The 72089-nt window shown below is 38.7% G+C and overlaps 3 protein-coding genes and 2 non-coding genes across 6 annotated transcripts; 3 read left to right on the forward strand and 2 right to left on the reverse strand.

Annotated features, from left to right (window-relative positions):
* Window positions 1–22121: 22121 nt before the first annotated feature.
* Window positions 22122–23679, forward strand: LOC107799925 (uncharacterized). Its single transcript, XM_016623065.2, has one exon. It carries the CDS (start codon window positions 22190–22192, stop codon window positions 23228–23230), a length of 1041 nt encoding a protein of 346 aa, XP_016478551.1. The 5' UTR covers window positions 22122–22189; the 3' UTR covers window positions 23231–23679.
* A 3729-nt stretch (window positions 23680–27408) lies between these two features.
* Window positions 27409–29600, forward strand: LOC107799926 (protein yippee-like At4g27745). Of its 2 annotated transcripts, none has more exons than XM_016623067.2 (4): window positions 27409–27567; window positions 28074–28150; window positions 28252–28390; window positions 29179–29600. In XM_016623067.2, exons 3-4 carry the CDS (start codon window positions 28298–28300, stop codon window positions 29404–29406), a joined length of 321 nt encoding a protein of 106 aa, XP_016478553.1. In that variant the 5' UTR covers window positions 27409–27567; window positions 28074–28150; window positions 28252–28297; the 3' UTR covers window positions 29407–29600. The 2 variants fall into 2 exon arrangements, with proteins under 2 accessions (XP_016478553.1, XP_016478554.1); XM_016623068.2 differs by having other exon boundaries at window positions 28255–28390.
* A 1685-nt stretch (window positions 29601–31285) lies between these two features.
* TRNAV-AAC (transfer RNA valine (anticodon AAC)) lies at window positions 31286–31359 on the reverse strand. The gene has a single exon. It is a non-coding gene; the product is annotated as a tRNA-Val (tRNA).
* A 308-nt stretch (window positions 31360–31667) lies between these two features.
* TRNAV-AAC (transfer RNA valine (anticodon AAC)) lies at window positions 31668–31741 on the forward strand. Its single transcript has one exon. It is a non-coding gene; the product is annotated as a tRNA-Val (tRNA).
* A 563-nt stretch (window positions 31742–32304) lies between these two features.
* Window positions 32305–36856, reverse strand: LOC107799924 (plant UBX domain-containing protein 10-like). Its single transcript, XM_016623064.2, has 4 exons — window positions 35817–36856; window positions 33642–33812; window positions 33338–33541; window positions 32305–32839 (listed from the first exon to the last, which is right to left on the reverse strand). The coding sequence occupies exons 1-4, from the start codon at window positions 36588–36590 to the stop codon at window positions 32609–32611; spliced, it is 1380 nt and encodes a 459-aa protein (XP_016478550.1). The 5' UTR covers window positions 36591–36856; the 3' UTR covers window positions 32305–32608.
* Between the last annotated feature and the right edge of the window lie 35233 nt (window positions 36857–72089).

Raw genomic sequence — 72089 nt, forward strand, 5'->3', positions numbered from 1 at the left:
GTTTATAATTAATATGGATCACTTCAATGCAATATCCAACAATCACTCCTCGGAAGAGGGGTCGCACGTGATATTAGCGCACCGGTCATCATATCCATATTCTACCCTTCCCACCCGTCAAGGTATTAAAGCGTGGAATGGTATTGTTACTTATTGCATGCTACTACCCGCCCACAATCCTATCAGTTCCGGAGGAATTTAGGACTACTAATCCTAAAAGGGAAGGGATTTGGGGCCTTTGGAGAGTTTCAAAGGACAAAATACTAAGGCGTCAATCAAAACACACAATACAATAGAGGGGAGAGCAAATAAGCAAATACGGCTCAAGTAAACCTCCTTAAATCATATAAGCCGTGGAATTTAGCATGTCTTGCACGTACTGATTTGGTCTTTAAAATTAAAGCGATAAACGAACTGGTTTAACTCATATTTTTAGATAGGAAGTCCGCATTAGGCTTACTCGAATGCAGTCGTCAAAGACTGAACCACTTTAGCTATGTGTTGGATAGAACTAACAATTTCGAAAAGCAGACTGATTATAAAGAGTTATCAGTTTTTCAAAATGAAACGAGTTTCAGGAAAAGTGTTGTAAGCACGTGATTTTTGACCCTCCCCGAGGATTTTCACATTTTTTTTAGCATAAATATGAAATTGGGTCTAATATAGCCATTTTAACAATTTTACTTTATTTCGTTGCAAAAAGAAAAAAATCACAAAAATATATATATAAATTTTAGTTTATGTATTTCTCATAAACTTGAAACATACAAAAATTATACTTTATTTTGGTACTTTATATGAATTCGAAAATTACAAAAAAATATAATGCTATTAATGTTTTGTAGTCGTTTTAATTTTGGAAAAATACAAAAAATATTACTTTATATTTTTTATCTTAATATTTAAAAAACGAAAATTACAAAAAATAGTTTTATTAATATTTTGTAGCTATTTTAAATCTTGGAAAATATTTAAAAAGATATAGTTTTGTTTAAATACTAGTCTTATTTTTTGTAGTTATTTTGCTTACATAGGACTAGTTAAGCAACGTGTTCCTATTTCTCGGGTCCGGGCAAAAGAATAATATTCGGGTTCAAACTACCCGGTTTTAGGCCTAATTTTCGGACCTAGCCCATAATAAACCGAGTCCAGGACACATGGGGAACCCCACCACGCGTGGGGGACATAAGTCTCGAACCCCACCACGCGTGGGGCTCATTTTTCTGGGCAAGCCCATTACAAAACACGGACAAAGGACTTGGAAAAGGGGGACTTTTGGAAGAAAAGGGAAAACTTTGAAAAACAAAATTCAAAAGAGGCCACTGTTCACGCTTCTTCTTCCTCAAGAAGAAGAAGAAGAAACCCTAGCTAACCCCCTCCGTCAACAACCAAACAGACCTCCGTTCAGCTGCCCTCCGAACGCCAAAACCAGTCGCGCCCCCCATCGCCACCCGCTTCCGACCAGCCCCGCGACAAGCTCGGTCTCCGCCTCAAACCACCACCCTCAACCCTATTGCCCAAAACCACCATCAACAACCCCAAAACCACCGTCAACCTCCAGCTCCCCCCCCCCTCGTCGTCACTGTCCAACCAACGACCAAACGACCACTCCGTCACCTTCCCGACTGTCCAAAACCAATGCCAGTTTCGTCGACCACGACCACTCCTCCATAGCTGCTTCTTCTTCACCAAGAAAAACATAGCAAGGAACCCTAATCCCTCACGTCAAAACCCACCATCCTTCCACCACCAAACACCACCACCAAACGACCCTTCCGGCGAACATCTCCATAACCCACGACCCCTCGTCCTTTTGAGCAGCAACCACCACTACTGCATCACCGTCACTGCCCCAGTCGGAACTCCCACCTCCGTCACCACCTGCTGAACCAACCAGCCTCACAACCAGCAGAAAACCTTCACCAACCGACGTCCAAACGTCCCTCCATAGCTCCCCTTTCCTCACCTCCAACGACCCCTTATGTTGCAGCTTCACGCAACAGTTGCTGCGTCGAAAAATACAGCAGCTATTGCTACGTCGCTGCGTTGCTGAGCAGCTCAGCCGTTGCTTCAGTCCGGTGAGGTTGTTTTGCTCGTCGAGGTCCGGTACGTCGAGGTCGTTGTCCGAGGCGTCAAGGTCCGCCTACGGTTCGTCGCGTGTCAAGGATAACGCTGCCTCGCGGTTAGTTGTTTTTTTTCAGATTTGTTTGAGGCATTGTTGGCATTTTCCCTCGTTGCTTCAGTAGACTTTTAGTTGTTCTTGCTCATATGTATATGGTTATTCACTTGCTTCGTTTGATATGAGCCCATGGTTGAGATTCTGGCAAAAGGTGCATAATTATGCCTAGTTTTCTTTTTGTTGTTGTTTTGTTTAAGTTTTGTTTCTGTTACTTTTATTATTAGGGAACATTGAAGTTAGGTTATAGATTTATTTTTACGCGATTTTGCTCAATGGACATAGTCTAGTGCCATGCTCTTAGGAGTTGCGTAAATATGGGCTTAAACCGTTGGTAGGAGTAATCCTTTGAAATCAGAATCCTAAGTGTGTCATTTTAGCAAATTCTATGTCCATCGCAAAGTAAAAAAAAAAAAGAAAAAAAAAAGAAAAACGAGGCAAGCTTCGCCAAAAAATAAAAATGCACAGATTGCGGAGCCCTCACAAAATATATGTATTAAATACTTAGATTCCGGACGGGCCGTTTAGTAAATTTCGCGGCCCTACCAAAAAAAATAATAATGCGCTAGTTGCTTTAGGCGCGCCTTTAATAATGTTATCTCCCTAAACTCGGGTGCACATTTATGTGACCCAAATCCAAATCTCAACGGAGTCGAAATATGTCTCTAGTCACGGGCACATTGATTGTGACGTGGCCCGAGATGCATGTCCATGACGTTGCAAATTCCTTTTAAAAAATAAGAATGAGATGAGCCTCGCCGAATAAAAACACAAATTGCGGGGCCCTCAGTAAATACTTGTTTAAAATTACTTAGAATTCAGGAGGGTCGTTTAGCGAATTTCACGGCCTCCGCAAAATAATAACGCGATAGTCTCTTTAGGCGCGTGTTTAATAATTTACTTTCTTAAGCTCGGGTGTGCATTTTATGCGACCCAAATCCAAATCTCAAAACATCAAATAAAATGCGTTCCGGATTGTGGGTGCATTTCATGTGACGCAGTCCAAAGACGTGTTTTAAGCGATGTTCACATTCTTGTAAAAACAATAATAATAAAGCGGTTAAAAGTTAAAATTTGCACATAAGTTCATATTCGTATAAAATCAGATAATCAAGCCAAATATAACAGTTGAGCGACCGTGCTAGAACCACGGAACTCGGGAATGCCTAACACCTTCTCCCGGGATAACAGAATTCCTTATCCGGATTTCTGGTACGCAGACTGTAATATGGAGTCATTCATTTCCTCGATTCGGGATTAAAATTGGTGACTTGGGACACCCTAAATCTCCCAAGTGGCGACTCTGAAATAAATAAACAAATCCCGTTTCGATTATCCTTTAATTGGAAAAACTCCCTTGCACCCTCGCGGGTGCAGAAAAAGGAGGTGTGACAGCTCTGGCGACTCTGTTGGGGATCGGCCCAGAACCACTGGTTCAGGGTTAGAAATTCGAGCTTAGATAAATTGTTATATTTGGTTTTATCTGATTTTGTTACATGATCTGTGCTTAGTGTGCTAATTGGTTGTCTTTTACCGCTTTGATATTACGTGAACTGTATATAAACTGTGCCGAAACCCCTATCCTTTCTGAGTCTTCTAAATCATGAAGAAGGGTGTACTTCGTACGACTTCTTTTCTGTATAGTGTCAAATCCCAATTTAGAACGAGGTTCGGACAAGTTTCTAAGCCGGTGAAGCTTCTGTATTCCCGGTACGCTGCCCCCCCCTCGGCTCGAGCTGTCCGCTCGGGTAAGCCAGGTCTAGAACAAACACCCAGGTTCTGAACTTAGTATAACAAAGCCACATGCCGGATCCCTAGTAGGAACGTTTATTTGCATCATGTGCATTTGACTTAGGGGACTCAACACAGGGGTTGGGTCCGTCTAGGACAAGCAACCTGAAAATAATAGACCATCTTTTGGCATCCTATGTGCTACATGTTGTACTTATTCAAGGGTGAATTGTTATGTTGATCACGTTTAATAAGAAGGCCGCACGCTTTTCCAGCATGATCTTATTTTAATCAAAAGCATGGGGAACGTTTGTGGAATTCAAGAGGCCTTGGTATTCCCAATGTCCCCCATGCTTCATTTTTGGGAAAAGCACATGGGGAACATTCGCGGAATCCAAGAAGTCTTGGAATTCCCTATGTCATCCAAGAAGTCTTGGAATTCCCTATGCCCCCCATGCCACATTTTTGAAAAAAATACAATAAATATAATATATATATATATAAAAGAGCATGAAAATTCAAAAGATTTTGTATGTTGTCATCATTTTCCATAAATTAGAAAATCGTGAAAAAGAGGAGAAAATAACAGTGTAGAGATATAACTACTTATTTTTAGAAAAAAAAGCAATGTCCAAGTAGTATCGAAACTCTGCCGAAATTTTGAGAAAATAAAAAAAATGTCTTATTAGTTTGTTATATTAAAAGCAAAGGAAAAATAGAAGAAAAAATCATCATTGTTCTGTCTTGTTTTTTTTCTTCCAAAAAGAAAATAGTTTGTTGTGCCATTAAATAAAAATCAAAAAAAGTCTGTTTTTTTTTTAAAAAAAATGTTTTTTTAATCTTATTTTGGTTGTCTATGAAAATGCCAAATAAAAATAAAAAGAGTCGGGCGTTAACGTGATTTTATTATCTGTTCCAAAATAAATATATATATAATCAAAAAAAAATTCAAAAGAAAATTCAAAATTAAAAAAAAAAATCCGAAAACATTTTGATTCTTCTTTAAAATCCAAAATCCAAAAAAATATTTTTTAAGCAAGGTAAAAATTCCAAATTTTTTTTTTCTTTAGAATAAGAAAAACAAAGGAAAAAGAAGGAATGTTTTATGTTTTTTGTATGTTTTTTTTGTTCATTTGTTTGTTTGTTATGAATGAAAAATAATAGTCTATTTGATTGTTGTGGAAAAAATATAATAAAAAAACATAAAAAATGGAAAAGGGTCTTCTTCAAGTTAGTTTATAACCCGAACTACGCGGGTTTGAATCTCACCGGATGTGAGATACGTAGGCAACCCTCATCGGGTCCAACCCCACCTTTTGCTAAAAAGCCAAAAACAAATAATAATAAAAGAATAATATGTCAAATTTTAATTTTGTCATAAAGAAGTCGGGTGACATTGTTTTATCAAGACATAGCCGAATGTTCCCGAGAGGGACGCCGGAAGGCTGACTTTGCATAAACAACCACCTTTGGGTCATTTTTTTAAGATTTGGTCCAGTTGACCCACACAGGCTTGAAAATCTTCGCCCCCGAGGCGTTGAAAGGCCGTGTTTTCAATATTGACTTTTCTAATTCGAAAAACGATAAAAAGAGTCATAAATAAGTCGGGTGATGCTGTTTTGTCAGAAATAGCCGAATGTTCCCGAAAGGGACGCCGGAAGGCTGACTTTGCATAAATAGCCACTTTTGGGTCATATTTAAGATTTGGTCCAGTTGACCCACACAGCCTTAAAAATCTTCGTCCCCGAGACGTTGAAAGGCCGTGTTTGCAGTATTGAGTTTTCTAATTTGAAAATCGATAAAAAGAGTCATAAATAAGTCAGGTGATGCTGTTTTGTCATAAATAGCCGAATGTTCCCGAAAGGGACGCCGGAAGGCTGACTTTGCATAAACAGCCACCTTTTGGGTCATGTTTAGGAGTTTGGTCCAGTTGACCCGCACAACCTTAATAATCTTCGTCCCCGAGGCGCTGAAGGGCCGTGTTTGCAACTCCACGTTTTCATTGTAATTTGAAAAAAAAAACAAAGAGTCAGCAGTTAGGTGAATACCGTTCGGATTTTTTGTCATAATAAGCCGAGCCAGCCTCGGCCGCGTCTTAAACCGTTCTTGCCGAAATAGCCTTAGAGTATCTTTCAGTTGTCGAAAGGTTATTTTCGTAAAAGAACGGACAAGTTTGTAAGGTGTCATAAAATAATCCTCCCCGGCCTCAAAATTCATGTGAAATTTGGAAGGGGCCACATTTGCAAAAATAGCCGTTTGGTTGCATTTGTCAAACGGGGAAAGAAACTGGCCGTTTGTAAATCTTTTGATTAGAATATGTGGGTTGTTTGATTTTCGAGTATGTAGGTCATCTTCAAACCTTTGAAACCCAATTTGTTTTAGTATGGAAATTGTGAAAAAATGTTTATTATTGTTTATCTTTTATTGGCCCGAACTACGCAAGGTCTGATTCATGCGGGGTCATGATACGTAGGCAATCTCCATAAGATTCGACCACAACAAAAAGAAAGGCAAAAAAAAAGAGAATGAAAAAAAAAAGAGAATGGAAAAAAAACGAAATGAAAAAAATGAAAAAATGAAAAAGAAAAAAGAAAGAAAAAAAATCGAAAAAAATCGAAAAAAAAGAAAAATGAAAAAAAAATGTTGTTAATAATGGGGACGGACTGAGTCCATTTTAACCTGTTTCGTTTTGAATCACAAAGTTAAGGTGGTTGGTTTGTGATAAGCCGGACAATGACACCCAGAATCCTTTACTTGCACCTCATGATGCACACTCTGCGGGGATCAGGCCTGATGACAGAAGCATTCGAATCCTGTTGGAAATTTGTTGACAAAGATTGATGATATTGAAGCTGGTAATGGTCTTGACAGTATTGATGCGAAGCTCAGTGGCTAAGATGCCAGTTTTGATAAAGTGGGAGCACGCTCCGTTCCTTGGTTAGCAAAAGAGAAGCTGGTGGTGGCTTATTTTGTTGTCATTTCTGTTGTCCGGATTATTCTTAGAGTTGTAATCCGAGTATTTTCTGGCGTCAAACTTTCTTATCTTTCCATTTTTGTCATATCAGTTTGTTTAAGTTTTGTCGAGGTTGTGTTAGGATTTTATTTTGGTTGTTTTGTTTGTTTTATTATTCAAACCATTTCGCCGGTAGTCTAATGCAAAGCCAGTCTTTTGTTAAGTTCCAGTCGTCTTTTTGTTTAGTCCTTTTATCATTTCGTTAAATGCCGATTCTAGGGACATGACATGCACACAGTTTGGGCCTAATCTTAAAAGTTAATCATAAAACCCTGGGAAGGTGATCAGACCATTTAAAGGAAATAAGAACGGTTTGAGATTATTCAGAGCCCGAGTCATGTGGAACTGGGGCAAGTTAAGCAGAAAGGAAACCGTTCAAAGCAAGATTCGCCAAATTGGCATGAGGGTCGGTCATGATAATGAGAGTGTCGCCCGACGGTGATTTAGAAATGACAAAGGAAAAATAAAACGTTTAACATAATTGTCAAGTCCAGCACCATCAGAAGAGACTACAAGTTTAAATTGTGTTGTTTGCACTTGGCGTGTTTTGAAGACTGGAATGACGAAGGCATTTTGTTCTGCTACCCAAACACTTTATCCTTCGTTACCCCTTTTGAGCCTTATTTATTTTCTTTCATACCCCTCATTCGGAATTAGTAGCAGCGATTAGAATACGCAAGCATGGCAGGTAAGAGAAAAGAAAGAAAAGAAAACAACAAAACGGAAAAGAAGAATAAAAGAAAAAAAGAGAGAAAAAAAAACGACAAAAGAAAGGAGAAATGAGAAAAGAAAAAGGCAAAAGAAAAAGAAAACAAAGATAAGAAATGAGTGAAAAGAAAGTCACAAGAAAAAAAGAGGAATTGGGAACTACGTTTGACCTGATTCCTCAAAGAGGATACGTAGGCGCTTCACGGCTCGGTCATAGTTTTGAAAAATGAAAAAAAAATCAATTAAAATATCCCCAAGCAAGAAACTGGGGCAAAAGTTGCGTTTGTTGTAAATAAATCTAATTCCGAAGGTTGTAACTAATAACCCAAAATTAATGCATTTTTGAGCCTTTAATACCCTTTCTTTCTAGCCCTATCCAAAACCCACATTACGGTCCAAAGAAAGACCTTCTGATCAGTCTTCAAAAGATGCCAAGTCAGACAAATGAAGAGTCTTACCGGCGAACATAACATTCTGTTCCACAGCAGAAAGGACTCTAATCTCCAACAGAGAGAGTCATACCGGCAACACTCCAAATCCCCAGCTGGAAAGTGATACAAATGAGAGAGTCTTATCGGTGAAAACCTTCATAGACACCATAAGGCGATGAAAGCTGAGAGAAGAACCAAAAATGAGAGAGACTTGCTAGTGAAAACCCTGCGGGCACTACAAGTCGAATAAGATTGAGAATCAGATGGGGAATCGCCAATTGAAGATCTTGAAAGATGATTGACGGTAGGCCACATACGCATGTCATGGCCATTAGAGTCGGTATCTGCATTTGATAGGTTTTTATTTATAGTTTCTTTTGTTAAAGAGTCATTTTTTTCCTGTCTTTTTATTCTGTTCCCTTTTATCTTTTTCTTTTCATAGAAAAATCCCCAATAGAGTCTGTCTGGTCAGAACAAGTATGAAATGACTTCAAATATGCCATCAGCTTTTCAAGATGAGATCTGACTAGTACATCCAAATGGTATAGTCAGCAAGGAACAAGCGCGAGGCCAGTGTCAATAAAGATATCCCCAACAAAATTGACAAAAAGATTGACAAATGTCAAGAGGGATACCCTTGCCAAAGTCAAAGGTTATAAATCCCAAGGCCAAGGCCCATAAACAAAGCAAGGAGAGCAGTGAGCATATTTGGGAAATTCATGCTAGACTAAAAGGTTGGGGAAATACCAGTTTCCGAGCTATGTCACAAAAGAAGAGTGATATCCCCAGCAGGAAGGGATTATCCCCAGCAAATAATATCATCCCCAACAAGTTGTGGAGCGCAGAGCAAGGAAGGAGAAAGGGAAAGCCCTCCCAGTAGGAGTATCACAACCAACCACCATGTTTTAAACTAACAAATTTTGTTTGATTTGAAACAGGTAAAGGAAATGGCATTGATGCAGAAACGCATGCCACAAGGGATATTATCAAACTGGGGCAGAAAATTTTCCTTCCATTTAGAAAATTTTCTGGAAGTCGGGTACCCCCAGCTGATAACATTTTACCCCCCAACAGGTAAGTAAATAATCCCCACCAAGTTTTCCAGATAAGACATTTTCAAGTCTTAAGGATATATTGGGTCCATCCGCCCGCAAAACAGGATATGTTGGGTTCATCCGCCCTCAAATAGGATATGTCGGGTTCATCCGCCCTCAAACAGGATATGTTGGGTTAATCCGCCCTCAAATAGGATATGTCGGGTTCATCCGCCCTCAAACAGGATATGTTGGGTTAATCCGCCCTCAAATAGGATATGTTGGGTTCATCCGCCCTCAAATAGGATATGTTGGGTTCATCCGCCCTCAAATAGGATATGTCGGGTTCATCCGCCCTCAAACAGGATATGTCGGGTTCATCCGCCCTCAAACAGGATATGTTGGGTTAATCCGCCCTCAAATAGGATATGTCGGGTTCATCCGCCCTCAAACAGGATATGTTGGGTTAATCCGCCCTCAAATAGGATATGTTGGGTTCATCCGCCCTCAAATAGGATGTTACTTTCAAAATTATTAATGAAGGCAGGCGCCCACCTGAATAACGAGAGGAATACATTTCTGTCTTTTCATTTCTGTTCTAGGTCACCCACCAGTATAATGCGGGCATATCATTTTTCATATCTTTACGACCAGGCGCCCACCTGTATAACGAGAGGAATACGTTTCAGTCTTTAAATTTCATACCAGGCGCCCACCTGTATAACGAGAGGAATACATTTCAGTCTTTAAATTTCATACCAGGCGCCCACCTGTATAACGAGAGGAATACTTTTATGTCTTAGTTTAAACAGGCGCCCACCTGAATAACGAGAGGAATACTTTTGTCTGTGCATTTCATATTTTAGGCGCCCACCTGTATAACAAGGGAATACATTCCACGTCTTTACCCATAGGAGATGCATTTCCTCCTAAGTTTGTTTTAGTTTTACCCATAGGAGATGCATTTCCTCCTAAGTTTGTTTTAGTTGCACTCATAGGAGATGCATTTCCTCCTAAGTTTGTTTTAGTTTCACCCATAGGAGATGCATTTCCTCCTAAGTTGGTTTTAGTTTCACCCATAGGAGATGCATTTCCTCCTAAAGTTGTTTTACCCATAGGAGATGCATTTCCTCCTAAGTTTGTTTTAGTTTCACCCATAGGAGATGCATTTCCTCCTAAGTTTGTTTTAGTTTCACCCATAGGAGATGCATTTCCTCCTAAGTCTATTTCACCCAATAGGAGACGCACTTCCTAAAAAGTTTCACCAATAGGAGACGCACATCCTAAGTTGAGTTTCACCGATAGGAGACGCACTTCCTAAGTTAAGTTTTACCAATAGGAGACGCACTTCCTAGATCCATTGTACCAATAGGAGACGCACTTCCTAAGAAGTTTCACCAATAGGAGACGCACTTCCTAAGAATAGTTGTACCAATAGGAGACGCACTTCCTAAATTCAGTTTTACCATAGGAGACGCACTTCCTAAGTTCAGTTCTACCAATAGGAGACGCACTTCCTAAGTTTATTGTACCCAATAGGAGACGCACTTCCTAAGTTCAGGTTTATCATAGGAGACGCACTTCCTAAGTTCAGTTTTACAATAGGAGACGCACTTCCTAAGAAGTTTCACCAATAGGAGACGCACTTCCTAAGAATAGTCGCACTTCCTAAATTTAGTTTTACCATAGGAGACGCACTTCCTAAGTTCAGTTTATCATAGGAGACGCACTTCCTAAGTTCAGTTTTACAATAGGAGACGCACTTCCTAAAAAGTTTCACCGATAGGAGACGCACATCCTAAGTTAAGTTCACCGATAGGAGACGCACTTCCTAAAAAGTTTCACCGATAGGAGACGCACTTCCTAAGTTAAGTTTTACCAATAGGAGACGCACTTCCTAGATCCATTGTACCAATAGGAGACGCACTTCCTAAGAAGTTTCACCAATAGGAGACGCACTTCCTAAGAACAGTTTTTACCATAGGAGACGCACTTCCTAAATTCGTTTTACCCAATAGGAGACGCACTTCCTAAGTCCATTTTACCCAATAGGAGACGCACTTCCTAAGTTTAGTTTTACCATAGGAGACGCACTTCCTAAGTTCAGTTTTACCATAGGAGACGCACTTCCTGAGGAGACGCACTTCCTAAGCAAGTTTTACCAGTAGGAGACGCACTTCCTAAGACAAGTTTCACCAGTAGGAGACGCACTTCCTAAGTAAGTTTCACTAAGAGGAGACGCACTTCCTAAGATAAGTTTCACCCAGAGGAGACGCACTTCCTAAAAATAATTTCACCAATAGGAGACGCACTTCCTAAGCAAGTTTTACCAGTAGGAGACGCACTTCCTAAGACAAGTTTTACCATAGGAGACGCACTTCCTAAGTTCAGTTCTACCAATAGGAGACGCACTTCCTAAGTTTATTGTACCCAATAGGAGACGCACTTCCTAAAGTTCAGTTTTACCATAGGAGACGCACTTCCTAAGCTCAGTTTTACCATAGGAGACGCACTTCCTAAGTTCAGTTTTACCATAGGAGACGCACTTCCTAAAGTTCAGTTTTACCGATAGGAGACGCACTTCCTAAGGACAGTTTTTCCCAATAGGAGACGCACTTCCTAAGTTTATTGTATCCAATAGGAGACGCACTTCCTTAAGTTTAGTTTTTCCCATAGGAGACGCACTTCCAAAGTTTACTTTTACCCCATAGGAGACGCACTTCCTAAATTTAAGATTTCACGCATAGGAGACGCACTTCCTAAATTATTTTCATTCATAGGAGACACACTTCCTAGTTCAAAATCATAAGGTTTCACCCATAGGAGACGCACTTCCTAAGACTATTTCATTATTAGGAGACACACTTCCTAGTCTGGTTCACTCAGGTTATACTTTTGCTTTAGGAGACGCACTTCCTAGTTTGGCTTTTAGATTATATTTTATTTCAGGAGACGCACTTCCGGAATCGATATTTCGCCCTTAAGAGATGCACTTCTTAGTCTGATTCATTTTAAGTTCGACCATAGGAGACACAATTCCTAGTCCAGTTTTTGAAGTTTACCCGTAGGAGACGCACTTCCTAATCGAGGTCTTTCAAGTTTTTTAGGAGACGCACTTCCTAAATCGAAATTTTATTCATAGGAGACGCACTTCCTAGTTCTAGTCACTGAAGTTTGCACCCTTAGGAGATGCACTTCCTAGTTTAGCTCATTCCGATTCAACCATAGAAGACACACTTTCTAGTTTGATTCATGGAGGTTTTTATTTTAGCAGACACATTTGCTAGCAAGAGTTTTGGTTTTACTCATAGGAGATGCATCCTAGCCTAGTTTAGTTTACTCTCATCATTGCATCAGTAGTGTAAGTGAGTTACAATTTTGCTAACGACTCACAAATCTTCCCAGTACAAACTGGGTTAGGAAATTTTGTTTGTTTTGATTGTCAGGGACCCGCCTGTAGAACGGAGGTTGTTGCGTGTCGAAGATAGAAGAAGTCAGGAGTCCGCCTGTAGAACGGAGAAACATTTTTCAAGATCAAGCAGTGACCCACTGGAAAGCAGAAGGTTACAACAAAATCCCCAGCACTCAATCCAAGATAGAAGCAACAAGAAGCTCGCCCCAAGAATGCAAGTCAACAGTCTGGGATGATCAACAGAAGCTGGTCACAAAAAACAAAAACAAAAAGAAAAAAAGAGGAAAAAAAAGAAAAAGAAAAAGAACCCAAATTACGGAAGTGGAGAACAGATGTGGTCTGCTCAAGAACTAGCACCTACAACTAGCAAGTCAAGGTTCAAATCCAAAGTCTGTATGAAGCACCATTCAAGACTCAAGACCAAGTTTCAGAAGACTTAAAGATAGGAATCCTTGTAACTAGTAGTTGATAGGCTTAGTTAGTCTTTTTCAGTTTTCATTTTTTGTTGTAATGATAGGACCGCGGACCAGAACCTCAATGGAACGGCACCTCGATCGGCTCTTCGCCTCGGTACACTTTACCATCTCTCTCATTCCCGAACTACACGTGGCCTGATTCCTGTATAACCAAGGATATGTAGGCAGCTCAGATGCCAGGGCTCGGTCACATTCCCTCCCTTTCCTTAAGTGTAGTCCGTCCAAGTAATGGTCGGGTCAAAAACACGTCTAGTCGTTCTTTGTCGGAAAACTCTTCGTGTTTCCAGTCAAAGAGGGGCAGCTGTAAGCACGTGATTTTTGACCCTCCCCGAGGATTTTCACATTTTTTTTAGCATAAATATGTAATTGGGTCTAATATAGCCATTTTAACTATTTTACTTTATTTTGTTGCAAAAAGAAAAAAATCACAAAAATATATATATAAATTTTAGTTTATGTATTTCTCATAAACTTGAAAAATACAAAAATTATACTTTATTTTGGTACTTTATATGAATTCGAAAATTACAAAAAAATATAATGCTATTAATGTTTTGTAGTCGTTTTAATTTTGGAAAAATACAAAAAATATTACTTTATATTTTTTATCTTAATATTTAAAAAACGAAAATTACAAAAAAACATAGCAAGGAACCCTAATCCCTCACGTCCAAACCCACCATCCTTCCACTACCAAACACCACCACCAAATGACCCTTCCGGCGAACATCTCCATAACCCACGACCCCTCGTCCTTTTGAGCAGCAACCACCATTGCTGCATCACCGTCACTGCCCCAGTCGGAACTCCCACCTCCGTCACCACCTGCTGAACCAACCAGCCTCACAACCAGCAGAAAACCTTCACCAACCCACGTCCAAACGTCCCTCCATAGCTCCCCTTTCCTCACCTCCAACGACCCCTTATGTTGTAGCTTCACGCAACAGTTGTTGCGTCGAAAAATACAGCAGCTGTTGCTACATCGCTGCGTTGCTGAGCAGCTCAGCCGTTGCTTCAGTCCAGTGAGGTTGTTTTGCTCGTCGAGGTCCGGTACGTCGAGGTCGCTGTCCGAGGCGTCAAGGTCCGCCTACGGTTCGTCGCGTGTCAAGGATAACGCTGCCTCGCGGTTAGTTGTTTTTTTTCAGATTTGTTTGAGGCATTGTTGGCATTTTCCCTCGTTGCTTCAGTAGACTTTTAGTTGTTCTTGCTCATATGTATATGGTTATTCACTTGCTTCGTTTGATATGAGCCCATGGTTGAGATTCTGGCAAAGGTGCATAATTATGCCTAGTTTTCTTTTTGTTGTTGTTTTGTTTAAGTTTTGTTTCTGTTACTTTTATTATTAGGGAACATTGAAGTTAGGTTATAGATTTATTTTTACGCGATTTTGCTCAATGGACATAGTCTAGTGCCATGCTCTTAGGAGTTGCGTAAATATGGGCTTAAACCGTTGGTAGGAGTAATCCTTTGAAATCAGAATCCTAAGTGTGTCATTTTAGCAAATTCTATGTCCATCGCAAAGTAAAAAAAAAAAAGAAAAAAAAAAAGAAAAACGAGGCAAGCTTCGCCAAAAAATAAAAATGCACAGATTGCGGAGCCCTCACAAAATATATGTATTAAATACTTAGATTCCGGGATGGGCCGTTTAGTAAATTTCGCGGCCCTACCAAAAAAAATAATAATGCGCTAGTTGCTTTAGGCGCGCCTTTAATAATGTTATCTCCCTAAACTCGGGTGCACATTTATGTGACCCAAATCCAAATCTCAACGGAGTCGAAATATGTCTCTAGTCACGGGCACATTGATTGTGACGTGGCCCGAGATGCATGTCCATGACGTTGCAAATTCCTTTTAAAAAATAAGAATGAGATGAGCCTCGCCGAATAAAAACACAAATTGCGGGGCCCTCAGTAAATACTTGTTTAAAATTACTTAGAATTCAGGAGGGTCGTTTAGCGAATTTCACGGCCTCAACAAAATAATAACGCGATAGTCTCTTTAGGCGCGTGTTTAATAATTTACTTTCTTAAGCTCGGGTGTGCATTTCATGCGACCCAAATCCAAATCTCAAAACATCAAATAAAATGCGTTCCGGATTGTGGGTGCATTTCATGTGACGCAGTCCAAAGACGTGTTTTAAGCGATGTTCACATTCTTGTAAAAACAATAATAATAAAGCGGTTAAAAGTTAAAATTTGCACATAAGTTCATATTCGTATAAAATCAGATAATCAAGCCAAATATAACAGTTGAGCGACCGTGCTAGAACCACGGAACTCGGGAATGCCTAACACCTTCTCCCGGGTTAACAGAATTCCTTATCCGGATTTCTGGTACGCAGACTGTAATATGGAGTCATTTATTTCCTCGATTCGGGATTAAAATTGATGACTTGGGACACCCTAAATCTCCCAAGTGGCGACTCTGAAATAAATAAACAAATCCCATTTCGATTGTCCTTTAATTGGAAAAAACTCCTTTGCGCCCTAGCGGGTGCGGAAAAAGGAGGTGTGACAAGTGTGTTCTGTTTTGAAGAGGTCTAAAAGAAATGAAAGGAACTTCAAAAGGTATGCAGACTAGTAAAAGAGATTTCACGAACTTATCAGAAAAAGAGAGTTTCAGAAAATGCCAGTTTGTTTAGGAAATGTTTGTTAAATTACGAGGTTCAGAAAATCATAGAAGACTGCCAGTTTTACCAAAAGTATTTATTAATTAAACGGTTGGTGCTGTCTTGCACAAGAATGAGATAGTTCAAATTCAAAATTCCTATAGGCATGCTTTCTATATGTCAACTGATTTTAACACTTTTTTTAACATAGGAGTCTTACAAACATGATGTCTATATGCAACCTTGTTGTTAAACCTACAGTTTGCCTAATTGTATCATTATGCGCAGAAAATATAAACCCTTATGAGCATGGTATCTATATGCGTAGTTGCAGAAAGTTTAGAAGTTAATCCCTATAGACATGCTTTCTACGTGTAGAGTTGCATAGACCAAAAATTAAATCCTATAGGCATGATATCTATTCTTTGTGCATAAAGTAACCCCCTCCCTTTTCACTAAATCCTCATGAGTTTATACAAATTATTACAGGCCAATAAAAAATAAGACAGAAATTAAAAGTACATCAGAAATCACAGCTACATCCGAGCAGCCTAATTCAGACTTAATGTCTAACAATATGAAATTGAACCACTTCCGAAATCCAGATTTCAAAAGCCTTCTCTTATCTGGGGTGTTTCAGAGATCCAAGGAATTTCAGGAACTCCAGGCAGTGCTTACACCCCAAATATATTGCAGATTTAGATTATAGTGTAGTGTGGAAATGCCAGCTCTCAGATGTCCAAGTTCAGAGGGAACTCAAGGTCCCAAAGCAAGGGTCAAGAGAGAGGGGCAGAACTTAAGATTCTAGGAATAGGTGTAAGTGCACAAGGGGGGAAGGGAATCAAAGAGAGACAGGGCAAGCTAGTGGTCATGCCTAGCAATTGGGATGCTGGAACACCCCTGACCAGCCTGCTAGTCAAGCATTGAGAGTTAGGATCCATTGTGGATCAAGCCAAGGCCTGGACAGTAATTAGGATAATGTCAGGCCAAGAACTTAACTCAGCACATAGAAGAGGATATGGGTAGAGGATTCATAACAGAAATAGAAGCAAGGAAGAAAAATATTTAACACAAATTACTGAACATATGCAGTAGAGTAAACAACAGTCTGAAGCACATAAGGGTGAGGCAGAAAATTAAATAAAGGACATACCAGTTTCAGGGAAACAAGAAAAGAAAAGTAGTAGTCTTGTAAAGCCAACAAATAGTCAGAAGATCTTAGAAGAGAGCTGTGAGATTATGAGTGTAAAGTGCTGAATTGAGAGTGTGTGTGTAAGAGTATGCAATTCGAAGTGTGTTGTAAAAGTATTGAATTGTAAGTTAAGGATGATCAAAGTGCAGAAGGGTTGTGCCCCTTTTATAGTGTAGAAAACAAGTGAGAAAAGGTAAGGAAATAACATTGAAATCAATCTCCCTTTAGTTAAGGGATTCTGATTTCAATGGGTAAAAGCCAATTAAGGAAAGCAGTTTTGATTAAAACCTTTTCAAAGTATCACAAAAGGGGTAAATACAGAGAAGTTATTAAAGGAAAGAATTCAATAGTACACGGCTTGGAAAAAATAAGGAAAGGGAATCAATCAAACAGCCAGGGAAATCAAAATTACAATTCAATTCGAATGAACCAAGTCAGGAAAAGGTAAAAGAGGTTCAATTAAAGAAAAATCAGTAACAATCAATCAAACCCCATTAGAGGATTTCAGAATCAATCAAAAACCTTTGAAGGCAGAGTCCTTATATATAAAGCACACAAATATGTGAATACCAGAGGGGTTTGTCAAATTATTTAGAAGAAAGTTTAACAAAGAAAGGTTCAGAATCATAAGCAAGAAGAGGTATAAGTCTAGTTCGTAGACTCACAATGAGTCTGAGAGTCCAGGGTCCCGAAGTGGAACCTAACTCGCACACAAAAGATCAAAATGCCAAGAAATCCCCGAACCTTAGGGCTTCGAGTTGAGTCAGACAATAGAGATGAGAAGGCAAACCATTCAATAGAGGCTCAAGAGTTTTTTCCAAAGACTTATGAGAAACAAACAGATATGATACACAGTCAAAAGCATGGAGAACACGTTTTGAGAAAAACTCAGAACTTAAACAAGTTCAGAAGAAAAAGTGATACAAACTTAAGAAGCAGTAGATGAAACACATTTAGCAAGAACACGAACAAAGTCCAGTAAAGCAAACAAAAATCGAAGAACTTAACAGTAAACGCATATAGTAGAAGAGTAATGAAAATATAATAAGGATAATCATGTGAGCACAGGAGTAACATTTATAAAAGAAAAGTAGAAGGACAATACAGGCGTGGTAGAAAAGAAAACATACGAACATAGTATAGACACGTACATACAAAGAAAAGAAAAGGAAGAGTCAGAAAAACATTTTAAGCTTTTCAGAAACCCTAGATCGGAAAGAAGTAATTTTTGAAAGAAAAATTGGGGAAAGCATTTTAAAACTCCAGTAAAGCACAGATATAGCATAGATTTAAAAGAACAATCAGAGAAACCCTCGAATAGCTAGGGTTTCAGAGGAACCCTAGAATGAGAAAGGCTTGGAAAGAGGTCCGATCTAAGTTGGATGAGGTCAGAAACAGGCTCAGAAGACCAAGAGCCACCGGAGCAAAGTCGGAGATGGCCGGAATCTTCGAATCTGTGAAGGTCTGAGTGAAGACCTTTGAGGTCTGGCCTCGAACCTTCGAGCATCAGGCTTGCAATAGCCGGAGGAGGTGAATATAGGTTGTCCATGGCTTTAGAAGCCATGGATTCCGGTGAAAACACGGTGGAACAAGGCAGGAGGAGGCTAGGGTTTGAGAACCCTTGAGAGAGTTTGAGATAGTGGAGGGTTGCAGAGGCGGCGGTTGGTGAGAATGAGGTAGGGTAAAGGGGTTGTTTGAATTAAAAAAGGAAGGGGATGAGGGGAGCTGTTGATCTAAAAGATCAACGGCTGGGATTAAAAGAAAATTGGGCGGTTGGATAAATGGGTAAAGGGGTTGGGTTAAATCGGAATTAGGCCGGTCCAATTGGGTTTCAGAATTGGGTCAATTAGGGGGGATCAATTTGGCTATGATTGAAATAAAAATGGGCCAGATTTTAAATAGCCAGTTTTCCCCTTTTTATTTTTTAAAATGGTAAAATGATCTTGAAAGCAAATTAAAAGTAATGAGCCAACAAAAAATATATAAATATTAATTTAAAAATATTGGAACCAATTTTACAATTATAAAATGCTATTAATCTTAAAGTAGGCTACAATTGCAATTATATGCAATTTAGCTTTTAACATACCAAATAAATTTGTAAAAATATGCAAAAATTATCTTAACTATATTTTGGTATAAATATGGGAATTAAATAAACTATTTACCAAAATTAATGATTTTGGGAATAATTATGGGTTTTGCACTGCTAAAATAGACAATAAATTGATTTTAAAAATCTTTAAAAATTAGAAAAAAATACCAAAACTCTTGGGCATGATTATATATGCATACACATGCTATTTTGAAAGTGTTTTGAGTATAAAAAATACATAAGGAAAAGGGTATCAACAATGGTAGGTATTCTTTTTTAAGAAAGAAATGGAGCTGCTTAGAGGATAAAGGGGTCCCGAGTAACTATATTAGGGTGATTAAAGACATGTATGATGGAGCTAAGACTCGGGTTAGGACAGTAGGAGGCGACTCTGAACACTTTCCAGTTATTACGGGGTTGCACCAAGGGTCTGCGCTCAGCCCATTCCTATTTGCCCTGGTGATGGATGCACTAACTCATCATATTCAAGGGGAGGTTCCATGGTGCATGCTATTTGCTGATGACATTATTCTAATTGACGAGACAAGAGGCGGCGTCAACGAGAGGCTAGAGATTTGGAGACATGCTCTTGAGTCTAAAGGTTTCAAGTTGAGTAGGACGAAGACGGAATACCTCGAGTGCAAATTTGGAGTTGAGCCGACGGAAGCGGGAGTTGAAGTGAGGCTTGACTCTCAAGTCATTCCCAAGAGAGGTAGTTTCAAGTACCTTGGATCGGTTATTCAGGGGATTAGGGAGATTGACGAGGATGTCACACACCGTATAGGGGTGGGGTGGATGAAGTGGAGGTTAGCGTCGGGAGTCTTGTGTGACAAGAAAGTGCCACCGTTACTAAAAGGTAAGTTTTATAGAGCAGTGGTTAGGCCTGCCATGTTATATGGAACTGAATGTTGGCCGGTAAAGAACTCACACATCCAGAAGATGAAAGTAGCAGAGATGCGGATGTTGAGGTGGATGTGTTGGCATACAATGATGGATAAGATTAGGAATGAAGATATTCGAGAGAAGGTGAGTGTGGCCCCCATGGAGGACAAGATGCGGGAAGTAAGACTCAGATGGTTCGGGCACATTCAGAGGAGGAGCACTGATGCACCGGTGAGGAAGTGTGAGCGACTGGCTGTAGTGGGCACGCGGAGAGGTAGAGGACGACCTAAGAAGTATTGGGGAGAGGTGATCAGACAGGACATGGCGCGACTTAGGATTACTGAGGACATGGCCCTTGATATGGAATTATGGAGGTCGAGCATTAAAGTTGTAGGTTAGGGGAGAGTGTGAATATTTCTACAGCACAATAGAGTGAGACTATCCAGTTAGGAGTTAGACTAGGAATGTCATTGGTCGTCTATTGATGCAGGGCTTTACCTTCTAGTTGTACTATACCAACCATCTATTTCGTATTTCGTATTTCGTATTTCGTATTCTGTATTTCATATCTCTTATATATTGTTGTTATTTTTATTATGCATTTTTATGGTACTAATATATCATCTCCTATTGCTTTTTTGAGCCGAGGGTCTCCTGGAAACAGCCTCTCTACCCTTCGGGGTAGGGGTAAGGTCTGCGTACATATTACCCTCCCCAGACCCCACTTGTGGGATTATACTGGGTCGTTGTTGTTGTTGTTGTTGTTGTTGTAAATAATTAAATAAATATTTTGTATCTTACATTTATATTATATTAAAGGAAATAATATTAAAAACGAACAAGATAATAAAGAAAAAAACAAGAAAAATTAAGGTTTGGTGGTTAACAAATTTTAAATAACAACACAAAAAAACGTTGAAAATTAAAAAATGCCAAAAGCTAAAAATTGAAAGATTCGTATCATTTCTTCAGAACTCACACATACAAATTGATTTACCCATGCCTTTTTTAAATATTAGTATTTCATATACATAAAAATTGATTTATTATGATAGTCTTTCCTTACAAAATCTTTATTTAAGCAACTTTTCTTTAGGGTTGGCTTCTTTACATTCCTTAGGGTTTAGCTTCCACACAAACTTCTATAGAGTATGGCTCCAAACTATAACTATATCAGCGAAATATCAATGTCCAAAATGAGTTGGAATTTGAAGGTTCGTGTTGTTAGATTATGGCATTCCAGGCCGCAAGAAACCAGAAAATTCTAATTCAATTGAATTAATTATTCAAGATGAAAAGGTGCATACTCTTTTACATGTTGTTATTTTTTTCGAGTTGTGATATATTTTTTTCAACTTATGCGTCTTACTAACTTAAATTTTTTTCCACATATTTTATTTTAGGGATATCGAATTCATGCAACTATTGGAAGAGATGTTATGCGTATTTTCAAAATAAAAATATATGAAATGGGATTGTACGTTATGAAAAGCTTTGTGGTTGGACCAAACAATCTGAAAATTAAGACCAGCAAGCATAAATTGAAACTGAAAATAACAGGGGTTTCATCAATTTTTGATATTGGGAACAGACTGAGTTCCCAGTTGGTATTCTATTGTTTATATCAATATGAAATATATTATTATTGTTTAAGTTCTCACCTCAGCATAATCAACCTATGATTTGAATAGCTGAATTTATCAGCTCTCCGTAGTTGACCTGTCCCTTTTATAATTCAACTTTGGCTTTAGACAGTGTTAGGATAATAGACAAAGCCTGTGGAATGGTAGAAAGAGTAAAAAGTTTTAATTACCACAAATGCCAGACAATAATAAAGAGAGAGCCTTAGCAGGAAATCAGTTTTTACATATGCATTGCCGCATACATTTTGATTCTAAATAAGTTAATGTTTGACATAATTCATGTTCCTTCATCATTGCCTCAATACAGAGGACAACTTTTGGAAAATGCACTGCAATATATCATAAGCATTTGCTACAAAAATGTTCCGTTAAGCACATGCTTCATATCAAGCAAATTGTATAGTATCATTATTTCTCGTGGAACATTCATATCAAACAAATTGTATAATATCATTATTTTTTATGGAACATTTATTAGGAGATGGAATGAAAGTTTTATTGGAGTCTTAAAATGCTTTTAATATTTGGTTGTAAAGATGGTATTAATACTAACATATTAAACTTTACGATGTAGATCATGTTTTTAATTATACGCGCATCGCCCGGGTACTAATACTAGTTATTAAACTAAAAGTTTATTGGACAAAATTACTCAATATTACCGGACGAATTTGATCATTTTATCTTTTGAATACATTTGATTATTTTACTTATCCTAGTCTTATCAGGAGTCTTACCAAGTATATCTTTTGATAGATCCCACAATTTGACAGCCAAAAATTTCAGTAATGGCCACTCTTTCTTCTCCTCCATCATCTCTCTCAACTCTAAGAAAATCCTTCCTTTCTAATTCTCCAATTTTCCCTTCCTTCCGTTGTCTAGTTCCGCAAATTAAAAAATCCTTAACCCTCAAAACCCTAAACCCCAACTTCAAAATCCTCCAATCCTCCGCCGTACCCGCCGCCGCCACCACCTCCGAAATCCCACTACCCCTCAAAACTCGCCTGAAAAATGGCGAAACCCTCTACGGCATTTTCCTCCTCAGTTTCTCTCCAACTCTGGCGGAAATCGCCGGTCTCGCCGGCTACGACTTCGCCGTCGTCGACATGGAGCATGGCTACGGCGGTATCTCCGATGCCCTCCCGTGCCTCCACGCCTTAGCCGCCACTAACACCCCTGCCATCCTCCGTATCCCAGAATCCTCTGCTACTTGGGCTAAAAAAGCCCTCGATCTCGGCCCGCAGGGTATCATGTTTCCCATGATTGACGGCCCGAAATCTGCCCGAAAGGCCGTCTCTTACTGCCGTTTTCCTCCCAACGGAATCCGGGGATCAGCTCACACTGTCGTTCGAGCCTCGAGCTACGGAATAGACGAAGGGTATCTAAGCAATTATTCCGACGATTTACTAATCATGTGTCAAGTAGAATGCACTGACGGCGTAAAAAATATAAAAGACATCGCGGCTGTTGAAGGGGTTGATTGCATTCAAATGGGGCCGTTGGATTTAAGTGCGAGTTTAGGGTACTTGTGGGACCCAGGGCATAAGAAGGTGAGGGAAGTACTGAATGCAGCTGAAAAGGGAGTGTTAAAGCGCGCCCCAGCTGAAGGTGGAGCCTACTTATCTGGATTTGCAATGCCACACGATGGACCTGAGAAGTTGAAATCAAGAGGGTATCATATGGTTTCGGGTGCAGTGGATATTGGCTTGTTTAGAAATGCTGCTGTGGAGGATGTTAAGAAGTTTAAGATGAGTGTAGTTGATGGTTCTGAAGATGATAGTGATGAAAAAGATCGTAAAGACGGTGAAGAGAAGTACTGGAGTGAATAAAAATGGAGAAGGATAGAGGGGCGAGCTTATTGTTCGCGAGTTTCAAATTCTTAAGGGTTGGCCTAGACAGATTTCTCGGTCATAACAAAAAGAACTTTGTTAGATTTTGTGGTAAATTTTGGAAGATTTTATGTTATGCTTTTCTTTTCTGAAGTAATGGGACTAGCTCAAGTTTAGAATTTGCTCTACTTATGCAATAGAGCAATACTTGGTTAGTTGATTCAGTCTTTTAGCTGATTTTTGGTTAATTGCTTAAGTACTTAGTTGCCAGCTGTGTTGGGTCCCCAACCGATAGCTCGGTCATAAAAAAGTTACTGGAGTGAATAAAAGTTTGAACTTTGTGAGGTTTGTGGTAGATTTTGGAAGAATTTATGTTATGCTTTTTTTCTTCTTGATTTTGGGTAATGGGACTTGGCCTCTTATGCACTAGAGCTCAGACTTTTGGTTAATTGTTTCATATCTATTCAGCTGATTTTTTGTTGATTGTTTAAGTAGTTGTAATTGTTTTAGTTGCTAGCTGTTTTAATTCTACTTCTTTGTTGAGGAATTTTGGTTATATGACAATCAGTCTTGGCTATGGAATTTCGCTTCTTTCTAAAAGTTCTTTACAAAAATCAATGGTGAAGAGAAGTACTTCTTTACTTGATTTTGTGTAACGGGACTACTTTAAGTTTCGAATTTGAGCTACTTATGCAATAGAGCTTTTTCTTTGTCTGATCGAGAGTTGTTTGTTTTCTTCTTCTAAGCTGATTTTTCGTTGATTATTCTAGTAGTTGAAATTGGTTTAGTTGCTAGCTGGTATAATTCTACTTTGTTGAGGAATTTTGGGTGTGGCAATCAGTCTTGGCATGAAAGTTTGCTTCTTTTTTAACAGTTCCTTATGAAATAGGAGTACTCATCTATAGTACTTTAGATTTTGGAAGATTTTATGTTCTGTTTGTTTACTTGATTTTGAGTAATGGGACTAGTTCAATTTTAGATTTTGGTTTATTGTTTCTTACTTTTTAGTTGATTTTTGGTTTATTCTTTTACTACTTGTAATTCAATTGCTAGCTGTTATAATTTAACTCTTGTGGTTGTGGCTAACAGTGTTGTTTTGAATGTTTTTCTTTAGCATTTGTTACAGAAATTTTAACTTTGTTAGTTTTCGTGGTAGATTTTGGATGATTTTATGTTATGCTTTTTTCTTGATTTTGAGTAATTGGACCAACTCAAGTTTAGAATTCGAGCCTCTTATGCAATAGAGGCTTTTCTCTGGCTGAGAAAACTTTTGGTTAATTGTTCCTCCCCCCTCTATTTAGCTGATTTTTCATTGATTACGAGGTGGGTTGCCCTGATGGTAAGCATCCTCCATTTCCAACCCAGAGGTTGTGAGTTCGAGTCACCCCAAGAGCAATGTGGGGAGTTCTTGGAGGGAAGGATGTCGAGGGTCTATTGGAAACAGCCTCTCTACCCCAGGGTAGGGGTAAGGTCTGCATACACACTACCCTCTCCAGACCCCACTAGTGGGATTATACTGGGTTGTTGTTGTTGTTGTTGTTGTTGTTGTATTTTAGTACTCGTAATTGTTTTAGTTGCTAATGGCTCTAATTCTACTTCTTTTGAGTATGACAGTGAGTCTTGGCATGAAAATTTGCTTCTTTAGCAGTTCCTTACAAAATACAAATACTCTATAGCAGTTTAGAATAGCTGCTGTGGAGGGTATGAAGAAGTTTAAGATGAGTTTGGTTGATGGATGTGAAGATGATAATGATCAGAAAGATACTAAGCATGGTGAAGAGAAGTACTGGAGTGAATAAAAATTTGAACTTTGTTAGGTTTAGTGGTAGATTTTGGAAGATTTATGTTTTCTGCCTTTTTGTTGATTTTTGAGTAATGGGACTAGAATTTGAGTTGCTTATATCATTGGCATCCTATATCATTCTTGACCAAATGATCACCTTAGACATATTAGGGTACGACCTTTTAACTTCTTTCTTACAAGCTTTGCAATAGATGTGCTGCTCAATTGATGCTTCAATGTAGCCAAGTTCAAGAAGTTCGAGGGATTGATGCTTCAATGTATCCATAGTATTACATTTTTCACACAATTAGAGACTCATTCAATTGATATTGGAATGAATTAGAGTAAAATGAATATAAAGTATTCGCCATACTTCATATCTCACTTAGTCTTCTATGTTTAGACTTTGACTACTTCAATGTATATACAAAAATCTATTTAATCGCAATTGGTTCCTATCTGCTTCAATGCATAGGTTGGATCCAAGCTAATTGAATCCAAAAGCTTGGTCTAAAACTGATGGACAATACGTGCTTCTGTTGTGTTTTGGTACAAAGATTAGAATAGAACAAGTATAGTTTATACAACAACGACATACCCAGTTTATTCTCGTAAAATGAGATCTGGGGAGAATAATGTGTAGGCAGACCTTACTCTTACCTTGTGCATGTAGAGATGCTATTGATCACAATTGTGATCTTCTCCTTGATCATTAATACGATGTTGATGCACAAGAAGACGCGCACAGATTCAATGGAATGAATGATCAAATACGACTTATTACAGTATTGAGTTTGGGTAGGGCTATCCCTTTTTCATCCATAAACAACAACATATCCACTATAATTCCATATAGTGGGTTTGGGTAGGGTAGTATGTAAGCAGACCTTACCCCTATCTTGTGGAGATAGAGAAGTTGTTTCCAATAGACTCTCGTCTCAGGAAGGCATAAGTATTACATTAATGAAAAGAAAAACAAGAAGGGGCAACAATGAGAAGCCATGTAAAAGTAGCATAAATAACAACAAGATAGTAAGATGACCGAAATGAAAAAAATGACAGATAATCATAGAAACCTAATACCAACAGAATAACGAAAGTGCGTATTAGTATTACCGGTATGACAAGAAAAACACTAGACTACCTAACCTACTATACATTAATCTTCGACCTCCACACTTTCCTATCAAATGTCATGTCCTCGGTCAGCTGGAACTGCGTCATGTCTTGCCTAATCACCTCTCCCCAATTCTTCTTCCGCCTACCTCTCCCCTCCCTAGGCCTTTCAATGCTAACCTCTGATATCTCCTTGTCGGGGTATTTGTACTTCTCCTCCTCACATGTCCAAACCATCTAAACATCGCTTCCCGTATCTTGTCCTCAATAGGAGCCACACCCACTTTGTCCCCAATAACTTCATTCCTAATTCTATCTAACCTGATGTGCTCGCACATCTATCTCAACATTCCCATTTCTGCTACCTTCATTTCCTGGACATGGGAACTCTTGATTAGCCAATATTCAGCCTTATACAACATAGTTGGCATGACCACCATTCTGTTGCCCTTTTTTCATCCAAACTAAATCTTAAAAGGAATGATATTGCACTTGTTTTAGGAAACAACTTAAAAATATCTCCATTTTACCATAAACTTATTGAAACTCGTTTAATATAAAATTTCTTTTTTTATAAGAAGGGGAAAAAAATAATAAAAGACATGAAAATCAGTCATTTCAACAAACAATTTTAATACTTTACATATATCTAATATATACGTTAAATATAAGTCAGACATATGTCAAAAAGTATTTTTTATTTTCTTATGTAAACACCTTGGAACAAAACAAGTAAAAAACAGAGTCCATAATCATTAGTAAATGGCCTTAATGGGAGAAATTCAAAAATAACCAGATTTACAAGTGGTCATTCAAAAATAGTTATAATTTCAAAAGTAATCGAAATTTAGTCACTTATTCTGTAAAGATAAATCTGAACAAAAACACTATTCAAAATCCGAAAAATACTTCAGTAGAATATACTGGAGTTCCAGCATAAGTATACTGGAACTCCAATATAATATACTGGAGTTGCAGTATAATATACTAGTCCAGCATAATATACTGGAGATTGGAACATCGGTGCTCCAATCTCCAGTATATTATACTGGAACTTTCCGCATGTTGGAGTTCCAGCATAATATGCTGGAAGTTCATACACAAGTGCACCGATCTCCAGTATATTATGCTGAAACTTTTTGTGTTGCAGCAAAATAGTGGCTATTTTTTAATGACTTTATAAACGCTAGCTATTTTTGAATTGAGCATGTACTCTCATCAAAATATTAGTCACTTGAAACGTTGTCGTCTATCTTGATGCTTCCAATTCATCTGCTTGTCATCTTTTGTAATCATAAACTCACCAAACTCCGACACCCCTCTTTGCTTTACCCCACTGTACAGACAACCCCCCAACACACACACACACTCTCTCTCTCTCTCTCTCTGAAAACCAACTGATCAAATCTGCCATTGCTTACCCTGACACTATGACCAGGTCTTTTCTTGACTCCTTAACTACACAGATAATTATTATAGTAATTAATAACAGGAATATTATTTTGGCACTAATTTTTTTTCTTTCATTTTTTGATTTAGCAAGTGCTAATATCCATAGCTAATCCCTATCTAATTTTGAGCTAGAGAAGTTCTTTCATTAAAAGTTGCAGCCTACACAGATAATTATACTTTTTAGTTGTATTCATTGAATTTATTTTCTTTTTTTCCCCCCTTGAAATGGCAGCATCTTGACTTTTCACCTACTATTTCCAAATGGGGTTTACTTTTTCTCAACTGGGTTGTGCTCTTTTTCTCCTTTTTCTTTCCCCCTCTAAGATAAAAATTGGATCTTTGTTGCTTAGTTTTCCCAAGTTTCCCTTTTTTTTTTCTTGGTATATTATCTAAGATCATCACTTAATGATTATGTCCTAATTGGTTTTCAACAAAACTTGATTTTGATGGTTAAGATCACCACTGTTTAACTGCCTTTTTTTCTTTTTGTAGATAAAAACAGATACACTTTTTTGGTCAAAGAAGAAAGGCTGAGTAGATAGCATATTGTAGTTCTTGAAGATATAAAGGTATAATCTTTTTTTGCTTTGCACTTTGTTTTTGTGGTTAATTTGGTTTTATTGGAACTGTATTCTGCTTGGTAATTAACATATTGCTGTGATGATCTTAGAAGAGTGTCACAGCTATTGAGAAAAGTGTGCTTATTTTGATCATCAATGGCTGAAATTATTGGCCCTAGATTGTACAGTTGCTGCAATTGTAAGAATGAAGTTGCACTACACGATGACATCATTTCTAAGGCTTTTCAGGTTAGGAATTTTGGGATTTTTTCATTTCGCTTTGAATTATATGAATGCGAATATTTTATTAAGCATATGGTGATTGTATATTGTTGGCCTGAGATGAATTTAAGTGGAGAAACATGTTCAGTGAGTATTCATTTAGCCGACCCCAGCTTGTTTGGGATTGAGGCGTAGCTGTTGTTGTGTTGTGTAGTGATAGTTTTTTAGTTAGCCATTGCCACTAGTGTTTACAGTGTCAAAGATAACACTATGAAGTTGGATAATTGGATTGTCACACCTCTTTCTACTCATCTCTAACAGCAAAGCAATGATCTTTCCGTGTATACAAGAAAAGTGGCTCCTATGCTATTGAAATGAGCATTTATGTGTTTGTAGTTCAGATGCATAGCTGAAAAAGAAGGCGGGGTGGCGACCTTGTCGTAAGATAAGATATAGGCAATAAGACTTTAAGCGCACCTGAGTGCCTTTGCCCATAGAGAATACTGGGGAGGAAAGTCTCTTTGGGGGGGTTTCTATGGAGCAAGTCTCCCATTGCTCTCGCAAATCAGGTAGGTTGTATGTTATGTTGCTAGGACTCTCCGAAAATGTTGTTGGGTGCATGTCGGATCCGACACGGTGAAACAACATTTTGGAGAGTCCGTGCGACATAGCTGAAAAGGAAACAAGTTGGAAAAATGTGGCTTAATGGGGAATATATCTTCGTCTTTTCTATGTTATCTATTTCAGTTCAAAATCTATCCTTTTGTTAACTTGAGATATTATCATGAATATATTGTTGCCTAATTTGACATTAGGGAAGAAATGGTCGAGCATTTTTGTTTTCTCATGCAATGAACATAGTCGTGGGGCCAAAAGAGGATAGACAGCTAATGACGGGCCTCCATACAGTTGCTGATGTCCATTGCTGCGACTGTCGTGAGGTTCTTGGCTGGAAATACGAACGAGCTTATGAAGAGACGCAGAAGTACAAGGAAGGGAAATTCGTGCTTGAGAAGTCAAAGATTGTCAAGGATAACTGGTAGTCCACTGTGAAGTCTGTGAAAGTGTGTTGATGTTCATACATGTTAGATGTTAAATCAATTCTCATCAATTCAAAATGTCAATTCATTGATCTGTAAATTTCTTATGTTTATTGTCCAATTGGATTGAACATCCTGAACAATCTTGTAAATATTTTATCTCCAAAATCATAATTTGTAAATATCACAAAATTATAATATCTGCTCCTCTTGGTTTCTGCTATAGACTGCGTGAATTCTTTGTCATGGATAATTCTTCAATTCTCTTCTTTGCTTTTCTTGTTTACACTTGGAAAAGTCTATCAGATTGACATTGTGACATGATGAAAGATGTTTGATAATAACTCGGGAAACGTTGCAGCTGTACTCGATAGATGTAGCAGTTGAAGTTCTTATGAACTTGTTCAGAAGTTCAGTTGAACTATGGTTTCTTAGAAAGAATGTGTTTGGCTGTTGAGTGAGATTTGGCTCCTATATGTAGACGGTTGTTTCTTTGATGAATAGAGAGGAAGTGTGAAGGAAAATGAAGTGAATGTGGTTGCTTTGTCCACAGTTTAATTTTTGCTACTTTTGTTATCTATATTTGTATTTTACGATGCTGATACTATTTTTCTGGTTTCTGTTGTGGTTATCTATTGTCTCTGAGCCAAGGGTCTCCCAGAAACAGCCTCTCTATCCCTTCGGGGTACGGGTAAGATTTGCGTACATTCTACCCTCCCCAAACCCCACTAGTGGGATTCTACTGGGTTGTTGTTGCTCTTCTGTTATCTATATTTGTTGCTGGAAAGGAAATGCCTCGCTGGGATTTTCTTTCATACGATGGTTGACGTCCTTCAACTTGTTTACTTCACATAACTCATGTCTCTTTGACCTTTTGGTTACAAGAACAATAATATACCCAGTATTATCCCACACCATGGGGTCTGAGGAGGATTGTGTATCCGCAGACCTTTTGGTTGTAACACACTCCCTCTGTTCCAGTTTATGTGAACTTATTTCCTTTTTGGTCCGTTCAAAAAAGAATGACCCTTTTCTATATTTGGAAATAATTTAGCTAAAATTTTTAATTCTACCTTAAACGAGAAACTTTTATAACCACACAAATATTTTGACATGTTTACCACCACAAGTTTCAAAAAATTATAGCCATACATATGCTGACTTGTTCTAAAAGTCTTCATCTTTTTCTTAAACTCCTTGCCCAACCAAACATGTTTACATAAATTGGAACGGAAGGAGTAATATTTTCTATCCCGGTAAAACCAGTACAGCTTTTGAATATACAGCAAAACATCCCATAAACTCTTCATGTACTAAGAAACAGAACACTAAAACTCAGGGTTGACAGGGCAGCTCGGCTGGTAAAAAAGGAGATGGTACCGAAGCGGGAGGCTCGTAGACGCTACTAGTGCAATGACTAGTCTAATCTCTTTTCTCTACGTGAACTTTTTCTTATGTAAACCTGTAACTGAGAGAGAACACAGAACCTCTACGACTCAAAAGCAAACACTTCTCCTTATGAAGACTCACTTAATGAGCATGTATGTAAAAATCAATTCATTCTCATGATACCGCAGAAAGAATTGTTTACATAATTTCGCGGCAATAACATATTCTAAGTGCAGCAGAGGATGTACTTAATTTCCGGCATTTTCAATTTTCACGTGAAGATTGCTAATAATACTGCACATTTGATGGCAAAATTTAAACCTGAAGCGTCGGGCTACTCTTTGTCATTCTTTCCAAATGAAAAGAAACAGAGAAGTTCAAGATAATAACAAAAAGACAATAGGATTAGTAGTTATTACACTGTAAATACCTGAAATATCCAAACCATGAGTTATGTGCAAACACCAAAATAGAAAGCGGAAAAAGAAAAATATGGCTTCGCCCGGACTCGAACCGGAGACCTTCAGTGTGTTAGACTGACGTGATAACCAACTACACCACGAAACCATTTTTGAAATCAATTTGCTCATTAATATTCATATTAGTTATATGTCCAGTGGATTTCTAGCAATCTTACGTTAATAACGTTGTTTTTTTCCATTGAACTTTCATTTTCAATTTTTTAAACACGATTTAACATTTCCAGCAAACTCTTCGTCTGCCAAGAAACTGAACTGAGAGTTTCGTAAGAGAATGAATATATAGAATCTTAGCAATTCATAGCTCAAAAACGAAAACTTTTGCTTATGAGAACTATTACTAGAAGATTCATAGCATCTAAATATATACTTAATGAGCAAATTGATTTCAAAAATGGTTTCGTGGTGTAGTTGGTTATCACGTAAGTCTAACACACTGAAGGTCTCCGGTTCGAGTCCGGGCGAAGCCAAATTTTTACCGATTTTTTGGCAACTTGTTCAGTTTCGTTTTTGCACATAATCATGGTTTGGATATTTCAGGTTTTTACAGTATGATAAGTACTATCCTAATGTCTTTTTTCTACATTATTTTTTGTGTGTAGGATCTTTGCATAGATTATAGGGCTAATTGTTATTGGTTTATTGCTTGTTTATTCTATAATGTCGAAAAACAAAACTTGTGAACTGATAGGGCTCCGGTTAGCTGTGTCTATTATGGGGATACTTTGGTGGCTAGTCTTTCTTCATCACTTTAAGTTATTCATGTCAATGACAGCTTAACAGCAACTAAAGGGCAGATGCACAAAGCATTCCGCATTGATGCAGAGCCCGTAATGCAAATATTAGCAGCTGCTTCCACGGCTCAAACTCCTGACCTACATGCATGGAAACAACTTTACAGGTGCTCTAAGGCTCCACTTCTACTTAGTCTTAGCAACTGCTGGACTAAATTGTTAGAGCAAGAAACTGGAGAACATTTGTGTAAAGACCAACGTTACGAAGGTGAAATTGGACAAGAAGACTTGACTCCATGTTAGTAAAGGCTTGAAGAAATTGACAAGCAGAATACATTGTTGTCTCTCCCTTCTTGCCGTAAAAGCGCAGTTGCTTTAATACTGAATGGTAAAACAGGCTTCTTTACAATTTGTATTTGAATTTGCTAATGAAGTATCATCCCATTCACTTATTTCCTACTGTTATCAGAGAAAGCAGTAGAATAGTATAGGCAACAATATGTCTAATGAATGCATTTGCTAACTATGGCTGAGTACAAATATTTCAGAAGGAAATTTTCTAGAACAAGACTTCTAACTGGAACCATCAGTCTAATGCTGTTCTCATGAGCTCAACTCAATAAAAAGGCTGGCCTGAGGATGTAATCCAGCATCTTTGAGGGACAGAGAAAGTTTCTCTGCGCCATACACAGTGCGGGGGAAGTTGGATACCAGGCTGTAATTGTCAACCTCAAGGCATCCCAGAGAATCAACATAGTCATACAGCGATTGTATTGTTGTTGTACAATGAAATCTCCGGTCCTTGCGCTCTCCAGTAGGAAACCGTACCAAAACCTGAATGACCAAAACAAGATTAAGAAACATCAACATCAAAATCTTTCTGATCACTGAGAATCACATATAAAATTTAAAGATTCTGCAGTTTTTATATTGCCCTCTGTTTCCCCTTTAATCATCTGCATTTAACATGTACATTTTGCTCAACCTTAAGAAACCAGTTAACCAGTACAAGATAATTTTCAGGATTCCATATGCTTTCTGATAGATCCCTTTACTGGACAACTTCTATTAGCACTATATCTTCTCTATTCAAAATCTTTCCAGATGAAATCGTTCAAGACAGAACTGAACGAGACTCTACAAACAATGGTTTACCTCCATGTATATGTTCTTCGAAGCTAGGACAATCAAATGAATGAAATGAAATTATGAAAGGAGAATCATGAAATAAGACTCGAGCAGTTAAAGTTTCTATCTTACAGGAAAAACCATGCCTTTCACAAATTTTGTAAAATAGACTTATAATATCAGAATAAAGAGCAAGATGATTACTTGAGTAACATCAGGACCCTTCTCAGGTTCAGTTCCCAGTGCCAAAAGTTTCTCCTGGCGCATTTTAGCTAATGTAGCTTCTCTTTCAGCAGCTTCATGGGCAGCTCTTTCCCGGGCCTCTTCTTCCTCCTTTCTTTTACTTTCAGCTTCAGCAGCTTCCCTTTCCAGCCGCTCTTGCTCTTCTTTCCTCTGGCGCTCTCTAGCCTAATAAAGGGCAAAGAGTTCAGCTATGCAAAGCATTTTACCCACTTGCAAAAATAACTTGAAGAGGGGAAAGGCATATTCGGAACCTAAAAGCACTTACCTGATCAGCTTCTAGCGCAGCGCGATAAGCAGCATCTTGCTCCTCTCTCAAACGCATATTGTTTCTTCTTTCTTCTGCCTCAACCCTGGCCGTGACAAGCACAGGGGCACTTTCCTCGATCACTCTTTGCAGTACTGTAAGCAATTCTTCAGGAGATTTTGGCCCTTCCACCTGCAGCGTTGATCACCAAAATAAGCATATAAGTCATCGGACTAGGAAGAAGATCAATGAAGCTGGTCTATTTTTCTACACAAAAAAAAGGGTCATCAAGACAAGTGTGCTTCCTTCAGAAGTAGTAGCAATTACGGGATGACAGCTCTAGTATGCTCCCTTTTTTTTCCTTCTCTTTTTTGTGGGACTCTTATGTGGCGACTGGGGAATATAACATCATTGGTTTTTAACACCTTAGGCTATAAGCCTAATAACGTTTTCTGCAAAGTTAGGTTTGCAGGTAAAAAAGGCAAAAAAGCACCAATAGAAAGCTGGAGGACAATGTTGTTTTCCAAGTTGACTATCCCCCTTCAAACAATAAAGTCCACACTTAACCATTCTGATAATAGTAGCATCAAAAATCATGGAAGGCTTTCAAGTTCACTATGAATAAATTAGTTGCATTCTCCTATTATCCCCTTAATGTCATTCCTTTGTACAGCCATGTGTCTTGTAATCTTACTTTTTGGAACCTTTACATCTATGGCATATACTCTTGCATTTCACCTTTACTCTTCTATTATTCATGTTTAGGTTCATACAATTTATTTTGATACAAGTACCAATTATTTCAAGTCATTGCGCATACTTAACCAAAAGAATGTAAAATTGTTCATTCAAAAATGAAGAAAGGTAATGTTGTGATTAGAGCCCATTTTAGTAAAAAGAAGATAAATTACTCTCTTGATACATACATTCAGCAGAAGTCACGCTGACATAGAGACACTCAACTGCTTGGGTAGCGAAAGGGTGAGGAGTACGACAGGGATCAACCATGTTTTCCTCTATTTCATCAAATATTACAATTTCAACAACAACAAAAGAGGGAAAATGACAATAACCATGCCCTTTTTCCTTATAACCAACAACCATAGGCCTTCGTCATGTTTAAATCACTAAAATAATCCCACTTAAGCATTCAACAATCAGATGTGCTCGAAGAACTCTCGAAGGAGTACACATAATGCATAAGTCACTTCTAGATACAATTTTAATGATACGACAAAAGTTCAAAATAATAGCATATAAACTTTGTTGGAATTAGATAAGCAGCTGAACTAATGTTCCAAAATCCTAATTTAACATCTTGAAACTACCAATACTTCAAGTACAAAAAATTCTCTGAGTTTCCTTTTTGTCTGTTTGATTAGAAGTTATTTTTAAAGGAGTGAGAAGACAGATCATATGCCTTGTTTGTGGACAACATAAAATTATAAGCCAACTATGATAAGCCACATATGTCATAGATTGCTATGCTGCTTTAGTTATTAAGAAGACATGTTAGCAAATCAAAATACTAATGGAGAATTCCACATCTAAGCTGGTGGGGGTAAACCAGTTGTGCAATGTTGTAACTAGAGCAATCTTTGCCTCAATCATATTATGTCACAAGAAACAAAGTTCTCAAATCCAATCAAACATGTCAGCCACCGCTACGTCAAATTTTGGCATGCATTACCTCACACAGCAATAAACATTGGTCATCCATAAAGTCCAAAAACTATAAAGGGGCAATCTCTTCACCCTTTATTTAATATCGTATTCAGTTCAACCAAATATCTCTAGGACAACAACTGATAATATACAAGCAATTCATGCATCAAATGGTGTGCTTAGTGGCCAATGGAGCTGGAATGAGAAGCATTGGAGACAAGGGATCAATTCCTAACAAAGGAAAAAAATTAAGGTGATTTTTTCTATCTATCTTAGCCTAACCTTGAGCATAGTTTCCCATTACCTATACTGATGGAAAGATGCATGAACCAAAGGAGTAGTCGAGGTGCGAATAAGCAGACACGAACTATTATGACCAAAATATACACACACGCAAACACCAACCTACACATTATTTCCATAAATGAACATTCAATCCATCATATACTATACCAGCAATTTGCAGTAAACAAAACAATAATATAACTGTCGTGTAAATTTCCAATTCTAAATGACTATAAATTGTTAAACCTGCTGAAGCAAAGCGATCCTCTGGTTCGTCGCAGCCATTACAACAGCACAAAAAGGAAACCTTGAAGCCTTCAAACTATTACTCATCTTAAAACCTTCGCTAGCTCTAATACTTCCACCCCAAGCAACAAAATTCTCATTAATAAACGCCACCAAATCCTCATTACAAAGTGTCCTTTCACAAAACACAGGCGTATCCTGATGATCCGGTGAATGCAAATAAACAAACAGTAGCTTATACTCATTCCTAGACCTTTGTAACGCGTCCATAAAACCCTCAACTACAAAATTCGGCCTTATATTACCAAAATCCCTCTCAAAACTCGCTACGAAATCCATAGCCTCTGATACTGCTGCGGGTACGGACACTAAACGGGCCGACGACTCACCATTTCGGCCCGAATTCAGCCCGATCATGCTTAATCCATACGATAGAACTCCACTAGCAGCCCACACACCAAATCCAACAGCTCCTGAAATTAACCCTAGACTACCAGAGATAATTGAAAAAGGCAGCGTAATAATCTTCCAAGCGAGTCCTGGCGGCTGTCCGACAACAAGTCCGGTTTCGACTTCTTCGGGAATTGTACTGGTGGTAGCTTCAGAAGCAGTGACAGTGGCAGAACGGTAATTTTCGGTGGAACTGGAGGTGAAATTTGAGATCGCTAGTTCGAAATCCCAATTATGTGCGGAGAGAATTTCAGTGCATAAATCGGAGTCTTCAAGTCCAGTTATTGCTTGAAAATTAGCTACTTTATCAGCTACATCATCCATTCTGATTTCTCCTTTTCAAATTCTCACTATAGTGGTATAATTTTCAGAAGAAGTTTAAGGAAGTTAGGGGTTTTTGACTACTACCTGTTCGATGAAATGACAAATGAGAGTATGAGATTGAGAAAAATAGATATTATTGATTCTATTTTATGGCCAAAATTGCCTCTGGCTATCTTGGGAATAACAAATCTGCCATTCCCATGTTTTTCAGACGGAGCAGAGCTATCAATTTACAACTACCAAGAATAATGTGATGTCATTGGCGCACTCCGACGACGACTCGGGGCCCCGGCTACTAATACGGTTGTTTTGAGCAAATTAGCAAAACAAATGCGTCACAAAAGATGTACACTATGTTAGTATCATTGTTGCCCATTATTTTATAATGTATTGTATTGTATTGTATCGTATCGTATCGTTTTATAAATACAATATTTGGATATATGGTATTGTTTGATATTGTTAAATAACATTTTGTTATTCGACGTAGTGGAGGAGCACTTTTAAGACGTACCCTACAGCATCTAGTCTTTAGACAAGTTTTTATTTTATTGGAGACGGCGGAGCCTCTTTGAAATTACATCCCTGCCTCTCGTCTAACTCGAGTTACCGAGGGTCGAGCTACCACGCTCTTGAAACCTCGTAAATTCGCTTTTCTTCAATGAGAATATAAAGAAAACTAGCAATTTCGCTCCCCAGCCCCACTTGGTGTTTGAGCACCACCACCTTCACATATGGTTTGATTGTATCATGTTATACTGTAACCGATAAGTTTACTAAAATACCCTCAATTGTCAGATGGTTCAGACACATTCAGAGGAGGAGTACTGATGCACCAGTGAGGAGGTGTGAGCGACTGGCTATGGTGGGCACGAGGAGAGGTAGATGGCGACCTAAGAAATATTGGGGAGAGATGATCAGACAGAACATGGTGCGCCTTAGGATTACGGAGGACATGACCCTTGACAGGGAATTGTGGAGGTCGAGCATTAAGATTGTAGGTTAGGGGAAAGTTGTGAATATTTCTATGGTGCACCAGAGTAAGACTAGCCAGTTAGGATTTAGTTCTAGGATCCTAGTGGTTATCTACTAATGTAGGGCTTTATCTGATAGTTATTATTGTACTTTGAATGTAGGGCTATATTGATGGTACTAATATATCGTCTCTTGTTGCCTTCTTGAGCCGAGGGTCTCCTGGAAACAGCCTCTCTGCCCCTCGAGGTAGGGGTAAGGTCTGCGTACATATTACCCTCCCCAGACCCCATTTGTGGAATTACACTGGGCCGTTGTTGTTGTTGTATCACCAAATATGTCTTATAAATAGATTAAGCAATTAAATTCATGCAAATTCTAACAAAATCAGTGGAACAAGTTAATATTATTAAAAACAATGATAAATACACTCCATTCCTAATAAAATCAAAATAATAATAATAAAACAAAAAAATAAAATGTTAAAGAACTATGATAAAGAAAGGAACAAGAATTGGCAGAATAAAGATAATTAGAATTGGAGATAAAATCAAATTAGGAGAAAAAACGAAACAAAAGAAGGCATAACACCTTTGACATTATAGTTGGAAGTGACAGAAGTTCTTGGAAAAAAGGGGCAAAGACAAAGTAGGTTATAGGTTGGAGATTTGGAGTTGAAATAAAAAAAAAAAAAAAAAAAGGTAAGAGGCAAAATAAAATTATGGAGTAATAAGTTCGGGCATAATTGGAAAGAAAAATAGGAAATAATTCTACCACACCAAATCGGTATTTTAAAAAAATGAGACTTTTTATTGTTTCGGAACAATGAATTTAACAATACAATACAATCAATTTTAACGAAACAATTAAAACAAACATTATTCTAGGATAACAATACAATACGATACAATAAACAACAACCATCCAAACAAGCTGTTAAGTAATCCCGACTACCTTAGTGGCAACCAAAGAAGTCGCCACAGAAGGTCGTCCACTGAAAATCTAATGTGAAATGAGATAATTAATTTTTTCTCTATATACTTTAATATTCTACTCTTTTTCCTTTTTAATTTCGAGCATTGTTGTATTTAAGTTTTTTGTTTTTTTTTGTTCATATAAGCAAGAAGGACGTGGTAAAAAGTTAAGTGGTAGAAATGGACTTATGAGATTATGGAATATTTTTAGGATGTTGGATTGTTTATTGGAGGAAAAAGAATTTTGCTACTAATATTTAGAGCAATGATTTTAGTTACTACTGAATAAATGACAAAAAGGAGAAGTGTGAAAAATGAAAACAATGAAAAAAGAAACAGGAAGGAAGAGAAAAATTGGAAAAAAAATGAAGAACCAAAAGTAATATTATTAGAACAAGGATCAAGAATTATTTGAAATTAACATACCATAATATCATAAATTAGTTCTTCGCAGCCTAATATTTTAATTATTTAACCATCTGAATATTAGAAAAAGATTATTCCGAAAATATTATGAAATTTTTTAGGCATAATATATAAATTGGCCCTAAAACTTAGCATCAGCTGGCAAGTGCACGTTCCAACTTTCGGTGTGTACAAGTAGCTAGGCACCTCAACTTATATAAAGTTTGAACACATAAATACAAATGCTGACATGGTGCTGACTTAACACAAAAATTTTGGAGGTGTCTAGATGATCATTTCGTAAGTTGGAGTGTTCAATTGATAAAGTGGAGACAAGTTGAGGTGCCTACTTATGCACACCCAAAATTAGAGGACGTACTTGCCTGAGGCCAAGTTTGAGGGCGTGTCTATAAATTATACCAATTTTTTTATAATCGCGCAAAGGGCAGCAAGTTCACTAGCACTTGATATAAATATAAATCACTATGTAGTAACTGATATAAGTAACGTACACTGAATGATCTTACTTCAAATACATTTAACTGATTAATTGCCTTAATCTACTTGTCCATTAACTATTTCAAGAGACAAAAAACTTACTGAACAAAACTCTAACCCCTATATTTTAATAAGCTTTTCCTCCCGAAGTTTTATCAAAGAACAAGATAAAAATTGAACTTAAAAACAAGATCAACAAATGGACAACAGGGAGCTCTTGTTCTATATTTTTCTTCTCATTTCCTCTGCACAACTTATACCTTATGTGCATGGCGATTTCCTATGGGGGCAAGACGTAGACGTAATACTGAAAAACGAACTGCACGTAGCAGCAACAGTCCGATGCAAATCGAGCGACGACGATTTAGGAGAACATCAGGTTTCGCCTAGTAACACGTACAAGTTTTCATTCAGAACAAATTTTTGGGGCACAACTTTGTTCTGGTGCAAAGTATGGTACAAGAAATATCCTGAGTCCAATTCTTATACTGAAGCTAGCTTTGAGGTTTATAGTGCAGAGAAGCATCCTGAGCATTGTGATCGTATTTGTACGTGGGAACTCTTAGATAGCGGCATATATTCGTATGATCCTTACAACAATAGATCGATTAAAGAATATGACTGGAATAATTAATGAAATTATATATATATATATATATGCAGCCTATTCAATATATAGCCTGTCTTTTCAATTTAGATCTCTCCATATTCGGTTAGAGATCTTATATTCAAGCCTCGGGAACATAGGTGTCTCTAGAATTTTGGGAGAATATGTGCACCATTACAAAAAGATAGATCCAGAATATACATTTTATGGGTTCAATCTTATTGCACCCATTATGCTTTTGGAATTATAAGTTCAAATTTTTTTAATAATAAATTTCTTACATATATATCTTAATCTATTTTTAAAATATTGGGATCAGTTGAACCTTTTGACTATATATTATACATCTCCATTGCAACTAGTTTTAATATATATATTTAGTTTAATTATATAAAATTTACGATGACAAGAAGAGAATAGAAATCTCAATGTGATAGACCCAAAAATTTCAAAAGAATAAACCAAACAAAAAAAAAAAGAAAAAAAGAACTTAATTAATTCGGAAGAAGTGATATTCATACATGCCCATCTTCCGTGGATGCGCTCAATTCTAGAAAACGAAAAAAAATTAACAAGATAGACGTAAAATTTGAACTCCCAACCTCAGAGAGGTGCACCTAATAGCCATCAGAGCGCGCAAATACTTTATACACACACACATAATTTAGGGAGTGGACCATGTGTTCACGTGACCCTAGGAATCCCATAGATACGCTCCTAAATTAGTCATAGTGAGTATCGTTCACAAGGTCGTATCCAATGGTTCCATCAATTTTTAGGCAATCAGAGTTCGTCAGCCGAATTCAAGAAAATTATCATTTATATAAACACTGAAAAAATGGACATAATCATTAATTCTCGTTTCATGACCCCGAAATGCCAGAAAATGATGTTAATCATCGCGAGAATTGCCCACAAAGCCGTTTTATGGACCCACCAAATTCAAGTCAATTATTTAAACACTAGTAGGATCCAAGTGGCCATGCATAGCAAAGGTAGTTTCTATGTGACCTACATAATATTCTTATAACCCTGAAATGTCAAAAAATAACGTTAGCCGTAGTGAGTATTGCTCAAAAGATTGTATTCGATGGTTTTACCAATTTTTAGGCCAATCAACATCTGTCAACCAAATTCAAAAAAAATCATCATATATATAAACACACAAAAATGGACATAATTAGTAATTCCTATTTCATAATCCCGAAACACCAAAAAATGATGTTAGTCATGGCGAGTATTGGTCATAAGAGAGTTTGTTATGGACCCACTAAATTTTAAGTCAACTGGAGTCCGTCAACACCTGTAGGATCCAAGTGACCGTTCATAACACAGGTAGATTTGATTTGGCCGTACAGAGTATTCTTATAATCCCGAAATGCCAAAAAACTATGTTAGTCATGGTGAGTATTGCTTATAAGGTTATATTTGTTGGATCCACTAGTTTTTAGGCCCATCAGAGTTCGTCAACTAAATTCAAGAAAATTATTATGTATATAAATGCATAAAAAAGACTTAATCATTAATTTCAATTTCATGACCCCAAAATGTCAAAAACTGGATATAATTACAAATTCGTATTGCATGACCATGAAATACCATAAAATAAACCCGAAAGTTATGGCGAAGCAATGAGTATTGGTCAATAGACAGTTTTCTATGGGCCTACAATATTTTAGGTCAATTGGAGTCCTTACAAAGAATTCTACAAAATCATAATGTACTAATACACACAAAAAAGTGATATCATCATAAATTCATATTACATGACCATGAAACGCCATAAAAAGAACCCGAAAGTTATGGCGAAGCTATGAATATTGGTCATTTAGTCACTTTCTATAGACCTACAATTTAGGCCAGCCGGAGTCTGTCAATTCTTTTTTTTACAAAATCAACATGTACTAATATATAGCCTTTAAACGCCCAAAAAAAAATGAGTGTTAGATATGGCAAGACGATGACCATTGTTCCTTAGATAAATTTGGTGGGCTGGAAAATTTTTAGGCAATCCAGGTCTGGTCTCCCTGGCCCATGCAGAAGGCTTGGGCTATAGCACACAAAAATTGGAGAATCAGTCGGAATTCTAGTTTTATGAGCCTAAAATGCTAAAAACAAAGAACGCTCTTGGAGAGAAGATGATTAATGTTTCTTAGGTTATTATTATTGGGCTGGAAAAAATTTAGGCGATCCAGGTACGGGCATTCGGTCCCATGTAGATGGCGTGAGCTATAGCACATGAAAATCTAGAAGTCGGGCGGAATTCCAGTTTTATGGCCCTAAAATACCAAAACATGAGGAAAAGTCATGGCAAGACGATGACTAATGTTCCTTGGGTCATTTTTATGGGTCGGCAAAATATTAGGTGATCCGGGTCTGGGCACCCGGTCCCATGCAGATGGCATGGGTTATAACACATGAAAATCTGAGAATCGGGCGGAATTCCAATTTTATGGCCCTAAAATGCTAGAAAACGAGGAACAGTCATGGCGAGATGATAAATAATGTTCCTTAGGTCATTTTTTATAGTCCGGTAAAATTTTAGTCGATTCAGGTTCAAGCTCCAAGGCCCATGTAGATGGCGTGAGCTATAGAACACAAAAATTTAGGAATTGGGCGCAATTCCTGCCCTCTCCCTAAAATGCCAAAAACACGAGGAACGGTCATTGTAGGGCAGTGACTAATGTTCCTTAGGTCATCTTTGATGGGCCGAAAATTTTTTAGGTGATCCGGGTCGGGGCGCGTGGGCCCAAGTAGATGGTGTGGGCTATAGCATACGAAAATCTGGGAATCAGGAGGAATTTTAATTTTATGACTCTAAAACGCTAAAAACCGAGGAACGATCATGAAGAGGTGATGACCGATGTTCATTTGGTCGTTTTTTATGAGTCGGCAAAATTTTAGATGATCCGTATCTGGGCGCTCGGGCCAAAGTAGTTGGCATGGGCTATAGCATACGAAAATCTGGAAATCAGGAGGAATTCCAATTTTATGATTCCAAAATGTCAATAAGCGAAGAACGATCATGGAGAGGCGATGACTAACGTTCATTAGGTCGTATTTGCTGGGCTGGCAAAATTTTAGGCGATCCGAGTTTGAGTGCTTAGGCCATGTAGATGGCATAGGCCATAGCACACGAAAATCTGAGAATTGGGCGGTATTCCAATTTTATGGATTTAAAATGCTAAAACGAGGAATGGTCTTGGCGAGGTGGTGGCGATTGATCCTTTGGTCATTGGTGATGGACTGGAAAAATATTAGGCAATCTGGGTTCAGTACCCCTGGCCTATACCGAAGGCGTGGGCTATAACACACGAAAATAGGGAAATAAGTTGGAATTCTAATTTTATGAGCCTAAAACGCTAAAAACTAAGGAACGGTCATGGAGAGGTGATGATTAATGTTTCTTAGGTCATTTTTTTTGTGGGGAAACAAAAATTTAGGCGATCCGGGTCCGGGAACTGGCCCATGCAGATGGCGTAGGCTTTAGCACATGAAAATCTCGGAACTCGGCAGAATTCCAGTTTTATGGCCCTAAAATACCAAAAAACAAGGAACGATCATAGCGAAACGATAAATAATGTTCCTTAGGTCATTTTTTATGGGCTAAATTTTTTTTAGATAATCTGGGTCCGAGCGACCAGGCCTATAAAGATGGCATGGGCTATAACATACGAAAATCTGAGAATCAAGAGGAATTGCAAATTTATAACCCTAAAATGCCAAAAATGAGGAACGGTCATGGCAGAGTGATAACTAATATTCCTTAGGTGGTTTTTGATGGGCCAACAAAATTTTTAGGCAAACCAAGTCTGGGCACCCGTGCCCATGGAGATGGCGTAGGCTATAGCACACAAAAATTTGAAAATCGGACAGAATTCTAATTTTATGGCCCTCAAGTTCTAAAAAATGAGGAACGATCATGGCAAGGCGATGAATAATGTTCGTTATATCTTTTTGATGGTCTGGCAAAATTTTATGTGATCCAGAGCCGGATGGCGTGGTCTATAGCATACGAAAATCTGGGAATCGGATGGAATTCCATCTTTACAACCCTAAAATGCCAAAAAAGAGGAACGGTAATGGAGAGGCAATGACTAATGTTCCTTATGTCATTTTTTATGGGCTGAAATTTTTTTAGAAGATCCGGGTTCGGGTGTCCGAGCCCATTCAAACATGGACTATAGCACATAAAATCTGGAAACCGGTCGGAATTCTAATTTTATGGCCCTAAAATACCAAAAACGAGGAATGGTCATGGCAAGGCGATGACTAATTTTCATTAGGTCATTTTTTCTGGGCCGACAAAAATTTAGGTAATCTGGGTCACGGAACCTGGACCCATGCAGATGGCGTAGGCTATTTCACATGAAAATCTGAGAATTGGACGGAATTCTAGTTTTATAGCCGTTAAACGCCAAAAAATAAGTATTAGATATGGAAAGCCGGTGACTATTGTTCCTTAGGTAATTTTTGATGGGCCGGTAAAATTTTAGGCAATCCAGGCCTAGTCTTCCTGGCCTATTCAGAAGGCCTGGCTATAGCACACGAAAATCAGTAAATCAGTCGGAATTCTAATTTTATGAGCCTAAAATGAAAAAAAAGGAACGGTCATGAAGAGAAGATGATTAATATTTCTTAGGTCCTTTTTTATGGTCCGGCAAAATTTTAGGAGATCCGGGTACAGGTTCCCGATCCCAAGCAAATGGCGTGGGCTATAGCACATGAAATTTTGGAAATCGGGCGGAATTCCAGTTTTATGGCCCTAAAATGCCAAAAAATGAGGAACGGTCATGGCTAGGTGATGACTAATGTGCCTTAGCTAGTTTCTTCTAGGCCGGTTAAATTTCAAGTGATCCAGGTCCGGGCGCTGGGCCCATGCAGATGGTGTGGTAGTATAACACACGAAAATCTTGAAATCGGGCAGGATTCCGATTTTGAGGCCCCTAAAATGCCAAAAAATGATGAATTGTCATGGAGAGGCGATGAATAATATTTCTTAGGCCATTTTTGATAGGTCAAAATGTTTTTATTTGGGTCCGGGCACTCGGGCCCATACGGATGGTGTGGCTAGCAAACGAAATTCTAGGAATCGGGTGGAATTATAGTTTTACAATCCTAAATGTTCCTTAAGTCGTTTTTGATGGGCTGACAAAATTTTAGGCGATACGGGTCTGAGCGCCCGAGCCCTTGTAGATGGTGTGGGCTATAACACACGAGAATCTGAGAATCAGGTAAAACTCCAGTTTTATGGCTCTAAAACACTAAAAATGAGGAACGGTCATGGTGAGACGATGACTAATATTCATTAGGTCATTTTTGACGGGACCAAATTTTTTTTAGGTGATTTGAGGCTGGTGCTCGGGCCCATGCAGATGGCGTAGGCTATAGAACACGAAAATCTGAGAATCGCGCCAATAAAATTTGGCTATAAATTTCCAAAAAAAGGAATGGTCATGGAGAGGCGATGGTTAATTTTCCTTAGGTCTTTTTTGATGGGTCGACAAATATGTATGCGATCTGGGCTCCCATGCCCATGCAGATGGCTTGGGTTATAGCACACGAAAATTTGGGAATCGAGTAGAATTCTAATTTTATTGCCCTAATACACCAGAAAACAAGGAACGGTCATGGCGAGCTTATGGCTAATGTTCCTTAGATAATTTTTGATGGGCCAGCAAAAGTTTTGGCAATCCGAGTCCGGTCGTCCGGGCCCATGCATATGGCGTGGGCTAAAGCACACGAAAATTTTGGAATCGAGTGAAATTCCAGTTTTATGGCCCTAAAACGCCAAAAACATGAGGAATGGTCATTGCGAGGTGATGACTAATGCTTCTTAGGTCTTTTTTGATGAGTTAGTAAAATTTATGCGATCCGGTCCGGCACCCATGCCCAAGCAGATGGCGTGGGCTATATGAGACGAAAATCTAGTAATCGGGAAGCATTCCAATTTTATGACACTAAAACACCAAAAATGAGGAACGGTCATGGCGAGGTGATGAATAATGTTCATTAGGTCGTTTTTGCTTGGCTGGCAAAATTTTAAGCGATCCGGGTCAGGTCGCCTTGGCCCATGTAGATGGCGTGGGCCATAACACATGAAAATCTAGGAATTGGGTAGAATTCCAGTTTTATAGCCTTAAAATGCAAAAAAAATGAGGAACAGTGACGGCGAGGCAGTGACTATTGTTCCTTTGGTTATTATTAATGGGCCAGCAACATCTTAAACAATCCGGGTCTGGTCACCTTGGCCCATGCAGAAGGCCCTAAAGCGCCAAAAAACGAGGAACGGACATGGTAAAGCGATGATTAATGTTCCTTAAGTCATTTTTGATGGGCTAGAAAAATTTTGACAATCCAAATCCGAGCTCTCGGGACCTTATAAATGGCGTCAGCTATAGCATACTAAAATTTAAGAATAAGGCAGAATTCCAGTTTTATGGCCCTAAAATGCTAAAAAACGAGGAACGATCATGGAAAGGCGATGAATTATTTTTCTTAGGTCGTTTTTAATGGGCTTGCAAAATTTTAGGTGATTCAGATCTGAGCGCCTGGCCCATGCAGATGGCATGGGCCATAGCACATAAAAGTTTGAGAATCAGGCGAAATTCTATTTTATGGCCATAAAATGCCAAAAAATGAGAAATGGTCACGGCGACACAATGATTAATGTTCCTTAGGTGGTTTTTGATGGGTCGACAATATTGAATGCAATCCGGGCCACCATTCCCATGCATATGGCATGGGCTATAACACACGAAAATTTGAGAATCGGGTAGAATTCTAATTTTATGATCCTAAAATGCCAGAACGTTCATGGTGAGCCGATGACTAATGTTCCTTAGGTCGTATTTGATTGGCCGGCAAAATTTTTGGTGATCTGAGTCCGGGCGCTAAGGCCCATGCAGATGGCGTGCGCTAAAGCACATGCAAATCTGGAAATCGGGCAAAATTCCAATTTTATGGCACTAAAATACTAAACAAAAGAGGAACAATCATGGCTAGGTGATGACTAATGTTCCTTAGGTTATTTTTGATGAGCTGACAAAATTTTCAACGATCCAGGTCCGACGCCTGGGCCCAAGCAGATAGCGTGGGCTATAGCACGCGAAAATCTTAAAATTGAAAGGAATTCCAATTTTATGACTCTAAAATGCTAAAAATGAGAAACGACCACGGCGAGGTGATGACTATTATTCATTATGTCTTTTTTGCTGGGCCGGAAAAATATTAAGCGATCCGGTTCTGGCACCTGTGCCAAGCAAATGATGTGGGCCATAGCACAAGAAAATTTGGGAGCCGGACAAAATTTCGGTTCTATAGCCTAAAATGCCAAAAACGAAGAATAGTCATGAAAATGCTATGACTAATGTCCCTTATGTCATTTTTGATGGGCCGATAAATATTTTGGCAATCCAGGTTCGGCGCCCGGGCCCACGCAGATGGCATGGGCTATAGCACACGTAAACTTGAAAATCGGGCGGAAATCCAGTTTTATGGCCCTAAAATGCCAACAAAATGAGGAACACACATGGAGCGGTGATGACTAATGTTCCTTAGGTCATTTTTGATGGGCCGACAAAATTTTAAGTGATCTAGGTCCAGGCCCATGCAAATGGCGTGGGCTATAACACGAAAATCTGGGAATCGGACAAAATTCCAATTTTATGGCCCTAAAATGCCAATAAATGAGGAACTATCATGGCTAGGAGGTGAATATTATTCGTTAGGTCACTTTTTATAGGCCGGTAAAATTTTAGGCAATACGGGTCTAGTCGCAAGGGCCCATGTAGAAGGCGTGGGCTATAGCACACGGAAAATGGGGAATCGGTCAGCATTCCAGTTTTATGAGCCTAAAACGCCAAAAAACAAGGAACGATCATGGAGAGGCAATGATTAACATTTCATAGGTCATTGTTGATGGGCCGACAAAATTTGAGGTGATCCGGGACCCGACACCCAGGCCCGTGTAGATAGCTTGAGCTATAGCACACGAAAATATGGGAACCATGCGGAATTCCAATTTTAAGGCCCTAAAAATGGCCAAAAATAAGGAACGGTCATTGCGAGATGATGACTTATGTTCCTTAGGTCGTATTTGTTAGGCCGGCAAAATTTTAAGCGATCCGGATCCGGGCGGCTAGGCTCTTATAGATGGCATGGGCTATAGCACACGGAAATCTGGGAATCAGAAGGAATTCCAATTTAAATGCCCTAAAATGCTAAAAACGATGAATGGTCATAGCAAGGCGATGACTAATGTTCCTTAGGTTGTTTTTTATAGGCTGACAAAATTTTAGGTGATTTGGGCGCAAGCGCCCGGGCCTATGCAAGTGGCGTAAGCTATAGCACAAGAAAATCTAGAAATCCAATTTTATAGTTCTAATATGCCAAAAAATGAGGAACAGTTATGGAGAGGCGATGACTAATAATCCTTAAGTCATTTTTTATGGAGTGACAAACTTTAAGGCAATCAGGGACCGAGTGCCCGGTCCCATATAGGTGGCATGAGTTATAACACACGATAATTTAAGAATCAAGCAGGATTTTAGTTATATGGCTTTTAAATGCCAAAAAACGAATATCGGTCATGGCAATGTGATGAATCATGTTCGTTAAGTTGTTTCTGAAGGGTCGACAAAATTTTAGGCGATTTGGGTCCAGGTGCCCGGGCCCATGCATATGGCGTAGGCTATAGCACACGTAAATTTGGAAAATAGGTGGAAATCCAGTTGCATGGCCCTAAAACATCAAAAAATGAGTAGCGATCATGGAGACACGATGAATAATGTTCCTTAGGTCATTTTTGATGGGCTGGCAAAATTTTAGGCGATCTGGGTCCAAGCGCCTGGGCCTATGCAGATGGCGTGGGCAATAACGCAAGAAAATCTAGAAATCGGGCGAAATTCTAGTTTTATGGCCCTAAAAATGACAAAAATGAAGAACGGTCATGTCGAGGCGATGACTAATGTTCATTCGGTCGTTTTTGATGAGCTAGCAAAATTTTAGACGATCCAGGTCCGGGTGCCCAGGCCCATGCAGATGGCGCGGTCTATAGCACATAAAAATCTGTAATTGGGAGGAATTCAAATTTTATGACTATAAATCGCCAAAAAACGAGGAACGATCATGGCAGTGTGATGGCTTATGTTAATTAGGTCATATTTGTGGGTTGGCAAAATTTAGGAGATCCGGGTCAGGGCGCCTGGGCACATGCAGATGGTGTGGGCTGTAGCACACGAAAATGTGAGAAATGGGCGGAATTCCTGTTTTATTGCCTTAAAACGCAAAAAAGGAACGGTCATGGAGAGGCGGTGATGATTGTTCCTTTCATCATTTTTATGGGCCAACAAAATATTAGGCAATCCGGGTCTGGTCGCCCTAGCCCATGTTGAAGGCGTGAGCTATAGCACACGAAAATCGGGGAATCAATCGGAATTCCAGTTTTATGAGCCTAAAACGCTAAAAACAAGGAACAGTCATGGCAAGGTGATGATTAGTGTTTCTTAGGTCATTTTTTATGATGGCGTGGGCTATAACACACAAAAATTTGGGAATCATACGAAAATACAGTTGTATAGCCCTAAAACGCCAAAAAATGAGTAACGATCATGGCGAGGAAATGACTAATGTTCCTTAGGTCATTTTTGATAGGCCAGAAAAATATTAGGTGATCCAGGTTCTGGCGCCCGGGCCCATGTAGATGGTAGAATTCCAGTCTTATGGCCCTAAAACGCCAAAAATAAGGAACGATCATGGTGAGACGAAAACTAATTTTCCTTAGGTCCTTTTTGATAGACCATCAAAATTTTTGGTGATGCCGCGCCCAGGTCCATGCAGATAGATTGGGCTATAACACACAAAAAATCTAGGAATCAGGCGAAATTCTGTTTTTATGGCCCTAAAATGCCAAAAAACGAGGAAAGGTCATGGAGAGGCGATAAATAATGTTCCTTATGTAGTTTTTTGTGGGCCTAAAAAATTTTAGACGATCCGGGTCTGTACGCCCGGGACCACGCAGATGGCGTGGGTTATAGCACAAGAAAATGTGAGAATCGGGTCCAGTTTTATAGTCCTAAAATACCAAAAACAAGGAATGGTCATGGTAAGGCAATGATTAATTTAGATGGGCCAAAACAATATTAGGCGATTAACCCGGGCCTATGCAGATGGCATGGGCTATAATACAAAAATCTGGGAATCAGGTGAAATTCTAGTTTTATGGCACTAAAATGCCAAAAATAAGGGACGGTCATGCGAGGCGATGATTAATGTTCTTTAAGTCATTTTTTATGTGCATACAAAATTTTAGGTGAGCTATATCACAAAAAAATCTAGGAATAGTGCGAATATCCAGCTGAATGGTCCTAAAATACTAAAAAATGAGTAAATGTCATAGCGAGGCGATGCCTAATGTTCCTTAAATTATTTTTTATTGGCTGGTAAAATTTTAGGGGATCCGGATCCGGATGCCTGAGCCCATGCTGATGGCGGAATTCTTGTTTTATGGCCCTAAATCGCCAAAATATGAGAAACGTTCATGACGAGTTGATGACTCATTTTTCTTTGGTCTTTTTGATGGACAAAATTTTTTAGGCGATCCAAGTCCAGGCCCTAGCCCATGCAGATGGCGTGGGCTACAATACATAAAAATCTGGGAATCGGGCAAAATTTCAATTTTGTGGCCCTAAGATGCCAAAAAATGAGGAACGGTCATGGAGAGGCAATGACCAATTTTACTTAGTTATTTTTTATGGGTCGGCAAAATTTTAGGCGGTCCGGATATAGCCACCTAGGACCATGCAGATAGAGTGGGCTATAGCACATAAACATTTAGGAATCGGGCGGAATTCTGATTTTATGGCCCTAAAATGCCAAAACACTTGGAACGGTCGCAGCAAGGGGATGACTAGTATTCCTTAGGTTGTTTTTGATGGGCAGAAAAAATTTTAGGCGATCTGGGTCTAGGTGCCCGGGTCTATACAGATGGCGTGGGTTATAGCACATGAAAATCTAGGAGTCGGGCGAAATTCCAGTTTTATAGCCCTAAAATGCCAAAAAATAATGAACGGTCATGGCAAGACGATGACTAATGTTCCATAGATTGTTTTTGATTGGCCTGTAAAATTTTAGGTGATCAAGGTCTGGACGCCTGGGCCCATTAGATGATGTGGGCTATAGCACACGAAAATCTCGGAATCAAGAGGAATTTCAGTTTTATGGCCCTTTAATGCCAAAAAATGAGGAACGATCATGGCATGGCGATGACTAATGTTCCTTAGGTCATTTTGATGGGTCGTAAAAATTTTAGGCGATCCAGGTCCGGGCGCGCGGGCTCATGTATATTATGTGGGCTATAGTATACAAAAATCTGGAAATCGAGCAGAATTACAGTTTTATGGCCCTAAAAGGCCAAAAACGAAGAACGGTCATGGAGAGACAATTACTAATGATCCTTAGGTCATTTATGATGGACCGGTAGAATTTTAGGTGATCCGGGTTCGGACAACCGGGACCATGCAAATGGCTAGGGCAATAGCACACGAAAATCTAGGAATCAAGCAAAATTCCAGTTTTGTGTCCCTACAAAGTCAAAAAAAGAGGAACGGTTATGGTGAGGCGATGATTAGTGTTCCTAGGTTTTTTTTGACGGGCAGGCATAATTTTAGTCGATCTGGGTCCCTGCGCCCGGGACTATGCTGATGGCATGGGCTATAGAACAAGAAAATTTAAAAATGGGGAAGAGTTCCAGTCATACGACCCTAAAATTCCAAAAACAAGGAATGGTCATGGCGAGGCGATGAATAATGTTCCTTAGGTCATTTTCTGTCACGACCCAAATCAGAGGGACGCAACAGGCACCCAGTACTTTACTCAACCGAGTACCCACGTAATGTATCTTTCTTATCATGCATCATGGGTAAATGGGCCAGAAGGGCCGTCATGAAATAACTAGAATAAAACATAAGGGAATACTTGACATAGGACGACCCAACATGTAATACAAACTTATACATGTGACATACGGTCTTATGAGACCAAAATGAACACTCGTACACTGAACATAGGCTGACAAGGCCATACAATCTTTCATATACATGGCATCTGTATACAAGCCTCTAAGAGTACATACACATCATAAAGGTCGGGACATGGCCCGCCATACCAATCAATACATGTCTAAAGCATACTGACCAAATAGGTAACTCCGGAGTAAGTGGAGTGCACCAACACCTTCCGCTGAGCTGATAGCCTACTAGGAGGACTATCAACCTGTCAATTGGGACCTGCGGGAATGAAACGCAGCGTCCCCAGGCAAAAGGGACGTCAGTACGAATAAAGTACCGAGTATGTAAGGCAGAAAAGCATAAACAAGAATAATAATGTAAAGAGAGATAGAGGAGATACAACCTGTAACATTTTAGTGCCTCTGGGGTCTACTGGCATGAAATGCATAATACATATATATACATAAAATTTAAAGAACATACGCCTCTGTGGGCATCATCATCATCATATCGTACCCGACCTCTTAGAGGACTCAGTAAAAATGTACCCGGCCATCATAAGGCTCGGTAGAATCGTACCCGACCACGTGGAGCCCGATAAACCCAACTGATCAGTGGTTGCACAATAGGTGTCGTACCCGGCTGACTATAGCGTGGCTCGGTAGAGTAAAATAAATACTATATATAATGCATGCTAGACTCATGGAATCACGTTCTAAACATTTTAGAGTGACTTAAAGTTGTTGCACCTTCGATTAACATTATGGACATCTATACCCTCAATATCAACCTTAGTAGGATTTAAGGATCATACACACTTGCTTAGAATAACTTTATAAGGAAAGAAAGAAGGAAGTGCCTTAATACACCTTTGAAATCTTCTATCCAATCTCAATATGATCTTCTTACGTCTACAATAAGTAAATCGACTTCGTCGTCATCATATAAGCGTTGTAACTCTCATATTTGGAAACAAACATTCTACTTATATTTGGAAACTAATATTCTACAAGAAAATGGACAATACCTCCCCTATTTGTACTACATCCCATATGTTACCAAAAGTCAAAACAGCCCAAACAACAACAATATAATTCACAAGAAGCTCTCTGATTAGTTCAACAACCATTTTGAGCAGCAAGCTCGATTTACAATTAACAAAATATGATTTGAATCCAATTCCTTTTCCATGAATCTGTGTACAACATATATAACATCATAATTATGCTTACCATATCATTTTCAACCCAAAACATCATAAGCATAATCTTCAAATATAGTCCACACGCTTAGCACCTTAACCTTTATCGTCAACATCTTATTTTTCATGTTATCTTCTTCAATCTACTGAATTAGCACCTAGATAAGCTTAAAAACAGTATCCACAACATAACATAACTATTTATAACAATTTTCAGCCACAACAAACCATATATATAGCTTTAACACATCCCACAAAAAGATAACGATTCCTTATGCCATGTCAATTACTATCTTGTAGATTTTCACTCAAACAACTCAACCAACACATGATTGACCTTAAGCACAACCAAGAACATGATTTACTTACCTTAGGAATTAGATAAAACTTGAAATACCCAGCTGGTATAGCTCACAACGACCCTCAATCACAACACAACACAACACTATAGGAGTTGTATTATTTTCTTAAATCAACTTTGTGTTCAAGTTGGTGTGTAAACACTTGTATTTAGTTTGAAACTCTAATATATATGAAGGAGGGACTGATTATTAGCTTAAACATAAATAATAACACGAAATTTGAGGTTACTTACCTTTGAATAACCCTCCAAAACAGCCACAAGATGAAGAACTACGATCTAGCAAGCACTACGGGATTTCTAGCGTTGGATTCATGTTTTTATCTTATATTGTCACCCTAGAATCATGGAGGAACCCTTGGAGAGAATTTAGGAGGGTTTATAAACTGTTTTGGATGAGAAAAATGAGTTAAAACGACATATAGATGACTTAAATACAAGCTGAAGTTTAAACCAACTTTGTGGGTCCCATGGGAGCTGTTTGCGCACTCTCTCAAAAACGTGAATATCTCTCTATTCCTATGTCATATCAATTAACAATTTAATGCATTAGAAACTAAACTCATAGATATTCAATTTGATATGTAGATCATCCCTTGGTTTCAAGTATATTGGGAGAAAGTGTAGCTACATTTGACCTAAATTTCAGCACCTTATGAATGCAACTTGTGATGACATTTGCCAACTTTTGTTCCACAACTCGTTTGACTTAAAAACATAACACACGACTATCATATGACTAAAATAACTCATAATGTAACCTCCTCATCATGTTAATCACCCTAGTCTCACCCTAAAAGTATCTGTTATAACATTCTAAACTTGTCGACTTTCGACAAAACTTATTTTCTTCAATTCGTTTAGCGTCTAAGATTTCCAACCCTTTTGGTACTTGTTATTCATGATCTTAAAGATTTGTAACATCCAAGATAAAATGGTGAACTTACGTTATGTACTTTCAAAAACGATCTCATTTCCGAGCTTACATCAATTGGCTTACAACGTACTCTCACGTACGAAAACATGGGATGTAACATCATTCCCCCCTTTAGAACATTCGTCCTCGAATGTTGACTGATGCATTTATCAGTCTCATAACCTGTAGCTCTTACGAATTCTTTAATATTATCCTTGACATCTAGGAAATTAATCTGTAAATAAATCCAAAGGCCAGGGTATTCCCCCCCTTTAGGCCTCTTTCTCATACCACGACCTGTGGTTGGAATTCTTCCAATCTCGTAACTGTTGTTACCTTCAGTCATGCATTATGTACAACCGTGTACTTGTATGTGTGCTTATACGACTCTTCCCTTCTTTTTCTTCTAGCTTTTATCCAATACACTTTGTGAATATATACAGAACTATGACAAGATGTCCCTCTAGGTATCTATAGGTGTACTAAAGTTCCTCTCTAGGTACTTTGTCAAACTTAAGACTATTGCTATACCTTGCTTCATAGACTCGATTATCTATGCTTATGGTTTTACTATATCTTGGTAGGTCATACTATATTCTAACTCTTACTTCGGTTTATTATTGTCGAGGTCTGCCACCCAACTCCGGGTTACTCATTCGCTGCTTGTCCTATATGTATAAATCTGAGTCCTTTAATGCTTCCTCATTACTATTCATCTTAATAATGATGGTCTAATCTCATCTCATACTTTGTAACTTTTATCCATCCATTGGTGTTTCACCTTAATGTTGATCCATAATCTACCACTGATAACTTGAAACCTCTTACGTAATACATTGTCACTAGGGCTCACGTCTCATTGGGGAACATCTGAAGTGATTTTCCCGATCCACCTAGGGACGATACTATACTTCAATAACCGTATTTCATAGCAACCCAACATGATTCATCTTATGGGGGTATTTCAATCCCGTGAAATTCATAAAATCCCTTTTCTTTAAATTATTCCTCAATCAAAGGCCTAAATGTCATTCTCTTATCTATCACAATTACTCCCTTATTCTACTACTGGGGCAGCATTTCATCTCTTCTAATTGCTCCTAGTCTTAGACTCCTTTGTGTTCATTCAGGCTGTACTGAGATTTTTATTATATATGGAAATCATCAGCTCCATTGTTTTGATGGGTTTAATCCCGAGGACTTGCATATTCTCGTCACCTTCTCACTCACCTTTTCATATCCTTACTCCTATCTACCTAAAACCTTGTTGCTCTACGATACTTTACCTTACGATCTACTCTTGTGTATTTATACTACTCACAACCTTCCTTTAACTTGCTAGCACCATAAATTTCCTTTCGTGCCTTCTCAGTTGTCCTTAAATGTAAGAAATTACTTTTCTTGGTTGTTCTATCACTTGTTGCATGAATACTTGTCTTGTCTTATTGCCCATGAATACTGTAATTTCCTATACCTCATATGATCTCAAACATCACCTTTGATTTTTTTCCCCATTCATTAGCCACGATAGGTTCCACTTTCTTATGGAGTGTATACAATATTGTAGTGAGACTGTTGTTACAAGATCATTTACTCTTTAGCTCATTATGCTTAGGTGGAAACCTTCTTCCTTATTTCCTCAGCTAGTTTTTCGTTGTAGCACTTAAGGAGACCTTCTGGCTTTTGTAAAGGTGCGAGCTTGTTATATCGTACACCCGCAGGAAATTTTCATTGTTCTTACTCGCCTATAATAATCCTTAGTTACATAACTTCGTGCCCTTATGCTCGTAGGGTTACTTCTAAGATCAAATTCTGATTGTCTCCTTGGTGACACTCTCTCTTATTTTCATAAAACATAAACGGTATCTTTAACTGCCTCAACTCCTATCTGAATTTTTTTAGATGATTGCGATATCGTATCTACGAGATTGAATTCCCTATGTTGTGGTTCACTACATTTATCTTGCATGATCTATTGATTTATCTGTGACCTCTTGTCCAGCCATAACCGGGCTCTTCCTGAATCAACTACTAATTACTCGTTGGTCCATTCTCATATATATATTCTGCATAATCTCTCTTGGGATATATCCTTTGTCCTAACTTACCTCTCGTCAGTATCTCCTGATGTATCAAATGTCGATTCACACTTATTTATCAATAACATCCTGGCCGGAAGCTTTTACTGCCTCTCCCCGGTGTCGTGCTTGTATAATGTTTTAGAGTCGCAACATATCTGTAGGAACTGAATAAATACAACATCATCTCTTTTTCCTTTTTACCACATTCTTCCTTTACCATTCCATAGTTACCTGAAACGCTTAACTCCGACTTAATACCATATTCCCCCCCTTTAGGGGAGTACTAAGATTTAGTCTATGATGATCTACCTATAGATGTTTTACCTCTTCATCTTTGGTGTCTTTTCACATCATCAATGGACTTTAATCGCCTTATGATAACCTTCTGTACCAGGGATAACTAAATTTCTTACGCACGAAGGTGACACCTAGTGTAATTGTCACACTTAGTACCTTAAGATTAACTCTGCTTAGAATGCTTGCTTTAGGTAAGACACTTCCTAAATGACCTTTAAAGGTTATTCGTCTGTTGTCTATTCTATTATTGTTGGAAAACGATCTCTGAAATTCTCATGATGTCGACCATTATCAAATCCTCCGGTCCCTAATTCATGTTCAGTTTTATCTTATTTACTAGACCATACTAATTTCTGCTACTACAGGGGGTCTAACTTAGCCTTCTGGTAATCGCGCTGGACTTACCAACTCATTTCTCAAAATGAGGATATGACCCTTGGCCTATACTCTATTATTGTCTCAAGGCCTGTCACCTCTTGTCTTTTCCTTCACTTGACTATAAACTCTATCATCGTGTCATATTTTGATTTGCCGTTATCACCTATTTATCACATCTTACTCATAATACTTTATTTACTCTCTTCTTATTCTCCTGCTAATATTTTTGTTTATCACCTTATTTAAAAACTTCAACAAAATATTCTTTCGCTTTTAGCTCCCCTTGCTCTATCCACTGGCTCTTCGGGTCGCCTAACATTCTCTCTTTCCTATGGACGGAAGCCAGACAAAGATAAATGTTTATCTCTTCTAGGATTGTGCCAATCATCTAAATTTTCTGGACATTCTAGTATTTCATATCTAAATGTACTATTGTAGAGTGCACCATCGAGCTGTCTCACAAGGAGAACTATTACCGCATTTGTAATATCCTTCGGAAATGTCAGCTAATGCTAATAATCCATCCACCATTTTGGGTTACTTTAACTCCAACCGGATCCTGATATCCCATATTTCTCTTAAATAATATCTGTTAGCTCCCATAGGGCATAACTGAGATGGATGTGGCCAATTGTATAGATCTCTATTATTGTTGAAAGTAACTCATAATACTTATGTTTCTCTATCTGAATTGTAAAAACTGATAATCTTCACTAACTGGATACCTCGTACCCTTCTTCACCTGCTTCTTTTGTTGTTGAAACTTGTATCTACCTTCTGATTCTCTTATTGATTTTTAACATATGGGTGGATAGATATTCATGCTTTACGGCTCCTTATCAAGAAGCTTACACGTCATAGTACACACATAATCTACTGAAGACCTTACATTTACTCATCTATAGCATGATGCAAAATCGAGTTCCTCTAACTCAGCTCTTCCAGAGCCACATTAAATCTCTTACCAAGTGTCTTTGTGGATGTAGGTATCATTGTATTACAACTAAAGTCAAATTTAGGGGTTTGAATTCTTACAACGGAGCTCTACCATATGATCTAGAATAAGAAGAAAGAGTGACAGTCCTAAATGCCTTATAGCCTCCTACTTATAAGTGTGGTACAAAACACACTCATAAACAAGACTCTACTAGACATGGCTTGTAGACTCCCTAAGAAAGAATTGCTCTGATACCACTTCTGTCACGACCCAAATCGAAGGCCGCAACAGGCGCCCAGTACTTTACTCAACCGAGTACCAACATAACGTATGTTTCTTATCATACCATCATGGGTAAATGGGCCGGAAGGGCCATCATGATATAACCAGAATAAAATATAAGGGAATAATTGACATAGGACGACCCAACATTTAATACAAACTTATAATGTGACATACGGTCCTATAAGACCAAAATGAACACTCGTACACTGAACATAGGCCGACAAGGCCATACAATCTTTCATATACATGACATCTGTCTACAAGCCTCTAAGAGTACATACACATCATAAAGGTCGGGACAGGGCCCTGCCATACCAATCAATACATGTCTAAAGCATACTGACAAAATAGGCCACTCCGTAGCAAGTAGAGTGCACCAACACCTTCCGTTGAGCTGATAGCCTACTAGGAGGACTGTCAACCTATCAATTGGGACCTGCGGGAATGAAACGCAGCGTCCCCAGGCAAAAGGGACGTCAGTATGAATAAAGTACCTAGTATGTAAGGCAGAAAAGCATAAACAAGAACAATAATATAAAGAGAGAGAGGAGATACAACCTGTAACATCTAAGTGACTCTGGGGGCTACTGGCATAACATACATATATATATATATATATATATATATATATATATATATATATATATATATATATATATATATATATATATATATATATTAAACTTTTAAAAACATATGCCTCTGTGGGCATCATCATCATCATCATCATCATATCGTACCCGGCCTCAAAGAAGACTCGGTAAAAACGTACCCGGCCATCATAAGGCTTGGTAAAATCGTACTCGACCACGTGGAGCACGGTAAATCCAATTGATTAGTGGTTGCACAATAGGTGTCATACCCGACCGACTATAGAGCGACTCGGTAGAGTAAAATAAATACTATATATAATGCATGCTAGACTCATGGAATCACATTCTAAACCTTTCGGAGTGACTTAAGGTTGTTGCACCTTCGATTAACATTATGGACATCTATACCCTCAATATGAACCTTGGTAAGATTTAAGGATCATACACACTTGCTTAGAATAACTTTATAAGGAAAGAATAACATGGACAACCTTAGTTGCTAGGAGTAGATCCGTTATGAAATAGCATATTTGTTTGACTTTAGATCATGCCAAAATAAAGAAGTAAGTGCCTTAACATACCTTTGAAATATTCTATCCAACCGTCAAGCAATATCAATATGATCTTCTTACGTCTACAATGAGTAAACTGACTTCGTCATCATCATATAAGCGTTGTAACTCTCATATTTGGAAACCAATATTCTACTTATATTTGGAAACTAATATTCTACAAGAAAATGTACAGCACCTCCCCTATTTGTACTAGATCCCATATGTTACCAAAAGTCACCAAACAACCCAAACAACAACAATATAATTCACAATAAGCTCTTCGATTTGTTCAACAACCATTTTGAGCGGCAAGCTCGATTTACGATTAATAAAATATGGTTTGAATCCAATTCCTTTTCCATGAATCTGCCTACAACAAATATAACATCATAATTATGCTTACCATATCATTTTCAACCCAAAATATCATAAGCATATTCTTTAAATATAGTCCGCACACCTAGCACCTTAACATTTATCGTCAATATCTTATTTTTCATGTTATCTTCTTCAATCTACTGAATAGCACCTGGATAAGCTTAACAACAGCAGACAAAACATAATAAAACTAATTATAACAATTTCCAACCACAACAAACCGTATATATAGCCTCAACACAGCCTACAAAAAAGATAACGATTCCTTGTACCATGTTAATTACTATCTTGTAGATTATCACTCAACCAACACATGATTGAACTTAAGCACAACCAAGAACATGATTTACTTACCTTAGGCATTAGATACAAATTGAAATACCCAGCTAGTGTAGCTCACAACGACCCTCAATCACAACACAACACTATTAGGAGTTGTATTCTCTTCTTGAATCAACTTTTGTGTTCAAGTTGGTGTGTAAACACTTGTATTTCATCTTGAAACTCTAATATATATGAAGGAGGGACTGATTATTAGCTTAATCATAAATAACAACACGAAATCTGAGATTACTTACCTTTGAATAACCCTACAAAATAGCCACAAGATGAAGAACTACGATCTAGCAAGCACCAACACATGATTGAACTTAAGCACAATCAAGAACATGATTTACTTACCTTAGGAATTAGATACAAATTAAAATACCCATCTGGTGTACAACGACCCTCAATCACAGCACAACACTATAGGAGTTGTATTCTCTTCTTGAATCAACTTTTGTGTTCAAGTTGGTGTGTAAACACTTCTATTTCGTCTTGAAACTCTAATATATATGAAGGAGGGACTCATTATTAGCTTAACCATAAATAAAAACATGAAATCTAATGTTACTTACCTTTGAATAACCCTCCAAAACAGCCACAAGATGAAGAACTACGATCTAGCAAGCACCACGGGATTTACTTATCACTCTTATAGTGTTGTGTTGTGATTGAGGATCGTTGTGAGCTACACCAGCTGGGTATTTCAATTTGTATCTAATGCCTAAGGTAAGTAAATCATGTTTTACATGATTTGGGTTCTGGCCCCTGTGCCCATGCACATGGCATGGACTATATCATACGAAAATCTAGGAATCGGGTAGAATTCCAGTTTTATGGCCCTAAAATGCCAAAAAACTAGGAACAGTCATGGAGAGGCAATGACTAATGTTACGTAGGTCGTTTTTTATGGGCCAAAAGAATTTAGGCGGTCAAGGACTAGATGCTTGGGCCCGTGCAGATGGCGTGGGTTATTGCATATAAAACTCTAGAAATCGAGCAAATTTCTATTTTATGGCCATAAAATGCAAAACAACGAGGAACAAATATGGCGAGACGATGAATAATGTTCCTTAGGTAGTCCTTGATGGACAGGCATTCCGGGTATTGGCGTCCGGGCCTATGCAGATGGCTTAGGCTATATAGCACACGAAAATCTAGGAATGAGGAATAATTCCAGATTTATGGCCCTAAAACGCCAGAAAATGAAGAACGATCATGGCGAGGCAATAACTAATGTTCCTTGGGTAATTTTTGATAGGCCAAAGAATTTTTAGGCAATCCGGGTTGGGGCGTCCGGGTCCATACAAATGGCGTGGGCTATAGCATACGAAAATGTAGGAATCAGGTGGCATTCCAGTTTTATGGCCCTAAAACGCCAAAGAACAAAGATCGGTCATAGCGAGGTGGTAATATTTGTTCCTTAGGTCATTTTTTATGGGCTGACAAAACTTTACGCAATCCGGGTCTGAACGCCCGAGCCCATGTAGATGGCATGGGCTATAGCACTCGAAAATATGGGAATCGGGCGGAATTCCAGATTTATGACCCTAAAGCGCTAAAAAATGAGGAACAGTCATAGAGAGGCGATGACTAATATTCCTTAGATCGTTTTTATGGGCTAGAAAATATTTAGGTGATCCAGGTCCGAGCACCAGGGCCCATGCAGATGGAGTGGGCTATTACACATGAAAATCTGAGAATCAGGCAGAATTATAGTTTGTGGCCATAAAACGCAAAATAACGAGGAACAGTCATGGTGAGCCAATGACTAATGTTCCTTAGCTTGTTTTTGATGGGCAGGCAAAATTTAAGCAGATCTGGGTCACGGCGCCCGGGGCCATGCAGATAGTGTGGGCTATATAGCACGTAAAAATTTGGGATCGGGGCAAATTTCAGGTTTATGGCTCTAAAATGCAAGAAAATGAGGAAACTTTATGGAGAGGTAATGACTTATTTTCCTAAGTCATTTTGATGGACCAGATAAATTTCAGGCGATCTTGGTCCGAGTGCCCGTGTCCATACAGATGGCGTGAGCTTTAACATATTAAAACTTGGGCATCGGGCGGAATTCTATTTTTATGGCCCTACAACACCAAAAATCGAGGAATGGTCATGGAGAGGCAATGACTAATGTTCATTAGGTTATTTTTTATGGGTCGACAAATTTTAGGAAATTCGGGTCCGGGCGCCTAGTCCTTGTAGATGGCGTGGGCTATAGCGTACGAAAATCTAGGAATCAGGCGGAATTCAAGTTTTTTGTCCCTAAAACGCCAAAAAATAAGGAACGGTCATGGCGAGGCGATTACCAATGTTCCTTAGGTCATTTTTTATGGGCCAGTAAAATTATAGACAATCCGGGTCCGGACGCCTTGGCCCATGCAGACGGCATGGCCTATAAAAAAAAAAAAATGGGAATCGAGAAGAATTTTAGTCTTATGGTCCTTAAACGTCAAAAAACGAGGAACGATCATGGCAAGGCGATTACTAATCACTTCAAAAAAAATTGAAATTATCTACGAACATCGTCGCTAATCTATCGCTAAAACGCTCATAGCTAGAAGAGTTTCTTGATAATCTATCGCTAAATGAGTTTACCGACGGATTTTTCTGTTTAGCTACAGAATTTGTCCGTCGCTAAAACCCAATTTATTAGTAGTGAATGTTGATTTGGTCTTTTTTGATGGGCCGATGAAATTTTAGGCGATCCGGGTCAGGGCGCTTGGGCCTATGTAGATGACATGGGCTATAGCACACAAAAATCTGGCAATCGGGCATAATTCCTATTTTATGGCCCTAAAGCGCTAAAAAAAGAGGAATAGGCATGGCGAGGTGATGATTATTGTTTCTTATATTGTTTTTGATGGGCCAGAAAAAAATTAGGCAATCCGAGTCTGGGCATCCGGTCCCATGCATATGGCGTGGGCTTTAGCACATGAAAATCTGGGAACTAGGCGAAATTCCAGTTTTATGGCCCTAAAATACCAAAAAACAAGGAACAATCATAGCATGACGATAAATAATGTTCCTTAGGTCATTTTTGATGGGCCGACAAAATTTTAGGCGACCCGGGTTCGAGCGCCTGAGCTTATGCAGATGACGTCGCTATAGCACACAAAAATCTGGGAATGTGGTAGAATTCTAATTTTATGGCCCTAAAATGCCAAAAACGAGAAACAGTCATGTTAAGGTGATGACTAGTGTTCCTTAGGTCATTTTAGATGGTCCGGCAAAATTTAGGCGATCTGGGTCCTAGCACTTGGGCCCATGCAGATGACATAAGCTATAGCACTCAAAAATATGAGAATAGGACGGAATTCCTCTTTTATGGTTCTAAAATGCCAAAAAATCAGGGATAGTCATGGAAAGGCGATGACGAATGTTCCTTAGGTGGTTTTTGATGGGCCGACGATCTTTTAGGTGATCTGGGTGCGGGCGCCCGGGCCTATGTAGGTGGCGGAGCTATAGCACACAAGAAATCTGAGAATCGGACAAAATTCTAGTTTTATGGCCCTTAGACACCAAAAATGAGGAGCGGTCATGGAAAGGCGATGACTAATATTACTTAGGTTGTCTTTGATGGGACGGCAAAATCTTAGGTGATCCGGGTCCAAGCGCTCGGGACCATGTAGATGGCATGGGCTATATAACTCAAAAATCTGAAAATCGGGCGGGATTCCAATTTTATGGCTCTACAATGCCAAAAAAGGAGGAACGATCATGGGTAGGCGATGACTAATATTCCTTACTCATTTTTAATGGGCCAAAAACATTTTATGTTATTCGAGTCCGGGTGCCTGGGCTCATGCAGATGGCGTGAACCATAGCACAGAAAATTTGAGAATCGGGCAAAATTTCAATTATATGGACCTTTGACACCAAAAATGAGGATTGATCATGGCGAGTCTATGATTAATGATTCTTAGGTCATTTTGATGGGCTTGCAAAATTTTAGGCAATCCGGGTCCGGACATTAGGGCCCATGCAGATGGCGAGGGTTATAGCTCACAAAAATATAGAAATCGACCAAAATTCAAGTTTTATAGACTTAAAATGCCCAAAAACTGGAACAGTCATGGTGAGGCAATGAATAATGTTCCTTAGGTTGTTTTTTATCTGCCGGCAAAAGTTTAGACGATAGGGTATGGGCGCCCGAGCCCATGCAGATGGAATGGGCTATAACGCATGAAAATCTGAAAATCGGACGGAATTCAGAATTTATTGCCTTAAATACCAAAATCGAGGAATAGTCGAGGTGATGACTAATTTTCCTTAGGTCATTTTGATGGACCGGTAAAATTTTAGGCGATCCGGGTCCTGGCGCTCGAGACCATGTAGATGGCGTGGGTTATAGCACTCTGGGAATTAGGGGTGTGCATTTGATTTATCGATTCGATTTTGACCCTTATTGATAATTACTTATCGATTATCGATTTGTACATATGCTTATCGTTATCGTTTCAATAAGGTTTCGATTTTTTCGATTTCGATTTATCGATTTTTGGGGCTTATCGATTCGGTTATCGATTACACCAATTCCATGGAAAGTATATCGCTATAAACACGCCTAACTAATATGGACAAAAAGAAGCTAAAATAAGACAAACACCGTTTATAACATAAAAATTGTGTCAACAAGCACATGCAACGAAACTAAAGTAAGGGATCAAATGTATGCCACCGACACTCCCAACGGTATATAAAAAATATACATCATCACGGCTAATTCTATTTTTCATTAATTTGAACTTCATTCCCTTGAGCTTTAAATATGATCATTCCTTAAATATGGTAGATGAAATAATAGGGTTAAAAAAATTCTTATAGTATATCTTATTGGTTTATCGATAAACTGATAACCAAAGAGGACAAAATCGAAATCGATAACTCGATAAGGAAAATTACGAAATCGAAATCGAAATCGATAAATCGATAAACCAATAATAAATAATCGATTCGATTTGTCGATAAACCGATTCGAATGTGCACCCCTACTGGGAATCGAGCTGAATTCCAATTTTATGGTCCTAAAATGCCACAAAATGAGGAACAATCATGGAGAGGTGATGACCAATGTTCCTTAGGTCATTATTGATGGACCGACAAAATTTGAGGTTCGGGTCCTGGCTCTCGGGCCCATGCAGATGAAGTGGGGTATAGCATATGAAAATCTAGTAATCGGGCGGAATTCCAGTTTTATAGTTCTAAAATACCAAGAAATGAGGAACAGTCATGGTGAGGAGATGAATAATGTTCCTTAGGTTATTTTTTATGGGCCAGCAAAATTTTAGGTGATCCGGGTCCGAGCGCCCAGGCCCATACAGATGATGTTGGCTATAGCACACAAAAAATTAGGAATCGTGCGGAATTCCTATTTTATAGTCTTAAAATGCCAAAAAATATAGAAAGCTCATGGAGAGGGGATGACTAATGTTCTTTAGGTTGTGTTTGATAATCAAGCAAACCATACAGATGGCGTGGACTATAGCACCCGAAAATCCAAAAATCGGATGAAATTTTAGTTTTATAGATTTAAAAGGTTAATAAACGAGGAACGGTCATGGAGAGGCGATGAATATTGGTCCTTAGGTCATTTATGATGGGGCAGCAAAATTTTAGGCGATCTGGGTCCGGTCGCTCGGTCCCATGTAGATGGCGATGGGTTATAACACACGAAAATCTGGGAATCAGATGAAAATACAGTTGTATGACCCTAAAACGCCAAAAGACGAGTAACGGTCATGGAGAGGCGATGACTAATGTTCCTTAGGTCATTTTTGACTGGCCGAAAAAATATTAGGTGATTCAGGTTCTGGCGACCGGGCCAATCCAAATGGAGGAATTCCAATCTTATGGCCCTACAATGCCAAAAATAAGAAACGGTCATGGAGAGGCGAAAACTAATTTTTCATAGGTCGTTTTTGAAGGACCGGAAAATTTTTAGGCGATGCAGGTCTAGGTGCCCAGGCCTATGTAGATAGATTGGGCAATAACACAAAAAAAAATCTAGGAATCAAGTAAAATTCCAGTTTTATGGCCCTAAAACGCCAAAAAATGAGGAAAGGTCTTGGAGAGGCAATGAATAATGTTCCTTATATCATTTTTGATGGGCCGGCAAAATTTTAGACTATTCGGGTCCGTACGCCCAGGGCCATGCAGATGGCGTGGGCTATAGCACACGAAAATATGAGAATCAGGCAAAATTCTAGTTTTATGGCCTTAAACACCAAAAATGAGGAACGGTCATGGTGAGACGATGATTAATGTTCCTTAGGTCATTTTCGATGGGCCAAAATAATATTATGCAATCCGGGTCCAGGCGCCTGGGCCCATGCAGATGGCATGGGCTAGAGCACAAAAAATCTGAGAATCAGGCGGAATTCGAGTTTTATGGCCCTAAAACGCCAAAAAATGAGGAAAAATCATGCGAGGAGTTGATTAACGTTCATTAGGTCGTTTTTGATGTGCATACAGAATTTTAGGCGACCTGGGTCCGTGCGCCTGGGCCAATACAGATGGCGTGGGCGCATACAAAAATCTGGATCGGGCGAATATCCAACTGAATAGTCCTAAAATGCCAAAAAACGAGTAACGGTCATGGCGAGGCGATGACTAATGTTCCTTAGATCATTTTTTATTGGGCGGTAAAATTTTAGGCGATCCGGGTCCGAACGCCCGGGCCCATACAGATGGCAAAATTCTAGTTTTATGGTGCTAAATTGCCATAAAATGAGAAACCATCATGACAAGTTTATGACTAATTTTTCTTAGGTCGTTTTTGATGGGCCGACAAAATTTTAGGCAATCCGGGTCCATGACCATGCCCATGCAGATGGCGTGGGCTACAACACACGAAAATCTGAGAATCGGGCAAAATGCCAGTTTTATGGTCCTTAAATGCCAAAAAATGAGGAACGGTCATGGAGTTGCGATGACTAATTTACTTTGTTGTTTTCGACGGGTTGGCAAAATTTTAGGCGATCCGGGTATGGCCACCTAGGCCCATGAAGATGGCGTGGGCTATAACATATAAAAATCCCAAAATCGGGCAGAATTCCCATTTTATAGCCCTAAAATGCCAAAATACTTGGAAAGGTCATGGCGAGGCGATGACTAATGTTCCATAGATCGTTTTTAATTGGCCGGAGAAATTTTATGCGATCAAGGTCTGGACGCCCGGGCCCATTTAGATGTTGTGGGCTATAGCACACGAAAATCTGGTAATCAAGAGGAGTTCTAGTTTTATGGCCCTTAAACGCCAAAAAATGAGGAATAATCACGGAGTGGCGATGACTAATGTTCTTTAAGTCATTTTTGATGGGTCGTAAAAATTTTAGGCGATCCAGGTCCGGGCGCGCGGGCTCATATAAATGACGTGGTCTATAGCATACAAAAATCTAAATATCGGGCAGATTTATAGTTTTATAGCCCTAAAAGGCCAAAAAACTAGGAATGGTCATGGAAAGGTGATTACTAATGGTCCTTGTGTCATTTTTGATGGGCCGGAAAAATTTTAGGCAATCCGAGTCCGGATGCCTGGGCCCATTTAGTCGTGGGCTATAGCATACGAAAATCTAGAAATCAAGAGGAATTTAAGTTTTATGGCCCTTAAACAACAAAAAACGAGTAACAGTCATGGCGTGGCGATGACTAATGTTCCTTAGGTCGCTTTTTATGGGTCTTAAAATTTTTAGGTGATCTGGGCCATGGCGCACGGGCTTATATAAATGACGTGGGTTATAGCATACAAAAATCTGGAAATCGGGCAAAATTATTATTTTATGGCCCTAAAAGGCCAAAAAATGAGGAACAGTCATGGAGAAGCGATTACTAATGGTCCTTAAGTCATTTTCCATGGGGCTACAAAATTTTAGGAGATACAGGTCCAGACACCTGGGACCATGAAGATAGCATGGGCTATAGCACACAAAAATCTGGGAATCAAGCGGAATTCCAGTTTTTGTACCAAATAAGTAAAAAAATGAGGAACAGTCATGGTGAGGAGATAACTAGTGTCCCTAGGTTGCTTTTGATGGATAAGCATAATTTTAGGCGATCTGGGTCCCTACGCTCTGGCCCATGCTGATGGCATAGGCTATAGAACATGAAAATTTAAGAATCTGGGCAGAATTCCAGTCATATGATCCTAAAATACCAAAAATGAAGAACGATCATGGCGAGATGATGACTAATGTTCCTTACGTTATTTTTTATGGGCTGGTAAAATTTTAGGCGATCAGAGTCCGGGCGCTCGTGCCCATTTAGATGGCATGGGATATAGCACACGAAAATTTTGGAATCGCGCGGAATAAGTTTGATAGCCCTAAAATTCCAAAAAATGAGGAAAGATCATGATAGGGCGATGACTAATGTTCCTTAGGTCGTTTTTGATGGGCCGATAAAATTTTACGCGATTTAGGTTCAGACGCCTAGGCCCATGCACATGGCATGGGCTAAAGCATATGAAAATCTAGGAATCGGGTAGAATTTCAGTTTTATGGCCCTAAAATGCATAAAACAAGAAACAGTCACGGAGAGGCGATGACTATGTTCCATAGGTCATTTTTTATTAGCCCTTAAATGCCAAAATACGTGTAACGGTCATGGAGAGGCGATGATTAGTGGTCTTAGATCATTTTTTATGAGAAGAAAATTTTTTTGGTGATCCGGGTCCTAGCGCCCGAGCCCATGCAGATGGCGTGGGCTACAGCATACAAAAATTTGGGAATCGGGTAGAATTCCAACTTTATGGCCTTAAAACGCCTAAAATGAGGAGCAGTCATGGCGAGACGATGACTAATATTCTTTAGGTCATTTTTGATGGGCTGATAAAGTTTAGGGGATCATAGCTCAGGCGCCTGTGTCCATTCAGATGGTGTGGGCTATATCACACTATAATTTGGGAATTGTGCAGAATTACAGTTTTATAGCCTTAAAATGCCAAAAAAGAGGACCGATCATGACGAGACGATGGCTAATGTTCCTTTGGTCATTTTTGATGGGCCAATAAAATTTTAGGCGATCTGGGTCCGGGCCCTGGGCCCATACGGATGGCAAGATCTATAGCACACGAAAATATGGAAATCGAGTAGAATTCCCGTTTTATGGCCCTAAAACACCAAAAAATAAGGAACGGTCATGGAGAGGTGATGATTGATGTTCCTTAGGTCATTTTTTATGGGCTGAAAAATTTTAGACGATGTAGGTCCTAGCACCAGGGCCCCTGCAGATAGCGTGGGTATAACACATGAAAATCTGAGAATCGGGCATAATTCTAGTTTGTGGCGATAAAGCGCAAAAAAATGAGGAACAATCATAGTGAAGCGATGACTAATGTTCCTTAGGTCGTTTTTTATGGCATGTAAAATTTAAGGCGATCTGGGTCCCAACTCCCAGAGCCATGCAAATGGTGTGGGCTATATAGCACACAAAAATTTGGAATCGGGTAGAATTTCATGTTTATGGCCCTAAAATGCAAGAAAATGAGGAACAGACATGGAGAGGCAATGACTAATTTTCCGTAGGTAATTTTTTATGTGCTGGATAAATTTTACGTGACTGGGTCCAGGCCTAGGCCCATGCAGATGGCGTGGGCTGTAGCACACGAAAATCTCAAAATCGAGCAGAATTCCAGTTTTATGGCCCTTAAATGCCAAAATACGAGGAATGATCATGGCAAGGTGATAACTAGTGTTCCTTAGATCGTTTTTGATGGGAAGGCAAAATTTTAGGCGATCTGGGTCCCGGCCCTCGGGCCAATGCAGATGGTGTGAGCTATAACATACGAAAATTTGGGAATCGGGTAGAATTCCAGTTTTATGGCCTTAAAACGCCTAAAAATGAGGAACGATCATGGCGAGGCGATGACTAATATTCCTTAGGTCAGTTTTGATAGGCCGACAATATTTTAGAGGATCATAGTGTTAGGTTTTAGTTTTAATGATGAAAAATAATATATTTGCTTTTAGTATAGGAACTTAAGGAAAGCATCCAAGATTAAAGAAATCAAAAGAAGGAATCAATCAGCCAACTAGAGATTCAGAAAGGGAATCAATTAGAGATTGATTGAAGCGAAAAAGAAGCATCGAAGATCTTGCAAGATGATCAATCAAGTTGTTATTTTCGGAAGGACCAACAATCAAGGAGTAAACCCACGTTATCAAGATCTGTAGAAGGAAAGCTATCAATGCCATCTCATTAAGAAAGAGCAACGACAAGCTGCTATTTCCGGAAGGACCAATAATCAAGGAGTAAAACCGCGTCATCAACATCTGTAGAAGGAAAGCTATCAATGCCCTCTCATCAAGGAAGAGCAATGACAAATAACCTTATTCTTGGAAAGAATCAATCTCTTTCCAAGGATCAAATCTCTTGGGTTGTCAAATCTCTTCATCAAACAGCCTCCTACAAAGTATTTATACACATCCTTAAGACTTAGAGAAATATACTTTGATCGAACCAAATACCCTCTCTTTGTTCTACTACAAACAAACAATGTAGTTCTACTAGGTCTGCTATATAACAAGTTAGAGAAGAAAGAGAGAAAAATACTGGTGAGGAATTGTATCATAAAGAAACGAGTGATATAGGAACTGAGCCATTGGTGTAAACCACACCATTCACTTTGTACTCGAGAAACTCATTCACTGAAAGAGAACTCCCTTGCAACCCAAGGGATACTGGACTAGGATTCACATTGAATCCGAACCATTATAAAAATTCCGATATCTTTAATTCCTGCACTTTATTTCTGCATCTTACATTATGCTCTTACTATTACCACGTTATTACATCTAGTCGACTAATTAGAAAACTAGTCAACTTGTAGTGATTAAAATATAAAAATAAATAATTCACCCCCTCTTGTACTTTCAATTGGTATCAGAGCAAAGCTCATATGTTTCTTTTGCTTAACAGCTTGTGAGAAAAGATCATGGTAAATCAAGTTATTATCGGAGCACTCTTCCAAGAAGGAATATCGCAAGTGAGGCCATCGTACTTCAATGGACAACATTTCTCTCACTAGAAAGTGCATATTGAAATATACGCAAAGGCCTATGATGTTAAAGTCTGGAGAGCTATCAAAAAGGGGAACTATCCTCTACCGGTCGCCGCTCAACCACTTACTGATCCTGAAGATATAGATTCATATATAGATGAGAAAATGGCAATTGTGCAAGGTAACAATAAGGCAAAGAATTTTCTCTACAATGCTATAAGTGGTGAGGAGTATGAGAAAATCTCTAGTTGCGATACAGCCAAAGAGATGTAAGATAAACTTGAAGTTACGTATGAAAGAACCAGCAAAGTAAAGGAAACACATATCAACATGTTGGTTTATGACTATGAATTCTTTCAGATGAAAGAAGAAAAATATATTGAAGAGATGTTTGCCAGATTCAGCAAAATCATTAGCGATCTAAAAGCTTTTGGCAAACCATACTCAAGTGGTGATCAATATAGGAAGATTCTTATAAGCCTACCCACTACTTGGCAGACAAAAGTGGTTACACTTGAATCACAGGATCTGAATAAGCTACCATATGATGAACTTCGAGAAGAACTCATAGCATACGAGAAAACTCATCTCAAGAAAACAAACCAGGAAGAAAAGAAGAAAACAGTTGCATTCAAGGCCACAACTGAAAAAGCAGAAAATGATATCGATGGTGACCCTAAATCTCTTCAAGAAGAGATTTCCATGGTGTCAAGGAACATGGAAGGTTTAAT

Source organism: Nicotiana tabacum, chromosome 5 (genome assembly GCF_000715075.1).
Source record: "Nicotiana tabacum cultivar K326 chromosome 5, ASM71507v2, whole genome shotgun sequence".
Lineage (NCBI taxonomy): Eukaryota > Viridiplantae > Streptophyta > Magnoliopsida > Solanales > Solanaceae > Nicotiana > Nicotiana tabacum.

Bases quoted from the DNA above. Each gene is read 5' to 3' on its own strand.
- LOC107799924 (XM_016623064.2), bottom strand. From the start codon at position 36,590: ATGGATGATGTAGCTGATAAAGTAGCTAATTTTCAAGCAATAACTGGA. The intron at 33,542-33,641 runs GTAAGTGCTTTT...GCCCTTTATTAG, and splicing joins CTGCGCTAGAAGCTGATCAG to GCTAGAGAGCGCCAGAGGAA. The intron at 32,840-33,337 runs GTAATCATCTTG...TTGGTCATTCAG, and splicing joins AGGGTCCTGATGTTACTCAA to GTTTTGGTACGGTTTCCTAC.
- LOC107799925 (XM_016623065.2), top strand. From the start codon at position 22,190: ATGGCCACTCTTTCTTCTCCTCCATCATCTCTCTCAACTCTAAGAAAA.
- LOC107799926 (XM_016623067.2), top strand. From the start codon at position 28,298: ATGGCTGAAATTATTGGCCCTAGATTGTACAGTTGCTGCAATTGTAAG. The intron at 28,391-29,178 runs GTTAGGAATTTT...ATTTGACATTAG, and splicing joins TCATTTCTAAGGCTTTTCAG to GGAAGAAATGGTCGAGCATT.